Source organism: Siniperca chuatsi, linkage group LG5 (genome assembly GCF_020085105.1).
Source record: "Siniperca chuatsi isolate FFG_IHB_CAS linkage group LG5, ASM2008510v1, whole genome shotgun sequence".
Classification (NCBI taxonomy): domain Eukaryota; kingdom Metazoa; phylum Chordata; class Actinopteri; order Centrarchiformes; family Sinipercidae; genus Siniperca; species Siniperca chuatsi.
Window position 1 is genome coordinate 12,394,907 of NC_058046.1, and position 72,089 is coordinate 12,466,995.

At 39.6% G+C, this 72,089-nt stretch overlaps 1 protein-coding gene across 11 annotated transcripts; it reads right to left on the bottom strand.

Annotated features, from left to right (window-relative positions):
• Positions 1 to 323: 323 nt before the first annotated feature.
• On the bottom strand, positions 324 to 33,457 carry mvb12bb (multivesicular body subunit 12Bb). Of its 11 annotated transcripts, none has more exons than XM_044196416.1 (10): positions 33,313 to 33,457; positions 31,718 to 31,817; positions 26,465 to 26,560; positions 24,554 to 24,644; positions 23,376 to 23,505; positions 23,093 to 23,203; positions 17,302 to 17,360; positions 5,521 to 5,576; positions 5,026 to 5,085; positions 324 to 1,321 (listed from the first exon to the last, which is right to left on the bottom strand). In XM_044196416.1, exons 2-10 carry the CDS (start codon positions 31,808 to 31,810, stop codon positions 1,280 to 1,282), a joined length of 738 nt encoding a protein of 245 aa, XP_044052351.1. In that variant the 5' UTR covers positions 31,811 to 31,817; positions 33,313 to 33,457; the 3' UTR covers positions 324 to 1,279. The 11 variants fall into 11 exon arrangements, with proteins under 11 accessions (XP_044052351.1, XP_044052350.1, XP_044052353.1 ...); XM_044196415.1 differs by having other exon boundaries at positions 17,302 to 17,363; positions 33,313 to 33,456; XM_044196418.1 differs by lacking the exon at positions 5,521 to 5,576.
• Between the last annotated feature and the right edge of the window lie 38,632 nt (positions 33,458 to 72,089).

Sequence of the window (72,089 nt, forward strand, 5' to 3'; positions counted from 1 at the left end):
TCACTGACATGAGTGTCACCTTCATGAAGGAGCGTGAAAGCTGTTCCCTCTGCACAGGATTCTTCAGACCGTCGCTCTGATTTCAGCGGCAGAACAGAGGAGTTAACGCAAATGCTCGCAGAGGGTTGTCATCTGTTGTACGCTTCATTAAACACCTGTGAATACCAAGAGCCATTAGGAACTTTAGTCAGGAAAAAAATATCTGCACTGTTAGCAGAATCTACAAGTTCACAAACTTAGCAGGCAGAGAGTATAATTAACAACAGGGACATTAATCCATTAATGAGTTTCTAATACTAATTACACCTGCAAAAATGTGTAAATGTGGATTCAGACAATTTAATTAGTTGCAAATGACACATGTGAGCAGGAGTGAGAAGATAGTGATGTTTTGGTATCCAAGTGTAAATTGTGCTTCTGGATTTGGCAGCAAAGTGGCAGCAGTGTGTTTTTTAGTTTGTTAAAAAGAAAAAAATATTCACTTTCATGAATAAAGATTTGTTTTGGATATTCAGAAAATTAGGTTTTGTGAATTTTAAAATACCTTAAAAAAAAAACGTGAGGAAATTGTCACAATTTCTGCAAAAAATCATCCTCCCTACAGCTGTAGATAGGAATACTATATTTCAAAGCTGAAATTTAATGTGGTGTTCTATTCTTAAAGACCTGACTCAGTAGAGGAGTCACTGCTGACATGGGTGGGTGTCTGGGGTAAAAGGCTCCTGTGTCTCAAAGCTCTGCTCGTTCGTGATGCACGCTGCTCATGATGAACTTTGTGATGGAAAGATGCTTCTGCTGGAAAATGAACGTCAGAGGGGCCTGTTTGCGTGTGATGAGATTGCTTCTCTGTTCACTTTTGCCCTCCCTGAGTGCTATTCACTGTCAGCATGGCCCTGTTATTCTGTTGAGCAAAACGTGAGTCACAGCTACGGATATTAATTAGTTTTGATTTATTTTGAGCATGACCCGGGCAACACTTCTTGTAAGACTATCTGAGTAAAATAACACAAAAAACTAATTTAGAAAAGTCACTTTCAAGATAAATTGATAATTTTCTAAATGATTAAAAAAAACCTTCAAGAACTTAATCATTTAAATAGAATCCATCAAGGTAAAAATACTTTTTCTGTCTTAAATTACATAATATACAGCTGCGGTGTATCTCAAACCTTTTCTTAATTTCATTAGTTCATTATTCTATAAATGATCCCATTGGTCCATCTGTAGTGTTTCAGTCCATGTGGCTCTGTCTGTCAGGTTGTGAAAGCTGGGTGGAAAGTTACACAGCAATGCTTCGCTCTGTGCTGAAGTTGTAGTAAAACTGCATGAGAAGAAGGAGAAGAACAAGTACACACTGATGAATAAAAATAAAGTCAAAACAGATACCAAAGCAAATAAATACATACTTTATAAAACACTGCAATGAAAAGCAGCTTATCACAAACTGAGTACCAACACAATCATTTGAACAACTCTCTGAATGTTCTAGACTGATATTAAACTGAAGTATAGATTAAAAATGTATTGATATAATGTTATTCCCCCACTTTGAAACTACAGGCCTACAATTAGCCCTACAGCAGAGTGCTGAGATGGTCGTCCAGAATGAAGATTGAGAAAATACAAACAAACACTTCCCCCTTCTGGCACGTCATGGACATGACTCCTTAAAAAACCAAGAGGGGTTCAAACATTCTTTGCTCATGTAGCATTAAAAGGCAAGAAAGCATGTAATGTTTTTTCAGTTTCGCTGATTATATAAGTCATTCTTCTATTGAAAATATAAAGATTTCGTACCCTACTGAGCAGACTGAGTAGACTTTTGGTGGCAGAAGCCTATTTTGTCCAATTTTGGCACATAAAATTTGGTGCGTCCACTATCAGCTATCAGCTACATTCACTCAGTCAGTTTTTGGATCCACAGCAATCGCTGGCCTCAAGTTAACTTACACAAAAATGATTCCTCACCTCCACGCAGTGAGGTATACAGATGTTAAATTTGGGAAAAAGGGAGCGCTGGTCTTGACTGGTATTCGGTATCAGCAGATACCCTGAGTTGAGGTATTGGAATCGGTATCTAAAGAGAAAAAATTGGAGTCGGTGCATCCCCCAAAATATTAGCTGTTCCCAGAAGAACCCAGACCTATAACGTAATTTAATCAAATTTCCTAATTCTATTCAATAAAATAATTTAGAAATTATTAAGAAATTATCATAAGAAAGACAAAGCTACTTAGGAAAGTGATTAAGGCAATTAAATAATCTACATTAACAAAGACTATCATTTTTGATTAGTTTTAAACTGTTTTAAAAATAATAAACACATTAATGATTTTGTTGTGGGTGCAGTTCCACTGGATAAACAGTGAAGTTTTGTGACACAAAGTAGTGCACACTTCGCCTAGTTAGACAGTTGTATTACTGCAACACAGCACTAGGTGATGCTGTATGATCACTGAAATAAGTTTCCAAATCTGCAACAGAAGCCACAGAGCCACAATGGCTCAACCGGGTTCTCTCGATCAAAATACCACCTTCGCCGATTTTCATCTAGTTGAGGGGAAGCTGCAAGTTACCCAAAACCTGTCACATATCACAAGCCTGTTAGTTGTGAGGAAATTCAGCCCCCCACCACACAAAAATTCAGTCTCAACATCTGGCACAGTAAATAAATAATCCTATGTGTACGTGTGTGTGTGTGTGTGTGCGCGCGTGGATGATGGATGGGGGAATGGGGTGTTATCAGGGAGAGCATGTATCAATGTCTGCCAGTTTTACACACAGGCTGACAGGACAGTGACACACTAGAACATGGGCGGTAGTCACCTAGACGAGCCGAGCTTCATTTCCTGTCCCTGCTCCACTGCCAAAAATATGTGACATGTTGTCTTCATTAATTCCACCTCTATTTGGAGCTCTCCCTCTCACACCTCTCACACACCCCTGTACACTACTGTCCCTCCATATATTCACATGGCAACACACACACACATACACTGGCACAGAAACACACACAGATAACTTCCGGCAAATACTGAAAACCCATCATACATAGGTGCTAATGAAAAGCCTGTCATGTGTGCATACACACTTCTTTCCAGCATACTCCCTCTGAAAATCATTAGCCAGCCGCCAACAACATTTTTCAGCAGAGCAAACTACATAAAGATGTCACTTTAAATCGCTTACTAATTAACACTTAAAAAGACACAAATTAGATATGCGTGGCTAAAAGCAATTATAATATCCGCAAGTTTTGTGAGTCATTTGGGAAATGAAAAGAATGCCTAATTGCTGGAACCAACATCATCTGAGACACGGCTTAAGTGATGCCTGTTAGGAAATGGTCTTATCTACAACTGTGGCTGTGATTACAACAGTTTTCCTCAATTGCATGTGCATATGTATAATTCTAGAGAGTACATCTCTTTCATGAATCTATATATTTTTTAATAGGTTTAGAAACGAGGCCATTAGATTCTGTGCAGAAAGCGCCTCTATTTTCTGGAGAGGGAAAAAAAGCTCCACAGTCAAGCACAGACAGTGACCTCTTCTGGACAAAAGAAAATAATATTAAAAAAACTACTAAAAAACTACGGGTTTTTCTGAATGTCAATATTTTTTGTTTTATATTACCAAGAATGAGCTGCCACTTTTCCAGAAGCCTTGAGTGCAGAAAACATAGTGGACATTACATTTATAGTGGAATATTGATATATTAAGAAAAAAATACAATACTACAGACACACACCACTTCCTTAAAGAAACACTTCTGCTGTCCAAGATGTTTGCGAGAACATCACCAACTACATTTCCGTCCTTGTTCTGCAGATATCATTGTGGTATAATAATAAGAGGAGAGAAGTAAAAATAACACAATGGTGAGGGATGTTTCCACTTGGAAACTAATTATCAAGCTAAGCTGTGACTTCATCCTCATCAGCCTGGCCCCACCATTAATCTTGTGCTGTCGTCCACTTCACTAAATCCTGTGTGTTACACTATCTCACATTTACTTCATCAGCTCCAGCGCGGCTGTAATTAATGATTTCTCATGCCCCTTCCCTTCCCCAGCTCAGCTCACCATGTGTCCTCCTGCTAATCACACTCTCTGAGAAGAAAGAAGGAGGAGAGGAGAGGAAGAAGGAAAAAAAGACAAGAGCATATAGGATGAGCAGCCAGCCTGTCTCCACCCTGGAAAACACCCACATACACATACACGTACATGCCATTAATACCTTCACTGACAAAGAGCTTCATACAGATGACCATATGACAAGATGGCGACTCTGTGTGATTTGGATAGTATGTGACAGAAGACAGAGGCAGAGTGCAGAACAGACACCCGGTTTGATGAGGGAGTGTTTGCTCTGTAACACATCTCAAACCCAACAGCACCTGTTCTTTTACAGTGGTCTGTCACTTCCTGGCAGTTCTGATACCAAGATACCGTGCTAATGAGAGAGAAGGGGGGTTGTCACTCTCTTTAAGCACACACACACACACACACACACACACACACACACACACACACACAGACTCTCTTTCTCTTGCTCTCACAAACACATGGGCTCTAAAGAAGGAGCTGCACACAGATTATTTTCTTCCTACGAATGCCTGCAGGCTACAGTGTTTCATCAGAAATGGGGAGGACTTTGTAGCACTTTTATTTGCTCTACATGATCTCTAACTTTTTCACTACTGAAGATGAAGCTGATTGGAAACTAGTTAAACATGCAGAATCTAACCAGAAAAGCTCCTGAAGATCTACAGCACTGTGCGAGATGCTAGATTGAGCTGTTTGAGAGAAGAATTGGGGAATAAAAGTCAAGTGTTTTGGAACAGGAGACGAAGCTTTTAAGAGAGAATGGCTGCCTAGCCTGGCCATGCTTTTATTCAATTGGGGCTTAGTGGAGCCAACAGGGCCTCGCTGTCTCAGACACTTAATTACAACCCCAAGACCGTTTGCTTTGCATTCTGGGCCAGCGGCGTCAGCGTCAGCCGAGCGTTGCAGCCTCTACTCACTTCCTCCTCGATCTCTGCCAGGGATTTGATCGTAATGCCCATTAAATTGACTTGCTGCATCTGAAATCAAAAGTGGGGGGGTGGGGGTGGGGGGGAGAAAAAACACACAAGAAACATGGCGGTTAGGCTCATGGCTAAGTAAGCATGCTTAAAATCTTTAATCCTCTCCCTCTTGGTGTCAATACAAACGGGGCTATAGTGACAACCGCTGCCAGCCAGCCAAATGGACTGCATTGAACCAGCTCTGCCTGACTGCACGCATTCATCACTCAGTCTGGAGGAAAGGAAAGGAAAGGAAAGGAGAGGAAACAAAACTGAAGAATAGAAAAGGGAAGTTAAAGGAATGGAAGAAAGAAGGGACTAATGGCTGTATACTGTGAAAAAGAACCAAACCACAACAGGTTGCAGGACAGTAACTATCATGACCCCTCTCATATTATTTGTAATAAAGCAATCATTTTGCTTTGTGTCGCTAGTTCTGGCAATAATTTTTACCTCTTTGGGGTTTTCATAAAACTTCTCAGAGATCACAAAGGGCACATCATGCAGAGCTGCAAAAAAGTAAGAAAAAACAAAGTTTAAAGTTGACTTTCATACAAAAAAAAGAAAGAAATATTACTCCCTATTTTTGATCCTGAGTATTTCTACAAGACTAAACGTGGGTTTATAAAACAGCAAAGCTATCAACATCCGACACCCCGACACCTCCCCTCCTTCCGTCTATGGAGAGAAGATGAAAGGCCTTCCCATTCTCCGCTGTATTTGAGCACCTCCACTCTCTCCTCCAACCCAGCCCTTTCCCAACTCTCTTCCACTTTAATTACTCTTGATTATTCCCGATTCCGTCTTGTCTGAGAGATGTTCACCTCCGAAACAAAGACGCACTCACACTAGGCACAGAAAAGCGGAAAGAAGAGAGACAAAACATTCACCAGATATCAAATTTGCATGAAAATAAGCCACACTGTTCAGCCGGCAAAAAGTGGATTGAAATGAGGACTTGCCAAGAGCGTGGTGGTATAATTAGCATTTGACCAAACAAACGAGCTTCAACAGAGCTATAATTAAGCAGGCCTGTAATTAAGTGTATGCCCTTTATCATAATGATCGTGGTTAAAATGGTGTGATGGCTGCCAGTTGATTATTAATGGTGTAACCCCGTACTGCATGCATCCTGCACTGGAATCAAGGTGTCACGACTGTCAGGCTAGAGAGCAGCCCTTTGTTTATAAAATACATTAGGGCCCAAATTAACACAGGGTGACAAGGGACACAAAGCCTCTCGTTTCCAGACTGAAGGGAAAACTGCAGCTGCTCAGCTTCATTATAAAACTCCCAAATCTGGAGGCACAAAACTTGCTGCCGTTGGCTTCATCAGGAGCCCCAAATATCAAGAGGCCAAGCTTCCAACTGGTGTTCCTTTAACCACAGTCCATCAGGCCGCTGGCACAGGAAAAGGAACTCATAAATGTAAGCCTGAAGCTGTTCATGAGTCATCGTTTTGGAGCTGACACTCCTTTTGGTCTTTCCTGTTCACAGCAATATTTTAAAGTATGAAATTCTAAAATATCCCTCACTTTGACACTTATGTGACTTGCTTTCCTTTCTTGGTTATTACACAGATCCTCAGTTTGGTACTTTCCACACAAGTGTAGTACAATGTGATCTTTGTAATCAAAGCAAGACCCTCACACTCATGACCACAGGAAAGCTTATTTAGTTTTGTGGCCTCCAATCATCTCCCACAGTAAAAATGTAGTCGTAACAAGAGTCTACAGCCATACTATTGGCTCTGTGAGGCCGTACTTTGAACTAAATGCTATAACAATGCTAACAGGCTGATGTTAAAGGGAAAATTCTGAGCATTTTATGTGGATGTCCAATCGGTGTTGATGGTGAATGCAGCCGATTGAAGCAATACATTTCTCTGTGCGTGCTATATTGACCGAGAAGGCTGAGTTTTCCAAGTAGTTCTTCCAGCATCCAGCGCCGTCATTTGACATGACAGTGATGCAGGAAGAGGAAGAACTACAGGCTACTTCAGCTTGGATTTCTAGCTTGAGCCTCAAAAACAAAACTTACTTGTTCTCTTTGCTTGTATTGCAAACTAGCTATTTTTCTAACAGCAAAAACGGGATACATTTTACAATATTTTGGCTGACTCAGATATTCGGCCGTATTTATTCGAGAATACGCCAAAGAAATGCAGCGGAGAGAGGCTGAGGTTGCATTAGCCATGCAAAAGGACCCTCCAGAACCAGAGCCGCCGAGAGCAAACACAGACTGGTGGTGCCTTTGCTCAAATTGCCCTCTGATGCCAACAGAAACTGAATCATTCTGCTTCAATGAATTACAGCAGAGGTTTTGTTGGATGCTGTCACCGACACCAACCCTGAAAGAACTCGAGTGTGTGTTACTATGCATGAAAGTTTTACTCCTCACTTGGACAGAGGTATGCTGGAGACCTGCTTCAGGCTCCCGAAGTGAACTGGAACTGGAAAAGAACTGGAAAAGACCACCAAGACAAGCAGCACCGAGAGGGCAGTGAGTATTTTTGTCACCTAACGCCATGTTTTGGCCAACAAAGTAATAGCTAACATTATAGGCTAGGGTGGTTGGACTAATGCTGTAATAATGAGGGACAGTCAAGAGAAACGGTGTGAACTTTAAGTCTCATTTGAAGCCAACTAAATAACGAGTAGTAGTAGCTTGGAAGCCGGTAACTATTTTCATGTTACTGCTTGGTGGGTGGGCGTGGGTGTCAAAAGCTTGGCTCTGCGAGCAGAAGAACTCCTGCTCGGCCAATATACCATGCACTGAGGAATTTATTGCTTCAATTGACTACGTTTATCATCAACACTGACTGGACATCCAAGTAAAAGGTCCCTTTAAGTAGATTAAATGTTTACCATGTTCAACATCTTAGTTTAGCTTGTTAGTATTTGCTAGCACTAAAAAAATTACAGCTGAGGCTGATGACCTGACGATGGCACTAGATCAAAAATTAACGGACCACCAAAGTTATTATAATTATTCCTGAGGGGGATATGAGTGTGTACCTGGAATCCATCCAGTAGTTATATTTCACTCAAAACCATAAATGTCATCCTCATGGTGGTGCTAGAGGAAAAGTCACCAAAGTTAGTAGGCACCATGGACATCTGAACCAAATTTTATGTCAATCTATCCAATAGCTGCTGAGATATTTCAGTCAAAGTGGTGGACCAACCAACCGACTGACGGACGGACCTAAAGACTGACATTGCCATCCCTAGAGCCATGCTGCTAGCATGGCTAAAAAAGTGCAAGAAGTGAAAGGCTCAGCCTTTTCCACTCACCCAAGGGCTGTTCAATGCCCCAGCCTTGACACCCACCTCCCAGTAGCATCTTTGGATGAGTGGCTATCTGGAGCAGCAAACAAACCAAAGGGATTGGGTAGGTACAATGGCTTGTTTAAGCTCATAAAAACAAGTGAATAAACATGCACTTCTGTGTCGCTGGGAGCACCAACACCAGGCAGAGATAGGTAGGGAGAATACATTTGAATCAATAGCCAGCAATGGGAAGCAGAGATTGTAGCTGCTGATGGATCTGCGTGGCACGGACAGATGAATGCACAGAGCTGAAGGCCAGAGAGTTTCTTTATTGCTCACGGATTACATTTAAAACCAGATCTCACTTTGTATTCCTCCACCATCTATACTAGAGAGGCTATCTTACATCCAGACAAATGGAGAGGCACGGGAGATGACTTGGTGGTAAGAAATGGATACCAGAAATCTGAAGGTGCAAAGGGCAAAAATAATGTAAATCCAATCTTCTGACCAGGAATCCCAGTATGAAGCATGTTCTAGCCACTCAAATGGCCAGGCTACAGTCCATTAACTCATGAGTGTATTGCTGTGTAGGGAATTGGGTAGTTATTTGGCATTTGGAGTATGTGAGTGCAGTCAATATGAAAACATCTGGCAGGAATTTTGGTACAATGACTATGATGATGATGATGATGATGATGATGATGGCAGTGGAGGTGGGCGCAGAGGTGGAGTTAAGTAAGGAGGACCCTGTGGCTTGAGTGATTGTAGTGTAAAGAACGAAGTCAGCACAGGGCCCGTGTGGATCATTGCCTTATTAATGGCTCCGTCAGGTGCGATGAGCAATGGCTGCATTGTCATCTCCAGCCCCTGGGCACAGATGAATGGCTGTTTCAGGGCGGGAAGGGCTCCCTCGTACGCTGGGCTGAGCACTAATCCCTCACTCTTCCATTGTTGGATGCACTGTCACCCACGACTTCAGCAGCGCCATACATTGCATTTCCAGGGTTCTAACAGACATGGCCATGCACACAGGCATACATACACAAACACACACATAAACCACACCGAGTTGTGCTCCGACACTGACTGATGGAAAAATATGCGTGGGTGATCGAGCATACCCCATATTACCTGAACCACAACTCAAGAGTAACACTTTGGGAATGCTGATGAACTTTTATTTTACACTTCACTAATTCAGCAGAATTGCATTGATCTCTGTCTAGTATGATTACTTGGGTGAATCTGTTTCGCACCTGAATTAAGTGAGAAAGTCACAGTCAGGGCAATAATCTGTAAGTGCGAATGAGAATCTATTACGACTTTTTACCCATGATTGAGCCGATTTCCATTGTTTAATACCATAAAATAATAATAAATAATAAATAAAGCTGTTCAAAAACAGGTTAGAGCTTTATCTGGAACCTGCTGTATTTCATATTCCAAACAATTGGATGTTGCCTTTCCTCTTTGTGTAGCCAGGCTAGACATTGCAATACCTTTCCTGTCGGTGTGACTCTCAATTTGAGGCGGATTCTTTATGCAGACCATGGAAATGCTATTCTAGTTGCAGACCTCGCTCTCTGTCACCTCTGCAGATAATGGTGAGTCGATGAACAGAGAGCTGGAGGAGGACCCCCTATGCCCACTCACAGCCCTTAGCCCCACTCTGACATGAGAAATAGTGCCCAGGCCTGACAGCATCTCGGAGACATATTGTAGTTTATTTTGTCGCCCGGGCATGCCATCTGTGCCATTCCAATAGAGGGTGTGTGTTCAGGCTGCTGCAAGAGAGAGGGCGCGAGGCTCCGGGTCCCTCAGTAGCGCTGCAGCCACGGCAGGTCATTAGTCAAATTGCCTAATGAGAGAGAATACAAATGGCCCCCTACCCTGACAGGAGGAATTTTGGAGGTGTCAGAGCTCCTGACCCGTGCTATGAGAACAGATGATAGCGAGTTGCTATTTTCAGATTCTTTTAATGACTATGGCTCTATGAAACCCATTCTTTTTCTTTTATCTTTTTACCGCTTTTTCAAGCCCTCTAGACAGATCAGTGAAAAAAAAAACTTTTCAATGTTAAAATCTCACTTGCAAAAGTGGAAGTGTAACTTTTGAATTATTTAAATGTTTACTGGGGAGTCAATTAACATTCTAAAAAGTGTATAAAATTAATACTAAAATAGATCACGCACTGAAATGATGTTGAAGGTTTCTGATAATCTATTTTTATTTGTTTCTGCCGGCTCTGCGCAGCTTCCTTCCCCAGTCTCACTCTATGTAGTATGTGCAAGCTTCTGTTGCAATTCTCCTAACAGCAAGTCATTTAGTTTATACTAAAATATTAATTTCATCTCAACCAAATGTTCAAAAATGTAAACAAATGTTTCTTAGTGTGAAGAGTAGTATGCAAGACATCCAGTGGATGAATGTGCTTATAGTTGCATATTACAGGCTAGAGTTGCTAAATACTCAGGTTTATGGAGAGAAACTGTGGAGGGAAAGCAGAAGAGAAGCACCAAGGGAGTGGAGAGAAGCGGAATCATTTTACACAAGCTTGCAGTTGGTCCACTTTGATGAACAATTTTACAAAATATATTTTCTACTATTTTGGCAACAAAAGGTGGTGTATTCTTACAGTATATGATATATTAACTGTATATAAAATGTGATAAATGCACAAGCAATAGCATTAACTAGTAACACTAGTTGAACAGTGAAGTTTTATATGACAAATACCAAAACAAAAATGAGAACATACTCTCTCAAAAAATAAAAAACAAAACAAAAACAATAGTCTCCAATGCCATCGACAGTAACTGTTTTATTCCCCTACATTAAAATTCTACTTTTTTTGTTACCAGAGGGATGCAAAATGGCAAGCTTATGTAGAATGACCCACTTACTTTTCCATCTGTGACAAGCAGTCCTTGAAATCTGGTTGTGGGTAGGGAGCCAGGAGGCAATCCCAGTCGGGCGCTGGTCCATCAGTCTTCCAGAAAGTGGGCAGAGCCAGAAACACCTACAGTGAGTTGGCCACAAACACCGCTGCATCACACCGAATGTTCTGAGGAGGTGCGTACATGTATGATAACTTCTTCAATACAGGCCCTGTATATGTTATGCATATATGTTAGAGCCATTTCAAGTAAAGTAAGTACCAAAATTCTTGTATTAACTGCATTAAAAGCAGGCAGTACTGGAGAAGTACTGGTAGAGCCCTTTTTGCTGGCTAGCTATTGAGAGCTATCATGAAATTAAATGGACAATCAGACTTTAATCAGCAGCACAGTGTCTTTTAAGACACTGCCATGGCACTAGCATTGATCCCCAGCTGTGGCTGCTGGTAAATGTGCAGCAGAATGTGTGTATAAATGGGGTACGCCTCTCTGGACAAGTGTAAAAGCTGGCAGAGGGCTGACAGTAAATTGCATGTGCCGGATGGGACACAGCAGAAGGCACAATTACACAAATCCCCTCTTAATTAGCGGTTCTGTGGGCAAACTAACCCGTAATGATGAGAGGGATGTGGCGAGCCCCAGAAATCCTAACAAGAAACACTCACCACCACTGGAGACTGGGTCATATGGCCCCGGTTCCCCTCAAGTAGTGACTGACGCGTGATCTGTTTTGATCAGCGCAGCTGCAGGAGAAGACTCCCATGTTGCCCTGCTCCCCACAACCCCTAGCCCTCGCTGAGCTACTTGCCCTCAGGACTGTGGGTAAAGCAGCAGGCCCTGTGTGGTTATGGGTGGCATTATTAAGTTCTCCATGCTCACAGTACCGGGCAATGTAAAGTGGCATCTCACACGGTGAGTAATGAACTGTGCCAGAGTGGAAGCAGGAGGGATGACAGCCAAAGAGGCCTCCTTGGCAGCCACTAACCTGGGCATCCACCAATTTATCATCCCCTAGAACCAATCCACCAATGCTGCGCTGCCATTTGTCATTAATTATGCTAATAAGGACACCATTACTCTCCTGATGAAACAGGCGACTGTTATTAGTATAATGCATTTACAGTTTGATACATATGCATTTGCTTATTAGTTTTACTGTGTGTGGATTAGTGGACTTTAAAAGAGATATTTTCAATTACTTAAATAAAACACTACTTTAAAAATGTACCGTTACAGAGGAGCCCAGGACGTTTCTGTACACACTAATTGACTATTATGAAATGACAAGGCAACTGTTTCATAATCATACACCCTAACATAAAAATGGCCTCATCTATGTAAAGACGCTGATGTGTTTGAACTTTTTCACAGCAGACTTCATGGCTCTAAGCAAACCAGTCTGAGCAGAACTATTTAATATAGCTTCTAGGAGCCCCAGATGCCCTTTTCCAAAACGACTTCATTCCCAGAATCTCATTGTGCTTTCTAAATCACACCACAGTATGTATTAGAAGATCATTAATTACAAACTTAACAAGTCAGCAGAGCCATTAAAAGATCTTTAAGGCATATTTGACCATAAATCTCCTTAAACTATATTTAATGACTGGATTTTTGTGAAATATTTTTTATCAAGTTCTAATTAGATGTGTGATAACAAACCCTGCTGTACATGGGGCAAATGAGGGAGCCGTGACAGGCCCATCCATTGAGGCTGTCCACGTTTGGACACTGAAACTAATGGAGCACTGCTTCTATCTCAGGGATGGATAGAAAGCAATGAGGGATGAGACTCCAGAGTCCAGTCTGGCCTGCAAATGCAAAGCCATTTAAAGTCTCTTATTTGACTGTAATAAAGGTCCAAAAATGCCTGAGGGCCTCCAGTCAAAAATTCCATTAAGAATCATTCAGGATTGATCCCCCAAATACTGAATGGCACTATCACACTGGGATCGATCATGTTTTGAAAATAACCTGGATAGTCCAATAGGATTTTTGACATATCACTAGGATAAACGTCAACAGGATTTTATTGAAAGGGTGTTTTACCAGTTTAAATCCAACAGTGCGTTTTGACTGATACACAGTCTATACAAAATAAAAACCTTTTTCTAATGTTTGCCTTCAGAGATTCTACACAAGACCAGAGACCAAGTGGGTTGAGATATTTTTTTAAATGTTGTTTTCTTTATGACACGGACAATAACTCTCCTAACATCTCTCTTACCTTCTTGTTTTTGTCTTTTTAGCATAGATTTTTGTTCATAGCATGCTGGAGTGATTTTTGACTTTGTTTAATTCAGTTCTGTAGTATTCACCCCAAAACGTTGAAACTATGCTGCTATTTCAATATCGAAAATGCACAGCTCAAACTTAAATCAAATGTGAAATGTGCAAATCTGAACACTGTGTAATTTAAAAGCCATCAAATTATTAAGAAGAAATTCAACACTGCTTTATATCACTAGCTGCTGGGAGTAGTAAACAGTTTGAGGACGTGTGTGTGTGTGTGTGTGTGTGTGTGTGTGTGTGTGTGTGTGTGTGTGTGTGTGTGTGAGTGAGTGTACATTAGGTGTAAATAGTATTCTCCTGGTGAACCCCCCTCTCTCTCTGTTTCGCCTTTTGCTGACCATGGGAATTAAGAAGCAAAACGTGGGTTTTAAGAGCGTTCCTTCCATGTCTTGATGTAAGCTTTGGCATTACTTCAGACATCAAGATCGGTTTCATAGAAATCCCATTCCATCTAAAGTAAAAGCTCGGCAGTAAATCTGCCCTATACTCCCCCATAACACTTCCATAAATGATTCATTCAGCTCAGTTTAGCTGATGCAAAACAGAATGTTAGTGAGTTGTGGATGGAGCCTGAGCTGCAAGTGGAGGACCAACCCCGCTGCTTAGTAATTTCATCAATCTCTGGAGAGAAAGAGAGGAGAAAAGAGAAAGAAGAGAACGGCGTACACTAATAATAACTTTTGTGTCACTATCCAGAGGTCATGTTTTTTAATCCCTCAGCCTAAAGAATTGTGTTATTCTAAAATATAACCCCAGCGGTGCCGAAGCAGTTGAGATCCATCACGGTTTGAGATAAGAGCCGGCTGATCTCCTCCTTCTGCACAGCCTCGCCCAGAACTACACAGGGAGATAAGATGGAACTTTTGTTTGAAACCTGATGAGAACCCTCTTAATGAAAGTGCTGCGCCAAAAATAATCTTTTTTCTCCATGTTAGTCAATCAAGAAATGGTGTAGTTGGGGGAAAAAGAGGAGAAAGAAAGTAATTTTGCATAATCAGTGAGCACCATCTGGAACAATTAACCAAATTCCACAGAACTCAGAGGATCAGTCATATTGGCTTATTAAAGATCCAGAATTATACAAGTAATAAATCCTTGGAAAAACGAAGCGTACCCCTGCCTGTCACGACTATTTTAACTTCAAATACAGTGGAATACTTGATAAGGCTGAAAAGAGGAGATTAATATATGCAAATTATGTCGAGCATTTAAAAGCCCCCCAACAACTGTCTCGTTTTTTTTCTTTTCTGTCTCTTATTACAGGGCTTTATGTTTTATTCATACACCAACTCACCTGTCATTTCATAAGCTATAATATTATGAGGGTATTATTAAACAGCATAAAGTGGAGCTTTAATTGGAAAGCTCCATTGCATTTTCCAATTATTTGCAGCAAATTAAAAGCAGATGCACATAGTTTAATAAGAATTCTAATATTGTTTCCTGAAAATCAAAAATCACTGTCATCCTGCCAAGATATTTTGCAAACCCAAGTTAATTTTGAGCCTCCTATTTTTTCCTCCTCCTCCTCCTCCTCCTCCTCTGAAGGATGAACTGTCTCGTGTCTTTTAATTGAAGTTCCTCTAATGGATAGGGAAATAATTGCTCTCCATATTACGTTAGATCAGGGCCAATGTCAGGATTTATTTTTGATTAATTCAATAGATATGTAAATGTATTACTTTTTATTACGTGTACCTTTTTATCAGGTGGATGTCTGCTGAATACTATATGTTGTTCAGTAGGTAATGAAGAGAGACTGCAATGCAACAGACTGAACGTCACGTCACACAGTTTTAGACTTTTTTTCAACACCTTTACATTTATTTTTTATCAAACATATAGCTTTTAGACACATTTCATGAATGCAAGTTTAATTACTTTTAAAATACCCTGCTTTTCTGTCAATGTATGAATAACAGACCTAATTGGCAAAAGGACTTGGCATGGATCAAAGCAACGTAGTAAAGAAAAGCAAAAGGTTGGAGCTGCGATGAAAACTTGATAACTTTTCAAATGAGCTTGAACTGTCAAGTGAAAGAGGGCTGCAAAATAAATGTGAATTTTTAATATTCTGGTAATAAATGTCAAAGCGCCTGCACATCACATCTGTACATGATGTGACTGCAGATGACAGATTTCCCAGACATGTTACCTCTCCTCCCCACAACTCGCTTTTTTTTTGTGGGGTTTTTGTTTTGTTGGGAAGTGACGGAGGGTTTAATCAAGAAAGCAGGCAATTCATCAATCCTAAAGAAGGCGCCTGTACAACCCTGACAGAGCGCACATGGTTTTAGACCAACTCGAACCTGGCCAGCTGTCAGCCCACACACACTCGTGCACATGCAGGCACCCACGCACCCACACACACACACACAAACACACACCGGAGCTACCACCGCTAACAATTAACACAAATAGGCTGTCGGCTACGACCTCACACTTGGTCTGCAGGCTATCACATTGTTAATGAAGGGAAAGTTGCGTTCTCTTACATTCACAATGTGATGCTATAAGGCTGACGAGTACACAGTCTCTAGCAATAAACCCAAGAACCGTCTCAGGCTAACTCTTTAAACAGCTCATGAAGGGACACATAAAGGTAGAAGAAATAGGGAGTCTGTACAGCTGCGAAGGACAGTTTTCTGGAGATAAATGATGACTTCTGGCAGCGTACTGTACAGTATGTGCATGTTCTTCACTGTCACTCAAACCCTGTCCCAGTGGAGGAATCACACACCCAATGCCACAAACCACTCCGCTGTGTGTTAATGTCTGCTCCTTCAGGGCCACACTTTGCACAGTTGTCTTGACTAACTTATAATGTGACTGTCATACCAAAACAATGATGTATTAATCATTTTTTTTGTCAATTACGCGCTACTTTTTTTTTTTTGGTGACATACAAAAAAAAAAAGAAAAGAAAAAAAAACAGCTCTGAATTTAGAGACACTTTAAAATGAAAATAAATGTTTGTATTTAAACATATCCTTATGCAGTTCTATTATGTGCACTTCAGCAATTGTTTAATAGCTAGACTTGTATTAAAAAGGCAGGGTGTATCATGGCCATAGCCTGGGTGTGCCTCTGCTTGAGCAGCAGGAGGAATCCTCACCACATGGTGTCTCTCTCCAGCTGGATAAAAACCTGCCTGCCTCATTCTCCTAGTGTGGATCACATGCTCTTTAAGGCTAGAGCATCTCAGCTGGCTCTGACTCTGTGTTTCTGAGGTTATCATAGCTAAGCTCTGCTTCCTAACGAATTAGCCTTTCTTCTGTTTTAGTCCTGGAGCATTGTACTATAGTTGAGTTTCTCCCTGACAAAGAGAAGGGAATTCGTCCAGTGCATGCACGGTACATATGTAAGTATGGCATGCGATGGATCATCTTTGACAGCTGTTAAATGTTCTCGAGTGTAATGCGCAGCTCCTCTGGGAAGTCACGTTCGCTCAGATAAGCAAAGCTCTGTACAGTATCCATCAGTGAGGAGATCTAGACACAAAGCGTTAGTAGATCAAGTACCAGAGGAGCTGCCTTTATGTACAGGTGGAGATGAAGCAAGACATTCAGTGTACATAGAAAGCATAAGTACAAATATTGAAACGTTTCTCCAAAATCATAGAGCTTTTTCTTTCAGTACGTTGGCTAAATGTAAGAGATCTGCAGTTTTAATGCATCTTGGGCAAACTATTAAATTCCTCTAATTGTCTATAGTGACCGTCATAAACTACTGTACTGACTTACATACAGTTAAAGTGTGAGACCGTTTACCTGTCATGGTGTAGTTCCCACTGCTCTGGTGCTCGTAGTCCGGCCTGCGCGTGGTCCTCCTGCTGGCAGAAAGAAAGCAGGAATGTTCTCTCAACTGATCAATACTATTTTACTGACCAACATGTTAAAAACATACAAAATGCCCTTAAACTTTGTATTTGACAAGGACAATTATATATATTACAAAGCACATTGTTCGGATAGTAAAATGCAATGCAAGAGAATATATTTAGCATGGAAGCACGGAAACTCCCTCCTTACACAAAGGCTTCTGTCTAAAGGCAAAATAGAGCACTGAAATAACAGGATGAATCTGAAGAGGAGAAATATGGTAAAAGTTAAACCATGCCTCAGCTGCCCAGGGGCTTGAACAGACCTTTAAAGGGGTTTTGGAGCAGGATCTTGTTAATTCTGGAGGAAGTGAGAGATTCCATTATTCAAGGGAAGTCTGTTTTTTTCCCCGTTTCATGGCCTTGTATTACAGAAAACAGCACAGAATGCACTTTGTGGGCAGTTGAAGTTAACAAACCATATAAGATTGAAATCCTCATCAATCAAGCTATCATGAATCACACCCTGTGACTCACCCCTACGGATCGATAAATCCACAGCAAGCAGGAAAAAAATTCCCAGCTTCAAGAGAGCTGCATAACATGACATGCTCTGAAGGTAAAATGAGCTCTGGGATGGCATTATAAAACAAATGATCTTATAATGATAATGCAAAGTAGTTGGCAATATCATTAAAAAGGGAATTGCTCTGATTAGAGGACACACAGGCGTAACAGTTTGTTGTTAAAGACAAAGAACAACGAAGACAAGAAGAATAAGACAGTGCTGAATTATAAAAGACACGACAGATTTTGGGGGTGAGCAGGTGTGAAGTTGCAAATAATGAAGTGTGTTTTGTGTATCATGTTCTGTATTTGGTCTGTTTATGGATAACATAATCATTCTTCCTTTTGGGAGGTGGTTGTAAAATCTAGATTCTTAAAATTTAAGACTAAAGGCAGATCTGCATATTCCAAGGGTGCTGTGCATGAGTTGTGGCTTTCAAAGCCTTATCTCTTCGGATGAGATAAATAAATGTAATAATTTCCATCAAGAGCAATAAAACAAGACTTCTGACAGGCTGTGGTATTTATGAGCTGAAGCCTGCAACTCAGATTTATTTGCAATGAAAGGGTCGACTTTTCTCCTCCTCATTTACATCAGCATTTGGCCATGTTAAATCCAGGCCAATGGTGAATTTTTAAAAGGTTGGCATCAATCTTGTGGGAACAATTGCCATATTCAACGCAGACTTCTTTTACCTCTCAAAGGTTGATTCCACTGCTGAGGAAGAAAGGTACACATCTTTCAAAGCACAGAGACATCCCATGGACTGATAAAGTGAGGGGGGTCGAAATGGTTTAAATGTCTTTTTAGGGCGTCTGTGTTTGGGTTGTTGAGTTAGTACTCAGAAGAAACAAAGAGAACAGAGAAAGTATTAAGTTGGGCTATTTATTTATGTATCTGAAAAAGTGGTACTTAAAATCCCAAAGACTCGGCGTGAAACCAGGGAAATGTGTTCATGAAATGCTTTTCTACAGGCAACCTCCAGGGTTGCTTTTCCCATCTGTTTGAAACACAAAACTGTCTCAATCCAAATTGGTGATTTCTAAATACAATTTTAGGTGCATTGGAGAGGGTAACATATGGCAAATCAATTAGACAACTAATTCTTAAAACAAAAACATGGCAAGTGCATTTGCTAATCAACAGAAGCGTTGGGGCTCATATTATGTCGGCCACTGGAGTTTTGACAACAATTAATCCTCATTTCAGGCAAGGAGAGCCATATTGACACATATTCCTAATTTGAATATTCAATTACAGTGTAGTTCCTCATCAAATTATAGTAAAACTGGGAACATGGCCTGAAAGATTTACACAATTACAACGCAGATCAAGAGTCTTATGTTCCTATGAAATCTGACGGAGTTAAAATCATATTAGTGCGGCAAAGCAAACCATGATACTAAGGATTACTTGACAATAAGAATTACAGTTCAACAGATTTTTTTTGTATGGTGTTCTTTAAGTTGTTCCACATGGACTAAGGAAAAGAGTTGTCTGTGTTAGAAAAAAAAAAAAGAGAAGGAGAATTGAAAGTGGGAGAGACAGTGGGGACAGACAAGCGGTAGTCAGTGGAGAGGTAAGATGAGGATGAGAGTAATATCACTGAAGAGCCAGAGCTGCGATACAGAGAGCTGGAAGCTCTTGTTTTGACACACATCCAGCCTTTCCCGTGACAACATCTCCACACCTTCCTCTATGTGCCGACAGTGCTGCTTTGTGGGAGCTGCTTTCTCACCCATCATTATCCTCCTCTAAGCTCGGTGTCAGGTATTGAAAAGAGGATCTCTCTGAATATGGCGGCAAAATCACTGAACAGTCTGAGCCCATCAGATCTTGGCTGATCATTCGATCATTCCTGGCACCGCTCCGCATCCCTTCGCTTGATCTCCGCTACTTTTTGCAACTTTTCTGAACACAACAAAGTAATGAGTAAGATTGAGCTGGAAGTGATTGTTCTTCAGCACTTCAGATGGGAGATCTGTCAGGCGACACACTGACAGTCACGGTGTCTCTTTCTCTCAAGAGTCGTGTGCAGTGGGAAGTCTTGGTTAACCAGCAAGCAATGAAAGCTGATACAATACTCCTGCAGAGCTGCAGCAATGTGTGGAGTGTCACAGGTAGAAGACAGTGCAATACAAAACGTATTGATATGCATGCCAATTCTGACACTGATGACTCTCTAGGCTTCACCTGTTAAAGAAAAAGCCAACTACAGTATGCAATGAAAAAAAAGAAGAGATACTTGGCCTTGACATTTTTATCAGTGTACAGTTTGATTTAAAAAGTGTCCGTGTGTACAATAGCCTATTATTCTAAAGAGAAATGTCAAAAACCTTGATTCTGAGTGAAGCGAAAGAAATTGCAATATTAGGACAAGGCTAATTTATGCTAGCAGTCACTGTAGAGGTCAGATATCAGCCTCAGAAATGACAGTTTTATCAGGAGAACAAATGGCAGCGTTGGCCAGGAGAAGGAAGGAGGGGGATACTTTACTGGACACATTAAAAGGCTGACCGGATGGTGCAGGTTTTTCACATTATGAAGTCAGGGAGTGGCTGATACCGACTGTCTTGACAGAGAACAAGCCAAAGTGGTTGACATCAAGCTGCAGCTATGAATCAAAACACTCACGCTGGTTGAACCGCTTTAGACAAACTTGATAAAAGAGACATTAAACACACAAGGTTCAAATGAATTTGCAGGGCAGACTACTTAACAGGCCTATACCGAACAGTTTTAGTGGCTCAATATGGTGCGACAGCCTGAGCCAATAAGAAATAACCATTTTAGGTTTAGTGTTTATCCTTGATCCAGCCCGAATGGATGGATGGATGGATTAACCAATTAAAAATGATTCATTCTTTTTAGAGCTGCTGATCAATTAGTCGATCGAAAGAAAATTAGTCGTCAACTATTTTGATATTTGATTAATCACTTCAGTCATTTCTCAAGCACAAATGCCAAACATTTACTGGTTTTAGCTTATCAGATGCAAGGGTTTGCTGCTTTTCTTTTGTCATATATGATAGTTAATGAAATATATTTGGAGTTTCAACATTTGCCTATTAGACGATGAGCTTCCTAGCTACTGTAGCTAGCAGTAGTGACAGTACTTTAGCTATAGGTCTGATCATGCTGACTGAAACTAACTCACAAAAAGGATTGAACAGCCACTGTTGCAACAATCCCACTTTTAGTGGTTACATCTCCTGACAGCCAGCAATCAGATACAGAAACATTTTATTACTGACATTACTGCCTATGGCAGGCAAAAGAAAATATTTCAGACATTTGTAAATAAAATGTAAGACTCTTAATACCTGAGAAAACTGAATTCAAAACTTTTCAAGACCTGCGGATACCCTGTTTTTAGGCGACAAAACAATACAAAAACAATTCAAATGCAACACCTTAGCCTTGATGCAATCACTGTGTGCATCCCATAATGATGCAACACCCTGCAGTTACTGTGTACTGCAGCTCTGCGCTGCTGAAAAAAGCCTTATTTGCGGTTTACGTTTGTACACAACTCTAGCAAGCTCTCGCTGCCTGAGGCAACTTAACATTTGAGGCATCACAGCAGCTTTCAAAATTATAAGGGTCATTAAAAATTTACACATTATTGACTGTATTTAAAACATCTTTTCCACTGACTGTAAAGAGCACTTAAATTTAAGAGGTGCTATTCTCCAAAGGCCATAAAGTTGTTATAGATAGCCCAAAGGAGGCATGGAGGAGAACATTTTCTCTTGCTGAATATGAATAAAGTATAGTGGGGTGCTACTACACAGACAGTTACACTGTAGTACTGTACATACTTGAGCAATCAGTGAGTGTTGAAGAGCTGTTTATAAATCACAGTGTCAAACTATCTAATCGGTGACTTTAAAGAAACTACAGAAATATTTATAGCTGTACGTATGGTTGTCTAAAGTGCATGTAACTACACAGAGAGGATGCCAGATAAATAGTCAAAGAACTGCTGCCGTCTAAATTTCCCACAGTGCCGTCCTTATGTGTCAGTGCATTATGGATGGAAATACTCTCAAAAGAAGACTCTCTGACTGTGGAATGAATTTTAATGTTAATACAAAAACAGCAGCCTGTGATCTCAGCAGGCATCAGGAGGGGGTGTGAGTCGCTTCGAGGTGCAATTTATTCCAACCTCTGAGCCTCACCAACTTGAAAGTGGGTTTCAAAAGAACAGAGGATTACCCGTAAGAGTTGCAAAAGCGTACACGTGGGCCTGAGCGCTCGCCATCACTTCAACACATCAAAGATTATTGACCATTGACGTCCAAAATATGGGCAATTCACAAAACTCTACCCAGTTTGAACTTTGGGTTTTGAATTCACTGCTGTTAATTTTATTGTTGCCAGCCCACTGAGTGGCCATGTGAGCAGAAGCTCTGTTTTGAATACGCCTGCTGGCATCCACCGCTCTGGCCTGTTGTGGCTTTTAAGTGGCTTTTACTCAGCCCAGCACAGGATGGCAAAGCATAGCACTTCAAGCTGGCAAACTCATCAGCGCTCCGTGCCAAGCTTCTCTCTCCACAGCACCGCCACATCGAAGGAGTCTCAGTTGTTTATTTAGAATTTGCTGTGGAAATCCCCAGTTCTTCATTGGGATAAATAATTGAGCTGTTTGATCTGGACACAGTACAAAGGGTTGCTCCATTCACTCTGAGGCCTGAGGCGGAGGAAGCCTGAGCAGCATGAGCAGAGGCGGGGACACACACACTCCAGCATGGCGGAGATCTTGGAGCTCTCCTCCCTTCCTCTGCAGCTGTTGCTCGCTCTCCGGGCTACATCTCCTCCTCTTTGTCTGCACAGTACAACACTCCTGTCACCACAGTCAGAGCAGCGACCTGCCTCTGCCTCTGCCTCCTGGGACACACCACAAATAGCAGGAGTTTGGCCCTCATTGAACTCATGTTCTTGTTCAGGGGATCCTGTCTAGTTACCCTGTCTCTCCGGTTCACCCTCGCTACCTCGTTGTCCAGCCACAACCTTTATAGCAGATTGCCCGGGAGTGATCAATTGCTTGTGTCTTGATTGTTGTACATATGGTACAGAAGCATAACAACAGCTCCAGAGTACGCTGGGCGTGAAATAAAAAGGAAAGCAAGGTGGAAAGTTAAACTTGCTGAATTCTGTAGCATAAGGGTACCTTGCTGTGTTGGGTGGAGCGTCATTGCTAGCTCTACTGGACGTTTCCTGGGACGACTGATGCTGAGAAACATCAGCCATTCGATACCATATCCCCATATTGTTTATCTCACTGCGTAAAGATGAAGAAGAGACATACAGAATGTTTAAACAGCTAGGTTAGTAATCCTTCATGCAGATCAGAAAATGTTTCATTTTGTGTAAAAACAAACAAACAAGTATGGTGATTGATAGAAGACACAGAACATCAAGAATTCATCTATTTCCAGTGCCAAATCGCTCACCCTATACAGGTGTAGTTAATAAGATGGTACTTGGACTTTGCAATGATCTGGATGTCATATACAGCCGTCTTGGCAGCTGCACGAGGGCTGGTTTTCACACAGAGCCTCCTCTTCCTCATAGCAGTTTCCTCTGATGAGTCAGGTACACATGAGGGTGTTAGATAGGAATTGGAGGTTGTGCATCCAGTTCTGTCATCTCTGAGATTCAAGCTAAAAAAAAAAAAAGCTATAGACATTTTGAACCTCTAGGAGAACTATATATATATATATATATTCACAAATCCCACTTATACTTATACTATTTAGTCATTACCGGTCTCAGAATACGAGATGAGCTAATATCAGTTTCTGGGTGACTTGCTGTGCTTAAAGGGAAATGACTGGCCAGCAGAAACCCACAAAATCCACATGCGTTATTATCATTTTTATCATTTTAGTAGGTAAAATGACAGCAGCAAGTGAATCCTCCATCAGCTTTAGTGCACAACAGGGATTTAAACTGGATATTCCAGATAGAAACTCATACATAATGTCACATGTATACATTAAACATGGATTCACATAAAGTAATAAAACATTAAATTACACCATAGCCAAACAAAACATAATGTATTTTCTTCATTCTGGCAAAAAAAAAAAAAAAGCATTGCCATGCTTTCCTATATTGCATCTGTGCCTCGCTCATTTATTTCCCCTGCAACACTAGAAAGTGCAGTGTAAATGCAATGATAATAAAAATAATAAACAAGCTGTCCTCACTCCCCACACCAAAATATTATTACATTTCCAAGGCATGGATAGTGAGGGGGAAATACATAGCACTCAAAAAGCACTAAAGCATTGGGGAATGCATTTCATTAATATTAGATAACCCCCATCCACTCGTCCTCTCCCCAAATAAATACATAAATAAATAAGCCCCTCATAAAGAAAAGCACAGCTCCAGCTGAGATAAACAATGACTCATGATTCTCTTCTCTTGTACCTCCAGGGCAAAATGTTTATTTTATTCCCACAGTTTGCCATAAATTAAGCTAACCTGCACCCATAAAACATTCACTATCTCAAGCAAAGCTGCCCCTGAGGACCTCCACATAAGCTGGTCAGAGAGTGAAAAAACAAGAAGAGGAGGGGAGCGAGCCTGTGGTCGGTATTGACTTATGTCAATGTTTACTTACTTGTGTCCACTGTTTCTTCCACAGGTGTGAAGCCCTCTGGCAACACGTCCTTAATGTCAATCACCTTCATGTCCACAACAACGTCAGGCCCCTAAAAGATAGAGCACAAGCAGGAAATTTAAAGTCATGTATGCAAATTCAACTTTTAAAAGGACAGAGAGCAAGAAAAAGAAAAGGTTAGTCATTTTTGTCAGGAAAGAAAATGTAGAGATAATAAGAGTCAATGATTTACTAAAAGCTTGGGAAGTCTCTAAAGAGAAGGGTTGACAAAATAGCTGAAGTAATTACTCTCTAATAGCTTTTTTTTTACAAAGAGAGAATGCATCTGTGAACTTGTAATCACTCTCAACCTTTTGGCAAGAAGCTGTGGGATGATGGGAGACAGAGCAGGCAGTCTAATCAACAGAATGGGACTGGTTAAAAACAATCAGGGACTGTGTAGTTGACATTTTCAAGCATGACTCTTCCCTGCCTCCCATTACATTTTCATTTTTTGCCATAATAAATTGCAATAATACACAGCGGCAGTAGAGAGTGGGGCGAGCCAGGCGTGACTTGATGCGTCCGAAAAGGCTGGATTTCACTGCTACTGGTGCCCGACAGTCATTACCATTAGAGACATTTTTTATTCATAGTTTTTATACTGACTTAAGGAGGAATATGGATGAATGTTATTACTATGCATGGAACCTTTTTTGGTGTTTTCCCCTTTTGCTGGAGAGATTTCTTCCATCAAGGACTGACAAAAGGGGCTTTCTACCTCCAACCTAGAGTATGATAAATCACAAACTATTTACTTCCCCCCATGTAATTCAGGGGCTAATTTTACAGAATCTGTTTTTGTCATAGACAATTACAGTGGAAGCTCCATTGACTGGCAGACAAAATAGCCTTTGTTGATGGCTCTGTCATGTTTTATTTGTGTCAAAGTCCTTAAAACAATGTGGACACAGATTTTAAGATAATATACAGGAACTAGGGGAAGGCTATTTGTATGCTATATACTAAACTGAGGACCAGATTGAGCTCAAGCACGAGGCAGCTGCTGCCAAGTTGCCTGGCTTTTAGAGGACATACTGTTAAAAAAAAAAAAAAAAAGACTTGATTAAGTCCTAAAATTAAGCTGATGCAAAATAATAACAAAAATGCAGGTTTTGTTTACAACACTGTCTGCATTATCTACCTGCAGCCCATGGAAACAAATTAATAGACAGACAATAATATATAAGCTGTAGGTTAGACAGGTTGATAATCCTGGAGATGTAAGCAGGTGTATTTATGGCCACAGAGCAGCTAACAGCCATTCAACAACACATCATCTGTAGGCTGCAGCCAGGAGATGAGTCCAAAAATGACCCAACAGCATTATGAGAAACATTCAAAGATCATTTTAGCCACAGAAGAGTCAATGCTGCTCAAATTGGGTGCTCTATATATAGCACAACCATACTGAAAGTGCTTTTCATGGAGTAATTTCTTACCTAAAAAGGACTATTTTCATATTCACAATTATATGTGCATCAGCTTTCAAGAGTCACTGGTTGGTAACCATTTTCTCTACAGGGACGCTGTTGATTGAATAAATTGGAATAGTTAAAATACAGCTCATTGTTATTTCATGAATAAACATAAATAATATCCTCAGGAGGACGTATAACATGAAAAATATCTCACCAAGGTATTATTCATCTGGAATAGGCATGCAAATCCATTATATGTAAAAGTTCAAAACTGCACTGCCAATGCTGGCCTTTTTAAATGGGACTTTCACTGATCAAAGTGCAAAGTGCATAAAGATATTCTGGCAGCAGAAAACTGAGCTAATAACCACTGGCAAAAAAAAAAGGTGCAGCAGATGAGGTGTTAGTGCAGAATGCATACGGGAAGGGAGAAGTTTACATTCACACTTACAGTTTTTCTGTTGAAACAGAGGTAGCGAGTGACCTTGGATTTGAATAAGCCGTCCTTCCACAGGTCGGCGTCAAAGCCATCTGTTGTTTGTGCAACCTACGTGAAAAAAAAAGAGAAAAAAAAAAACAAGGAGAAAAAAAAAACATGCAGGAGGTGGGATAAAGTTAATGTATGTATGCCATGAGCGTGTGTTGCTTTTGCCTCTTCCCTTGCATACTAGCCTTAATTAACGCTTGACAACACTAGCGCTCCATCTCATTAGTGCTCTGCGTGGGTAAAGGAGTCTTAGCCTCCAAAAAGGTGGCTAAAAATATCATCCCTTGGGACCAGGCTGATTAAAGATGCCCTGACAAGGATCTGCTCTAATAAGGAAACCAAACTTCAATGTACTTCTGTGGGAAAGCAGGGATTATATTTGGGGTGAATGCAGAATGTATCTTTTTCAAAAACCTGCTGTAGTATCCCTTGAGCAAGACAGGTAAACTGAGAACACTGCACATGCACCTTAAATTGTTTTACTGCTCTACCCCCTGTGTGGATTCTTTTTATTATTTAATGAGACAAGTCTTCTGAGAATAAATTACTGAGGATTTAAAGCTATTTCATGCGTATGCCTAAATAAGACTAAATCCAAAGACCTAAGCAGCTTGTCCTTGTACAATAGGCTCATTCATAGTTGTAAATGATCAGTGGAGCCAATAAAAAAAAATAGATTGCATCACATTGACAGCATGTAGGCACCACAAGTCAATCTCAAGGTCCAACACTACATTGCTATGTAAATGTAGGTATGCAGGGCAGAATGATAAAGCAAAATATAACCTGAAGATCACAGACTCTTCCATCGTTCCAGCAAATATGCTTGGCTGAAGCGTCATGTTCCATTGCCTATCATGTGAGAATCACCTAAACAACTGCCAGAGTTATTTTCTAAAGGGATCCTTTACAAAGAAGAGTCAATCTAATGAGGTTCATTCAAATGAAGAAGTCATAGATCTCTGCACCCACCCACACACATTACCCCCTTGACAATAATGATGAATGACCTCAGTGACTGGGTGGAGGAAACATGGCATGGGGAGATGAAAAGCCACCACTGACTAGATGGGATGAGAGCAGAGACTAGACTGGGGAACAGAGATAGATAGTGGGATGAGAGAGAGAGAAAGAGCAGAAGATGAGCGGGGAGAGGGATTGCGGGGCGTCTCCAACAGCAGTTCCATGAAAGGTCCCAGAAGGAGCCTATACATCACCAGCCTCCCTCTTCCTTACAAGACAACCCGTCTTGGCCACTTTTTCCAGGTCAGTAGCCAGCGCATCCTGTCAGCGTAAACAAAGGGCTCGCTTTGTGAAACCCAAAGTCAAGTTGAGGAGTAACGAGGGCACGGTCCTCCTAGGAGGCACCTCAGGCATCATCCTGCCACAGCCGCCGGCAGCAAGGATGCAACGCAGCTTGAATGTGAAATGCCAACTGCTGAGCCACGGCAGAAAAGGCATGTGTAAAGTTGCGATGGCTCTTCTCTAATACTCTCAAGTCTGCCACTGCATGGCTCCATCATTACACAGACTTCAATGAGAAGAATGGCACGTCTGATAAGAGACGTCATGGCTCTGATATTGAAATATGGTTGTATCATTTGATTTAAAATGCAATGACAGATTCAACTGCCACTTCCTAAAATCTAAAGCTTACGGTGATCTAAAAGCCCACCTATGAAACAAGTCTTTAGGGGGTGCTGAATACTCCAATGAAGGATCTCTGGAGACAGACACCACCAGCAAGTTACTATGAAGCACTGAGAGGCACAGCTATGAATAAAAAGATATAAAAGGCATACAATCAAAAATCTCTGGGGAGTGAAACCAGGTGCAGAAGACATATGAGAGGCACAGGGAACAATCCAGTCCCTTCAAAGAAGAACAGAAAAACTGAAAAGAGAAAAATGTTTTGGATCCTTTCTCTCAAATGAAAATAGATAAATTGACTACTGACTATATATATTAAAGAACTACAGCAGCAGTTACTTTGAAAACGTTCTTTGACTTTCAGTAATAGTTTGACGTTTTGGGAAATGCGCTTATTGGCTTACTTGCTGAGATTTAGATGAGAAGACTGATATAACTCAAATCTGTGCATTAAGTATGGACGCCAAAGCTCACTTAATAACATATTGTATCTTGTTTGTTTAATCCCTACAAAAACAAAAATGTAAAAACAACATTTTGTGGTTTTAGACGGACTCAAGTGCTGTAACTGTTTCTTGATGAATAACCGTTTGTCCGTTTGCAAAGCATTTCTGTGCAGAGTCTCTGCTGATTGTCTGGTAACCTCACGGTGACGACAAATTGCCTTTCTTACATTTTTGTTTGTGCATGTATTAAACAAACAAGATACAACATGTGAGTTAGTGAGCTTTAGAGATGCTGGTAAGTGTATATTTGAGTTTTAGACAGGCTAGCTGTTTCCTCCCTGCTTCCACTCTTCATGCTAAGCTAAGCGCCTTCTGGTCCTAGCTCCAGACATGAGAGTGGTATCTATCTTCTCTTCTAACTCTTGGCAAGAAAGCTAATAAGCTGATTTCCCAAAATGTCAAACTATACCTTTAAAGTACAGATGCTCCCTCAAAAAACGGACAGGCAGTTATTGGGTCTGTAAACTCAGGCATCCTAGCTAATCATAAGATAGTACTAGGCTTCTTCAAATAAACTTACATTTCAGTAATGAGTTTACGAACATAACATGTCGAATGCTCAGGTGAATCTGAAATACATGCATATCCCCTTTGCAACTCTTGCACAGAGTGCGAGTGCGTGAGTCTACTCGTGGCGTTTGATGTTGGGTGGCTGCTGGTGCTTCAGCAAAGCTCCTGATCCCAGTGGAACAGTGTTTGATCTGGGCCTGTGCTCTCTTGTGTTGGAACAACCTGCTCAAGTTCAGAGATGTGAGCACATCGTATCAGAGAGCAAAAGAGTTAATCAGCCCTTTGATCTGCTGTATAAAATGTGTGCTAAGTATGGTAAGCAGTCAGTATTAAGGAGGAATTCTAAAAGAAGTCTAGTATGAAAGGGAAAAAAATCAATACAGCGTAATATCTTGAGACTTCCCCTTCTCGATGCAGAGTGTTGATATTTTTGTTTGTATTTCAAGTCTGCAGATGAAAGACCACAGAGTGATGCTCAAAAGATGTTCTTGAAGATGGGACAAATGCATTTGAAATAGTGCTTCAGAGTCTGAAAGACCTTTAATTGTATCTCGGATGCTAACTTTTACTTGACTTTTTACTCTGAGGTATGATTTTGATATTTTATTACCTTGAAGGATATGTTTTTTATTTTAAAAAAGGAAAACATATAATATATCGCTAAAAATTATAGTGTTAAAGAGAGGCTTTAAGCTATCTGGAGTGTAACCCTGTTTTCCTATAAACATGTGTCCTATCAGGGACAAACATGTCACACAGGAAGCAATGCCACATTCACATCATACAAGAACAAGACTATGAGTCTACGGCCATGCTAGCAGCTCTGTGAGGCTGTCCTTAGGCATGGCAGTGTTGTGTGCTAATTGCTAATGTCAGCATGCTAACATGCTCACAATGACAATGTTGAATTGTTGATGTTTAGCGGGTATAATGTTTACCATGTTCACTATCTTAGTTCAGTGTGTTACCAAGCTAACATTTGCTAATTAGCACTAACACAAAGTACAGCTGAGGCTGATGGGAACGTCATTAGTTTTTGCAGGTATTAGGATTCATCCTCTGGGCACAATGCATATCGGTACCAAAATTAAGGGTTTTCAGACATTTCACTATAAAACAAAAATGTCAACCTCACAGCAACACTAGAGGAAGAAGTTGTCGAGATATTCACATTTCAGTCTGGCTGGCATCCCCGTAATATGCTATCGGGTTGAAATACTGCTCATTGCATTTGAAAATTGTTTTAGTTATTTTAGCCAACAACCGTATGGGTATTTTTTGCAGTGCTTCAGTGATTATCAGATTTACAAACACTTGTTTACACTATGCCCTTGTGGCAGTTTGAATTCATAATGAAAATCATGATCCAAAAAATGTTTATACGTCAACAAAAGTACTGTAGTGACACACAGTAACACAAAAAAGACATTTAATTCTTTACATTTGATTGCAGTAACAGTTTCTTGGTGTTCATTAATATGTCTACCCTTTCATTATCTTAAGTCCAAACTATTTCCAGATTTCAAACTGCTGGTGTACTGCCTTTGGGTTAACAAAAAAAGTATTTACAATTTACTGAACATCTATTACAAAGATAAACCAGTGTCATTAACAGTCAGTGACTAGCTTTTAGCCCTACAGAACATGCACAGTATTTGCACATCAATTGGTGCACTGGAGCAGCAGAGGAGGAAGTCTGATGGGGCTTCTCTCTGTTTGTCACTACTGTGTGGTGTGTTAGCAGTTTCCCTGCCAGTGGCTCCGTTCTGATGCCAACCCACCATCGTCTGCCAGAGATTAGAACAAGATGGGTGTGTAGGGTGGAGCAGGAAGAGATAAAAACTAGGGGAAGAGGGAAGGTTTGGGGGCGTAGGGTGAAAGCAAGAAGAAGACGTCTGAATAGGAAGAGAGAGAGAGGAAGAGAGATCTGCCCTTGAGCTTGTTTTGTGCTTTGTTTAACTCACACACTCTATTCTCTTTTCAACCCTCTCCAACTCTTTCACAACCAAGAAACGTTCACATAAACCAGCCGATCCTGCACTACATCCTTACACAAATTACACATCCTTGTTGAAGGTGTTGTGGTACTTGAATATAAGGGAAACATAGGGGTAAACTTGACTCTGGTGGGCATCAACCAAACATCATTAAACCTTTGCCTCTGGTGTGTCTGTAATACTGGTGGCAACATATAACAATGTCAGGAAGGGAATCTTCATAATCATCAAAGTAAACTTTATGAATAAGTTATCTAACAGCTCTAACAAAAAAAAAAAAAACACCTCAGAAGGCTGCCAACATCCTGGCTGTAAGTTATGCTATACAATCAGTTACAACAATTACATGCAGAGGATTAGATTTCAGATTAGACTACCAATGACATTTAGGCCCTATTATAATGCTGGCAAAAAACATGTTACAGTCTTTCAAGAGTAAATAAATGATTTATCCTATTTTTTTATTTCACCTGTGGCTTTTACAGTAAAGGAGTGAATCCAAGCTTATTAAACTAAACAATGTGTTGTGACAAACAGTCTAAATGAATACTCACAACACAGAAGCCATCAGGGGCCTTGCTGACTGAAGTTACTACTCCAACTGCAGAGATGGGCTCTGTGGGCAGCTGGTTACTCACTTCAGACATGTCGAAGCTGCGTTAGAAAAACAGAAGAGCCTCATCACACTTTTGGCATTTCACCAGAGAAAACATATTACAATGATCCACAGTTTTTTCCTTCTGAAAATGAACTTTAGATAGGCCTACATCATGCAATTCAATGCAAGATTTGCTTATACAGTGCATGTAAAAACATACCTGTACTTTGGGACAAACAGTGCAGTTAGGAAAGGGATTATTTGAAATCTGAAAACTACACAAAATGCTGATAGTGAAACAAAATGGGCATTGCACCTTACAGGGTAATTACATGGAGAATGGACAAGGTTTTTCTTGGCTAAAATGACCACATTATTGACTTCTTGATGAGGCTTATTAGGATCTAGAAGAAAAAGTGGCCACCTAATCAAGGATCAAATGACAAGTGAGACCAATGACAAAACAGCATTTGGAGACCACCCAGTGACTTCACCAAATCACAAATTAGGGGGAGTGATCACATATTTTCAAGGAAGTCCCAATCAAATGCTATCTATTCCTGTCTAAGGGAATTTTTCCCTAATGGGTATGCAAGCCTTTTACAGGGTAAGTGGTTTTGCAATGGTTCCCTTACGCAATTTTATTAGATTAGGTTTAAAGCATTCTTGTACTAACTGACAAAGTTGCTGCATTCAATCTTGATGTTTACGAAATCTATTGCAATTAAGCTGATCAAATTAGGGGATTTACTCCAGAAACAGCTGTCTCTTTAACAAATGTTAGATAGCTGTACTTATTCAAACTAAACAGGATAGCAAATTAGCTAATAGAATGAAGGATCTCTTTGTAACATTAATTTGTTCAAAATGAGCTTTGTTTTCCAACACAACATCCAGCCTTAGAGACTCATCCAGGCAGACCAAAAAAAAAGAAATCCATCCAAACTTATTTTCAGCTACCAAGGAAAATATCACTGTGTATTCCTTCATGGTATACAAACTTGAATAGTGTGTATGTGATATTCAATACTGGGTTCATGGTGACTACAGTAAACAGACATTTTTATCTCCATAGCTATACATGATAACTTAAACATGATTTAACTGTGGGGTTTGTTTAGTCTCACTAATTATAAGTTAATTAACTATTACAAAATGTGTCCCTGGCAAGATTTAGCATAATGCTGAGTTGGTCTACTTTCATATTGTGAGCAACAGCGATCAACTCAGTGTTGTAAAGCTGGAGTAAATGCAAGTTGGTGAAAGCGAGGGAGTTAACATGTAATTTGTGAGTATTGTATTGTAAGTTACATGTAGTGACGTGACATTATGACTGTTCTAGGCCTACATGTTTCACAGAGGTCCACGTGAGGACAGCTACAACTGTGCATTTCCCTAATAAAAAAGTATGTTTGTGTAACCTGCCGGCCGGCAACTATCGTTATTTAAATTAATAGTAATTACTGTAAGCCCATTAGGAATTGTCTGAGCCCTTAGGAAGTGAAACTAGCTAACTAAAATCCACAATAGTTGTCGTTTGTCCTTGTTTACCTGGTTAAAACGTCGTGGTCTCCCGAGGGCTGTCACCGTTTGTCAACTTCGGACTTCGAACCTGCAGGAAGTAAATGCTTCCGGGTACCCCTGCATGATTAACCAAAACCCAATACTTGCATGGCCATGCTGGCAATCTCCCTTCTAAGTAGAATCTCCGTCTGTCATTTTTTTCCCCCCTGGAAAATAAATACACAAATAAAAAAAAACCAAACAAAACAACCAAAGCCATTTTAAATTCTATTTACTTATTTAAGTAGATAACTTTTAACAGTCTTTTAGTGATTCCCCCCTCCTTTCTTCCCCCTATTGTGTTAGTATGTTAGTTGTCAGTATGTTTGTAAGCTGCCATGCACAATCCCTTTTGGTAAGCAATTTGAATGTGTCGTAACTGAGCCTGCAGTGAAACCTACTCAATGTGTTGCTTTAAAAAAATAATTGTACAGCTATCATGAGTTGCTGATCAAAATCGCCACATGCTGCTGCTGAGTCAATGAGTGCAGCGCAGACGCACTGGATTCTAAACATGCACATGTAATTCAATAGATGAGAACATCTTATGAAAGCACCATCAAAAAAGATATATGAATGGCAAATGTGCCGATTTACTTTGTCAGTGTGAATTGTGTATACACAGAGAATAAAGGCCTGGGCCAACAATGCCACATTGACTCGTGGGTGTATTTCTTTGCAATAACTTTTGAGATCCAATTTGGCTATGGTAACTAAATTAAGGTTGTGCTTCACTAAACGACTATCATTACATGGATGTATCTATGGGTCACGCCTTCTGACAGTTGGTTGTCCCTCTAATCATCACATGTCATTACTGTAATCAGATAAAAGTAAGATAAAGAGCAATGTATTAGCTTAGCTGTAACATTAGGATGTACATCTCCCAGCGAACAAAACTTGAAAGCCTCTTTGTAGACTGTCCAAAACACCAAGGGGCGACAGATGCTTTCCCATCACTAAGTTTATTATTTCTACCCCCATCATACCAATCAAATAAATTATTTCATTGTGCAACTATTATCCTAATTTATTCAAATCAAAGACTTGTTGCTCTGTTTTGTGACATGGTGCCATATGCCACTATGGTGTCTTCATTGGGGCCACACACTGTGAAATGTATTTATGGGCTTACATGGCTGCACATGATGTGATCAGTTTTCCCTTTTTTTTTACATTTTTATAACGCTTCTATAATTAGAGCCGAGACCTTTAGAGAAAAACTGCCACCTCATATGACCAGCAACTTTCACCACCTCCACACTTACTGTTGATGTTAATTAAAGTGGAAAAATCCTGCCCGTGTTTGCCGACAAGTGTTTGGGTTAGTTTCTAATTTAACTTTTCCAGCCCTTGTATCTATTCTGATTATATCTTAATCTAGCTGTTGCTAGATTATATCTTTTGCAAAACCCCCTGTCACTTTCTTCCTCTCCTTAGTAAAACGTATAGTTGGACATATTGGTGAGAAGATCAATCTCCCCAGATTTTGGGGGAGTTTTTCCTTATTTGAATCAAGGCTCTAAGGATAGAGAGTGTCATGTGCTGTAGAGATTGTAAAGCCCATTGATGCAAATTTGTGATTTCTGATATTGGGCTATATAAATAAAATTGACTTGTACCTAAATATAAAGCTACCGTTGCTTATCTTAGCTTAGCATAAAGACTTGAAACAGGGAAACAGGTAGCCTGGCCCTGTCCGAAGGTAATAAAAGCCTCATACCAGCATGTCTCAAGCTTACTGATCAGCATGTTATAGCTCGTATGTTTAATCTGTACAAAAACAGAAGTGTGAGAATGACAAGTTATGGTTTTACAGGGGGTTAAGTGCCCGACTATTTCTTGGCCAGGCGCAGTAACTTCCTGCTCTGCCACTGGTTACCTGGCAACTTCACAGTGGCATCAGTTTTTGTCCGAATTAAACAATAAAACAATTTTGTTACCTTTGGACAGAGCCAGGCTAGCTGTTTTCCCCCTCTTTCCAGTCTTTATACTAAGTTCTGCTAACTGTAGCCTCATGTTTACCGTACAGACATGAGAGTGGTATCAATCCTCTCATCTAACTCTCAGCAACAAAGTGCAGTAACTTATTTCAGTAAGGTATTCATTTAAGGAGTTGTCTTGTAGTCCAAATTATATATGTCAGTCTTACTGTGTACCTACTAAACTTTTCAGTATTTGACTTACTAAAGCTAAGTGAGAACATTTTTAAACTTTGGGCTCTCTTATTTTTGTTATTATTTGCAACAACTGCAGTAGCTCCTGGATTTCTGTAGCTTCCTGTGTGTCGATATCAGTGACAAATAATTGTAGCAGAGAAATTTACCTGGTGGAAGAGGATTTCTTTTTACAATGGTCTTACATCATCAGCTACTGTAACACCCCCCATCACCACCACCACCACCAACCACCACACACACACACACACACACACACACACACACACACAATCCTACAAATACATGCTTCCACATCAAGGTGTTGACAACCTACTAAAACAGGCATTCTCATTTTATGTTGAATTTGTAGCAGTGCTGATGTTGATAAGATAAAATCTCAGGTGTCAATGGAAAAAAAAGAAGGCGAAGAAAAAAAAACGCACATGCTCCGGCTGAGAAGAGGTACACCTGCTAAAGTAATGGTCTAATTATGGAATAGGTGATGAAACACTCGTCGGGAGTCTGGAGATATCAGTAACACATGCTAACTGTGAAAGCCATCAGCTATTACAGTGTTTTAATGTGCGGCACATCACACGCTGAGGATTGTGGGGTAAGATGAATGATAGCTGTGGCAGATTTCTGTGGGGGAGCAGCCAGTGTAGGATGCATAGCATTACAGCTGGCATTTTGAAAAGGTTCATTAAAACTGTGATTTCTTTGTTCACGCTTTGTTTCATGTATAGTTTATGGCACATCTCAGTTAAAGTTGACCCCATAAACACTGGATCATCCTATCATGTACAAAATATCATACACATATTCTGGTAAGTATGTTGTAGTAGTGAGTGGTAATCAGTGGATGACAGATGAGCCCCTGGACCAAAATTATACCTCAGTGAACGACTTTGCACCCAAATGATAAAAAACAGCAAAGGTTTTCTTTTCATGTGTAAAGGTCATTCACTGGGTTTTGTAATTTGCTGACACTAGTCTGGGGACTGAAGATGGAGATTTCTGGGTTGCCACCCTGAGAGTAATAATATCCCTATCTCAACTTGGGAAATCTACTGGGCCCCAATGTCCCCGTCACCCGTATGAACCCATTATGGGCTGTGTAGAAATCTGCAGGTCTCGTTTCATATATGACCCTCACCCCCCTCCTCCTCTCTTTTCTGTCTACACATAAAAAAAATCCCTGTGTCTCCTGAATAGCTTATAATAACAAGCTTTAAGAAACCTACCCTTAGTGCCCCCATAGGATACAGCCTTGCAAGGTTCTATAATATCATGCTTTTTTTCTAATTAAAGGTCAGTTTGGTCCAGTCTCATTGTTGCCTTGGCTAAAAAATATCCTGAAACATGATGGCTTTGCCAAATGTGATTTGATTTTCCATTTGTGCCATCTGTTTTCTTGGCCAAAGCATTGAATTGCACAAGTTGAAAATGTAGGAACTGTCAGATTCATTTTGCAATTCTTCACATTTGTAGTTAAAAATCACATCCATCTTAAAATCTCTATAGATAATATAAGATAGATAAAGGGGGTCTTTATTTGACCTATATGGTGCATTTTAGAGAGTGTATACCCATGTCATGCATCTAGAGATGGTCAGTCTAGCCTAAGTAATTTCTTTGGTAGTATTTTACATACACTCATCTCTTACCAGCTCACACTTTATCGCTCAAGTTATCATCAAACACACACCCATACACTCACATACATCTGTGCATGCACACCACACACACTCGCATGCATACACACATATACTTTCCTCCGTCTGGTGGGGAGTCTGGACTGCTCCGACTGACTGCGCCTCACTGCCCTTGTGCAGTGGTGTGCCAGTTGTGCCTTCCCCCATCGCTGTGAATGCCACCATCTGGTGTGCCACGTGGACATCATAATCTCCCCTTAATTACATTAGCAGTGCAATCAGTTACTGCATTACAAGGCCGGGCGAAGAGCTTTTAAATCTTGGAGGAAATCATAAATAATTGCACTAAGTACCCAGCGCCAGATGTGCGTGCCAACTTGGCTGGCATGAGATAAATAGTAACCTCAACAACGGTGTTCAATATCGACTCTGCAAACATTTTTTGGGCAGTATGATCCCCTTGTCTTTTGCTCTCATCCCTGTCGTCGTCCTTTCCCTTTGGATTCTCTCACCTTGTGTGTTAAAGCACACAGAGAGGTTGGGGTCCACTGACTGTATAGTACCTGTTGCTGCAGTGTTTCCCTGCTGCAGTGTGACTGATGGCATCCAGGAAACAGTTTGTAACAAGGTGTTTCACAGCGTCACCATTCAGTCCATTACTGCACCCTTCAATCATTCTTCAGTCGTGTAATTAGATGTTTCTCAGGTATCTTGTGCTGGAAATTGAAATTCTTTATGGATTCTGAATAGTTAGGCGTATGAGTGTGAGTGTAGGGTAACAAGACATTACACATTATGAGCCACCATCACGCCTTTCTCCTCGGAGGGGATGTTGCGTTGTGTTGCATGGTACTTTTCACTCATCTTCCTGTCATGTTCTCAGTTCCCAGGGCTGCTCATACTGACACACATGTCACTCAGTTCACTGCCAGCTTAGAGCACTTCCTCTTACCCACTGGCTAGATGGGGCCACTATCCAGTGTCAATACACCAGTGGTCACCAAAGTTTTGAACAGTTACTAGGAGGCATTAATAAACATTTTTCATGTAAGACATTTTAACTCATCATAGCAGGAGAAGCACAGGCGTAACTAATAACACTGCTGAGCGGGGCAGCATGCACAACACCACAGGCCTGGAACTGGCTAAACTAAATTGTATGCAGGCATTGTTAATGTTATTAAATACACATGTTCTTTTCCTGCTATGACATGTCAAAGTATCTGCAGTGAAAAAAGACTGTTGTAGTTTACACTGCAGAATTATATGAAAGAAAAAATTTGCAACTGAGCTGAGAATTGGCGTTTGGGGAATGTAGGATAAATTGAAGGATTTTTCTCCTTTAATACACTTGTCTTTAGGGTGATTTTTATGGCACACAAAATGCTATTTAAGAATACTAAAACAAAGCTTGAAGCCCTTTTTAAAAGGACAGAAGTCCAAGGCTGGACTACTGCAATACACTTGCTTTTGGGATCCCTGCCAAGAGTCTTTAGAAACTTCACTATATTCAGAACAGTGATGCTAGGATCCTTCTGAGAGTGTGGACACATCACCATATTACCCCTATCCTTTACAACCATCACTGGCTACAGCTCCCCTTTCAGTCTGGAGTTTAAAATAATTCCCATCTGTCAACTAGTGCTCAGGATTTAACTTCACTTTATATACCTCAGCAGTGTAATTCCTATTGTGTTTACATATTTGTCAAAGTGTTCCTGAAAAATAGAGCATTGCTCTCACTGAAACTGTTCTGGTATATATAAAGGTAAAAAAAAGATCATGAAAAACTTACCTAGAATCTTGAGCTGATTTAAACTTCTGAGTGAATTAACAGGATTGTGCAAAGTATAATCTCTATCTTCATGCTGCCATTAGTGGCACTGGCAGCAGTATTTTAAGCTTGATAATGGGATGTTTCTCACTGCAATGATCCTTGGGAGATGTCTTGGAGATGTAGTTAATTGTTTGCTTAAATTGCGGCTGTACACACTCTTGTACCTTTTTTCCCAAAGAACCAGATTTAAAAAAAATCTAAGTTCTCATCATTTGTTCAGATGATTAAACTCCAAAAGATATAAATGCATCTTTTACTTCTGGAGCCCTGGATACCTGAAATAACTCCTCCCAATAAAGTACTCAGTTGTGAAAATGTAGGTACAAATCATTTATTTAACTTTCTTCAAAATGTGTCTAACATCATCATGTATTACATGTCACAGATGGACTAACAAATGCAGACATAGAATCTGACCCATAACCCTTTTCTCATGATCTGTTATTTAATGACATTAACCCAAAGTCAGTACTGAAACTTATGCTTTGGATTTGTTTTTTCCCACAACATGCAAACACATCCTTTAGTACGCTGATATTGTTTCTCTGTGTTGAATTGGTCAATGTATGTGCGATATAGTTTTTCTTTTAATTGAATTAAATGGTATATATTGTCTCATTCTCAAACTGTGCTGGTGGTCCATATTGGTGTTTTCTGGAAAGCTGGGTTAAAGGAACACCAAAGGTATGTACGTGGCACCCCGATATACTTACTCACTGAGTAAATAAGATATAAATTTGCAAAAAGGCACCTTGACAATTTATCTCTTGGGTGGAGGTATTGATATTAACATGTACAGTGCCCATTTCAATTTGATAGCAATCTGGCCTTCAAAGTGTTATTTAAATGAACGGGTGTCTTTTCAACAAAACAACATGAGGATAAAAAACACAGCAGAGTGAAGAAAGAGAATTTCAGATATTGACTAAATACGTCTTATCATTTATCATAATTTCTCCATCCACTTTGTCACGGCTTCAGCATTTAAGGAAGATAGATGATACAAGATGTTGTTCTCCCTTTCATACTTCCCGTGCTCTGGGAAGTGTGTCCAATATGGACTTACTTTACCTCTTTGCAATTCAGTTGGCATGCGTTTGTCTCTATCTAGACATACTGTGTATTTCTCGCATGTTTTTCTACTTGCTGTGTTATGGGACATCTGGCACTTGGACCTTTAACCTGTATGATAAAGGATGCATTTCATGAGCAGCAATATATCTTACTAATAACAAATATTTAGAGGGCAGCGTGTCAAATTACTACACGGGTGTTTTAGTTGACTAAGCGGTTGATATATGTTATTCAGGGAGTTTTTGAAGGCACCACAATGTCAGTGTAGTGTCATTAAGAAGCAAGGCTTTGAAAGGTGTGGCATTTGCTATTCTGCCTCCCAGTGGGCTTTATGCTGAGGTGGTCGTCTCGGCAAGGGCGACCATTAATATCTGAGAGGGAATATTCCCATGGTGAGGTGACTGGTTGGAGAAGGTCCTGCTCCAGCGCAGAGACCTACAACATGAAAGTTCAAAAAAGTGCTGAGCGTGAGCTTGGCTAGTAGCAGCCATCTGCTCCCCTGCTAACTAATGCAAAATATCCACTGTGAACAAATCTCTAGGAGGGATGTGATCTACTGTCCAATTCTTACATTTTCTTACAAGAAGGAGCTTCCTCCATCTAAAATTAATCAAATCACACATACAGTAACAACACGTCAAAAAACAAACAAACAGAGTTATTAGTTTAATAAGATGTAGTGATAGGCTTTAGCTATCACAACAGTTTCTTTATTTCTTGTTTTTTATACAGGGATCTTCACATCTATTATACACGTAGGACTTTGTCACTCAACTCTCTTATGTATTTGAATGTGTTGTTTGCCCTGGTGTGGTGATTTAGAGGGAACATTTTATCAGAGCTAGCCAAGCAAGCCTGGTCCACCAGGGAGCCAGGCATTTTATAAGGGTATAAATAATCAATGACACTGCATCTGTAATGGCCTGTAATGCAGTTTGTTAACTCCTCCACTTCACCCCGCCCCCACCCAGAACGGCGCGTTTATTGCTCAAACAATAGAAACGGATTGCCACGGTTAATTGACAAGGCAGGGGAATCTCTCTTTAGCTGTCTTTCTGTCTCTCTGCTTTACTCTCACTGCCCCCTCTTATATCATGCAGCAAGATACCTTTTTGGTTTGTTTTCCATCAGCTTAAGCTTTGAACCATATGTGAATGCTTGCTGTATGTGCCATATACCAATATTTTCTCTATTGAGGTGCACATGGAGTGGACAAATGGAAAATAAAGGTAATTAAGTCCATATTAAATGATAATATATGCATGTATTACAGTCAGATTGAGTTAATCTAATTCCTCTTGTGTCATTTCAGCTGTTGCTTATTATGAGCATCGATCTTAAATGAACTTTTATTGATCAGTTATGTACCAAATCCACAAAACTTCTGCCAGAAAGTTCAATTTTGTGACCTGAAACACAGTAAAACTAGTACACATGTAAACCTTTTTTAATGATTGTGGTTAGTGAATGCTGTCTATTTGAATGTCTAATAAGTTAAAAAAGGAGCACTGTCATAGTTGCCAATACTGCTCATGTAAATGATTTTCAAAGACATACACACTAAACCATCACTGACACTGTTGCATCCATGTCTCATAATTCACATATTTCCAGAGAAGAAAAAAATACCAAAATATACTCACCCTCCACCCCCTCCCGCTCGCATACACCCACAGCCGAACATGATACATATTTTGAGTTTCACCCCTCCCCCCGATCTCACCCATGAGCCTCTGATTTCCATTATTATTAATATCTGCCTGTTTAATTTTCAGCTCTGTCATAATGTGTCGGCCTAAACTACAAGAGACAATCCCTTATTGATTACTTTCCCAGCAGCCCCGGCGCATGCCCCAGCTGATCACGCCTCTCATGCACAGACATCTCATGCATTTCAGATAATAAGCTGCTGCTCTGGAGTTGAAACAAATTGGATGTGCAGTCAGTCACTGTCCAAGTGAATCATGTTGCAGTCTGTCAGTGGACTAGGCTTGGATTATCATCTTACCCATGCGAGGCAAAAAATGGAGAAAAAATGCCATGAGCACCTGCCATGATGGCAAGGTGGTATATGTGAGCACGACTCCCACTTTGTTGCAGCACTGTATAGCGGGACTATTGATCACCCTGCATGCTGTTATATCTCATATGCATTCATATTCACAAAGTTATGCACAAACATGAAGGCACAGTTTAACACTTTCTCTTACTTAAAATGTTAACTGAACTATGACAAAGGAAGACACAATATGGCTAAGATATCATATTTGACATGCATATCATTTGTGTAAATGTCACTGAGACAGACTGTCTTATAAAAATCTATTTTTGAGTGATTAAATTCAAATGGAATTGCTCTTTTTCTTTATTTTGACAAAGCTTGAAGCTTCAAACAAACGCAATTTCCTTCATCTTTCATATCTTCAGATATATGCTTTAGGGTATTGTAAGAGCAAAGTGCTGGCTTTTAGCATCAGAGCTGGTGGCATTTAGAAAAGTTCCCATAAGAAAAATTTGACAAGATATGAATGAAACAAGTCATTAGTCCTCTGAATCGATGAGGGATAAAGGCCTTATTAGAAGCGAACTTTTGTTTACGTGACAATTTAATACAATACTAGAAAATCTTGACACAACCAGCCATGAAAATTCTTGTTTAAGCACCATATTTTCTGACCTGTCAACAGCTATCTCCATAGCATGACAGCACTTGTGAACTTACAATAGTAGATGCTAGAAACACCATGCTCCATGCACATGTTACAGTGTACATGGACAAGGCGCACACTGTGCCAAAAACTATTTCCAACAGCAAACAATGCCACCATTGTATTTACTTGCTTTGGATTCTGTAACAGGAAGAAAATCCATCCTCTCACCCTGGACCTGGCTCTGTTTCAAATTTAGTGCACTTTCACATTAAAAAATCAAAAAGAGAAGTTTTTTGGAGTTGCACGGGAAGACATGATTAATAATACATCAGGATTATAGAGCACAGACTGTGCTGTACTGACTTTAATAAGTCCATGGAGGGAAAACAAACACAGACTATGAAAACAACCACACTCGCTGCCTGAAAAACATTTGCATTTAAACACCAATAAATCTGCATTTTCCCCCTCAGCATTAAGTATTAGTTAGTGGTTCGTGGTGGGAAAACACGCCTAAATGTAAATGATAGCTATCATATTTGATTACTTGTCTCAGACTTTTGACAAACTATATGAAATAATGGTTTTATTTGGGAAGTACACCTGAGCTACTGTGGTTTGCTGCAAAAACCCTGAGAAGTAGAATAATTGGCACCCTAGTGTAAGGCTCCCTCTGTTTGGTACCAGCTGTTTAAAATATGGATGATATTGTTTTCATTGCTGGGATTTTATTGAGTTCTACTTGGTCCGTGCAGTATAATCTTCTGACTCTGACCTTTTCTGGCATGTGGGAAAAGTAAATAAACAAGGCACTGATGTATTCCCTCCGTTACCAGAGAAGCTGAGCAGCAGCTTTTCAGTTGATCATATTCAGGTGCCTGGATTCAGAAAGCTGTCTGTGGGTGCCTGGTGGCGAGATGCCTTTTTCTGCAGCAGAGAATAATGATGGTAGAAGAGAAAAATTTATTGACAACTGTGATCGGTGTACAGCATCTGCTCTCTATTGGCATATTTCCCCTGCCAGCAAAACTAGCGGCTGTTGACCATGAGATGTTTTAGTTTGAGCATTCTTTTAAATTGTAACTCCTCGTGGAGGTCACAATAAAATACTGACAAACCAGAGGTGAAGACAAGTTCAAGTGTAATTTAAAAACAGATCTTTGATACACTGAAGTGAATTATACACATACATTTGTGAAGTACAAAAAGTGAACAAAACAAGATGTCCCAGCAAAGAGCCTGGTTCTGGCACAAGTTGTCTGAAGCAGTAAATTTTCCTCTAGTCTCAGATGTAACATGTCCTGCACAGCAGCTGTACAGTACGTGGATATCACACTAATCCCAGTCTCATTGCATTATTCCACTCATGGCCATCCGTTGTTAACTCTTGCATAAATACATAGATAAGAAAATGATTAAATTTAAGTCAAGTCTTTCTCGTTCTACACTGTCACCTTAAATCATGCATAAATGTGATAATTACCCACACTAGGCCAAAAGGGCCCATCACTGCCACTTTAAATCCAATAAACGCCACGACCTGATCACTATAATTGACCATCTATCAGGGTCACTGAGGAGTCCAATGTTGTTAACCACCGCTTATAATTCCTCTTGATCATTGCTAATTACAGAAAGTGGGAGAAACCAATATTCCAGATACCCAGAGAACAGCTGCCCACCATTTCAGAGAAGTAGGACGGGATGTTTCAATATCAGTCAGTTTAAAAAATGACATGATTTGTGAATTTTAGATACATAAATAAACAACTTTAAAGGCCATGAATATTTATTTTTACAATAAGCTTCTTAATTGTTGGGGTCTGACACAATTTTCAGCCAAAGATAGAATAGTTTTGGGTATTTCACATGAGAGATTTCTGTTTTTGTGTTTGTGGTGTTTGTGTTGGCGTTCTTCTCGCTGGTTTGAAGTGGGTGGGGCTCAGATAGAAAAAGGTGATGCTTAATCATAATTGGTGCACAGAAGTACGTGACATCATGTACTTCTGTGCACTTAGCACCAGTCAGCTTGAAAAATATTTGATTAAATTTGCTTTAGTTTAATTTTCTGTGGTAAATGAGAGAATTTATGCTACAAATGTATTATATTGTACCATAGTTAACTTGGTGTTATACTTAAAGGCATGTTAAATAAGAAAGGCTTTTGATTTACTCAAGGGAGAATGGCCGTCTGGTCATGAATTTCATTTAGCCCTGCAATGTTCTGTGAATATGAGGCACACTTAGCAATCAGTTTTTATACAGATGTCACGTATGTAGACAATCTGTAATTACATTTTAAATAAGCCTAAATATGCACATACTATAAAAGCATACTGCTACCTTTTTAACAGCGCACATTTCTAACTGACATTACCTCTGCCAGCATTTGCACCCCATTTCTTTCAGTCTAATATTCTTACTGTACTGCTCACTGGGGCAACAAGTCATTGAGAAAATGCACAATTTATTGAAATTTTATGGAAAGACCCTTACCCCCTTTCACCACCGCACAATTACATAAAAGCCATCTAGCCCTCGAGTAACCCTTTTTAAAGTAATTCATTTATGACTCTGGTCACAGAGGGGATGCCTCTACTGCCACAAACACCCTAAAACATGTGTGGATGGCATGAGGATGAAATCCACAATGCACTGAAGGGCACAGCTTTCATCAAGACGTTCTTTTTTTCTTCATAAGCACGTCATAAAATATTTCATTCCGCTTTTACAATCGACTTGTTTCATTACAAAGTTGTACATTTTATTTCCATGAATAGGAATGACATAACCAAGGCTCATTTGGGTATTTCAAAATGCTTCCCCTTGATAGAAAACATGCCATTCAGATGGCTCTTTTTAGCGAGGGAGAGCATTAGAAGATGGACAAACTAAAAGATGCAAGAAAACGATACTACAGACAAGAGAAATAAAAGGGAAATGAGACAAAGAGATTGAGTGAGTGGTCGAGAGCCTGCTATAGTCTCTCCTGAGATGAGTATGATGATTGCACCCACATTCCACTGCAGAGCTAAAACCCTTGGAGGCTTTTGGAATGTGAAAACCTACTTCCTCTATCTTTATAGTACAACACTTAGGCAGCGTACCACTTTTTTTTCCTACCCTGAACATTGCTCACATCGCTGTTCCCTGAAGCTTGAAAGCACAACATTTCTCAGCCAGCAACTCCCACTGGGACTAAAGCCCAGAGATGGAAATGCAAAGGATATGTTTTATTGGACAGTTGCAGACAAATAAATCTAAATATGTATTTTGGTCATGTTTGTGTGCCGACTGCATCCTGAGGGAGTTGAAATGATTATATGACATAAATAACAATGCCGTAGCATGATATTAGGTCACATGTTTACATACATGGACCTAAGGTCAGGGAAGAGAATAATTCAAACACTATTTCTCTTCTTTTGAAGTGAACATTGTTTTGGTAGCATACATACATGGTGCTAGGAACCATGCTTTCCAGTGTGCATTGACTATTAATGAGAGATGGAACCATACAGTCAGGTAAAATATACATACTTAAGTGGTTAAAAGTCATAGCTCTGTTGAAGCCTGCCAGCAAGGCACAAATCAACCTGTCCAGTGTGTGCGTGTGTGTGTGCAGGGGGGTGGGGGGGTCACCCTGAATGAAATGGTTTAGGCTCACTGATCTGCTTGAAGGAATATCAATGGGAGGTGTCACTGAGAGGGCAGGCGGGGACTCATGAAATCACATGTCCTGTGATTGACATGGTCTGACCTAGGGGGCTGGGTGAAATGTCAACATAGTGCAGCCCCCTGATATGGCCTCACCTGACGTCGCGTCATAGGAGCACAGTGAATTATAGATGAAGACTGTAGGTTACGTGACCCAACCTGCATCTCTTTAGTTTTACCGTGCAAACATAGGTTTTCATTTAAATTGTGTGGGTTTGTGTTTATATGTTGTTTTACTTAATATTGTGAAATTGTAGAAATATCTAAAGTATGGTAAAAAAAAAAAAGTATTCAAATGCCTTTATTGGGAGTCACGGTGGAAGAATATATGGTGACGTTTTTCGTGGCCTGCTTTTAGTTCACTAATCTCTCTGCAGATTAGTATCACTTAATATCACTGCTTATTAGTATTGGCTTATCCATTCTGATTGATGATGTACTTCCTCCCACTTTTTGGTGAAGTTGATGGAAAATGTCATCTCAATTGCAATCCTATTTTGTAATATTGCCATAATTATGGTTAACATGATTATTATTATTTTAAAACATCCTTGGAGTTTTTATGGCCTTAAAATTCCCTACATCTATCATAAGGAACATATTTAGGCTGTTACTGTACATATATTCGACACTGAAAGCTATCTGCTAAACAATATTTACCCAGGTTTTAATTTAACTTCAGTTTTTAATGTATCTATTTATCAAATAAAATACTAATATTTGATAAATATTTCCCTTTTCTGCTTCCCAAGACTCCACTACAATAACAAAGAAGAAAAACCCATGTGCTCCAACTTCTCAAACCTGTGCAGTGTCTTTGAAGGTAGAGCAAACTTGGGAAATAAAAGTGGCGGCCTATGGCAAACTGCACTTCAGAGAATTCAGCTCTCTTTTTCTTTCTGCCACATGTGACAAGTGAGCCATGCAGCTTTGCAGAATTATATATCGTGTGTCTAATTATTTCTTTTCAAGTCCATACAATAAAAGACTGCATGCTTTTCTCTTGCCGGGGCTAGGACAGCAGGGGGAGTGCCCTCCAAAATATTCCCTCTCATGCCTCCGACATGCACATCTGTCTGCACGTCAGCGTAGCAACTTTCTAGACATCTTTGGTTTTAATGAAAGAGATCTGGGCACTACAAATGCAGTAGGTGCTGTGATGACACATTTCAATTCAATTGTGCAAATAGAATCTCTCAGACTTTCTTTTAATCTTTATTATTCACTGCTTCATAGTTCAAACTACAGTGAAAACGTCAGACAATTGCCCTTCAAAACAAGGCATAACACACAGACTGTATTGTAATAAAGGTGTGTTACATAGAAATACTTGTGCAGAATAATGGGCATTATTGTAACAGTTTTTTGCATTATATACATCCTTATTGATATTTCAGACCATTTAAAATGTATGTTTATTGTTTTTTGTGCTATTGAAATGGACCATCTCCCCAGTATTTCTTGCAGGGAAAGATAGCTGTGAAGAAATGCTTCTGCCGGAGTGCGGTCACAAGGGGGTAGCATTGACACAGTTGTTTACGCCCTTCAGCAGGCAGCCCAGCAGCAGGACAAACTGCCTTTGATGTAATTGAGGTCTTAGACCTCTTAGAAAAGCATATATTGGTTTGTATGTGGAAATGTTCAAGGAACAATGGATTTCCATAAGTGGATGTAAAATCGTATTTGGAGCATCCCTGGCATGCTAACCACTCTCTAAACAATAAGAAAAAGGACTCCTTCTGGATGGGACGTGTAATTCCAAGGCACTTACAGGCTGGAAATGGAATGGAATGTAGCATTAGGATTAAATGTGTGACTAAAAGATACAGACTTGACTAGTTTTCGGCCCTTTCCTGGGCGATTCATTCAAATAAATTTGTAGATATTCTCAGCTCAGTACAGCAGTACTATACATCCTAATAGAAGTCAGCAAGCAGCATAAAAGCATGTCTTTTTGTCTCTCTTTCAGTGGAGAGATTAAAAGTAGATTTTTTTTGCCATTGTTTAGAATTACAAATATGATCATTTATTTTTTCAGCCTTAAAAAAAAAAAAAACTCAGAAGAAAGCAGGAGAATTATGACCTCCAACCCGTATAGATTAAGCTGTTAATTATCAATCATTCCACAGCCACACAAGTATTCCCCTAACTAACATTTTTGTCTATCCATCTTATCATCCAAAGTAATACTTAAGAGTACGAGTCTGGCAGGGACTCATAAATAAAGGTTACCTATTTACATATTCAGTTTATCATGAATATTGCATACTCTGTACATAAAAATTCAAATGCAGTGTTTATGAAATATGATCATGCAGCAAATGTGAGAAGACACAGAGCACAGCCCATTCATACACAGAGGGGATTTAGAGCATCCCTCTGTGATTAATAAAGAATGAAATAGACATTAGACATACAGAAATTAACTCCTGCTCAAAGTCTTTTTGTTTTTCTTTCATCTTATTCAGAAAACTATACTCAGTGTAAGCTTCCTTATTTTTAAATATTTTTTAAAAGCCGAGACCAAATTTGATATTTTAGTCTTAACATCAGGGTTATGGATGGATTAATGTCCCATTAAGTCAGTGACATATTCAAACCCTTACCTATCCGAAAACTCACCCACCCAATAATTCAGTAGAAAATAACACAGCTAACTATGATTTATTGACTTGTCCCTCAGTGGTCATCTTCTCTATTGTGTGTGATTAAACAAAACAGACCTCATGCATCTCTCAAGTCAAAGTTTTTTTCATATCCAGGACAATGTTTGATATGATATGATATGATATGTTTGAATGTTTCATATACATGTGAGAAAGGCTGTTTGGTTTGTACTTAAAACGGTTGAGAGGAAAAATGGCATGAAGAGGCAAACACTGTGCAGCAAGTGTCCCATCTCCTCTCATGAACTAGTTAACCTGAAAGAATACGATCTACAAATGTGTTTCAGCAAAAGCAAATTACCTGGGTTTTGTGGAGGGGAACTAATCTCTCCAAGCATGACACTGGACAGGAAAGGCCTCTTACTGTTATTATGATGTGTCGGCTTGTGTTAGATGGAGGGCCTTGATGGCCGCATCAGGAAGGAGTATTGAAGCCCCTCTGCCATGACAGCGCTCTGATGGATGTACAGGTGGTGGAGGGGCAGGGAAGATGGAGGTTAGAAAGCTGGAGATGAGGAGAAGGAGGAGGGTGATATGAGGTGCAGTGGGGGTTATATACAATAGTAAATATCTACAAATGCAGCACATTAGCAGTAGGTGCAGAACCCGAGATAACATTAGCATGCACGATAAAGCTTTCAATTGGACAGGCCATCTCCGAAACAAAATAAAGGTCCTGTGTGGTGATTTTTCAAATCCCATCTTGTGACTTTTTTTCTCTATATGAAACAGACTGATAACAACCCATTTGAAAATAATTTAGGAAATCAAAATATGTGTACATCAAAGTTTGACACATTATGCAATGCCATACACTGTAGTCTCTTGTCATAGGGACCAAAAAACAATTATGTACAACTGTTTGCTGAGATGATTTTGAGAAGGAAGTGGTTTGGAAAATTATATCAGCAGTGGCACCATCTTTGTTTTCCTGTGGAAGTCATTTGTTTAATGGCGGTTTGTCAGTCAGTTTTTCCAACAACAAAGCAGCAGAACTGCAGGCGTTTTAGTTGTTAACATGTGGTTCATCACCCATAGTTAATAGCTACTTAGTAGCCAGTGTCTCACTGTCCTGTAAAACCATGAAACTTCAAAATGTCAACTTTTCACAAGCTAAGAAAAACAACCTTGTTTTCAGCTAATCCATTTGGGGTTTTAATGGATTATCTAGCTTCAGAAGTAGGGACACTTTCTCAATCCATGAAGGAACACCTAATCCTTCAGTTTTTCTGAAAAATTCAATGCCACCAAATTTGGAGATACATGGGTTTCTTTGGTAAGTATTACAACAGTCATGGCTTTTCATCCCACAGCAGCTTCACTAGATGTAACCTGGTTACTACTGAAGTGTGCATCATTACTCTGCTTGTTTTTTTGCTATACAACATTAGTAGTTTTGTTAGATTATGCCGGTGTGGTAGAAGCACTGTAGACAGGCACTTGTTGGTGTATTACAATGTTTTGTTTTCCCTTCATCTGAGCATGCTCACAGCTGGGAGTGTCTTGCACACTGTATCCATACTAAAATATTAATAACCCGTTTTCCTCCACGTCAGCAAGTTGTAATTTGATTTCTGGTTAAGAAATGCAGTTTTGGGCGGCAAATCTCCCAGTGAATGTTGGTCCCTAGGTTCCTCATCAGCTTGCTCCTTTGGAGTCCCAGGAGACAATGGGTTGAGGAACGTGTTATGGAGAGAGATGGTGCTCCTCCTTGGCCTGGTAAAGATTGGGGGTGCCGTTGCACAGCGGGACAGGTGTTCTGAGCTGCACACAGGGGAATCTCACCAGGCTGCAGTGCCTGGCCTACATCCATCTCTGTACCTGGGGAGATAAACGGAAAAATGTGACCCAAACAGTCCAACATCATAGCCATAGCAGGAATGTGTTGTAACAATGGGAGTGGGGAGGGTTCCCCATATCATTACTAAAAATGAGGCACACTCTGCAATTAATTCCAACCCTAAATGAATGTCTACTGCTTGCAGCATACCTCTCGGTGGCAAGAGAAATAGATTAATAGTGCAGAATAGAGAAAATAATCTTATTCGGTAACATGCTGCACTGCTAAAATGGGCTTCAATGCTTTGCTCATTTCTTGATCAACATTTTTTGTCATCTTGCAAACCCTACTTTTTTCAGGCTTTATTGTATAAAATGGTGTGATCTTTCGACTGCCCTTTGTCTTGGAAGAAAAATTAATTCTCATTTGCATTACCACGTCTAAATGTCAGCCACCGATATTTTGTTAGACATTAGTAAAGCTGGCAGCGAGAGGCACTGGATAATTGCACTCAGCCTAGCTGAGGGATTTACATAATTTCAGATAGCAATTAAAGAATCCTTGGGAATTTTCTTCCTGGCCTCTCTCTCCAGCTCACTTCTACAGCAGTACAAAAGAAGCATTCGTTTACATTAAGCTCCATGCTCCTTGCTGTTCATTTGCATGAAATTAAAGGTTTTCATGATCTTGAACAGCGGGGTAACATTTAAAATGCTGTTTTAAAGCCCTCACCTTGGAATAATGAAATGTTTAAATTTTTTTTAGAAGGCAGTGGGAGTTCATTGACTGCCTGTCCACAACAAAACTTTTTTATTTTCCATTCACTCATGCAATATAGGGCAATGATGCTTTCAGTTAAATAAAAAAAAACATTTATTTTCCTCTTTCCAAGGACCCTTTCTGCTTTATCTGACCATGCCTACCATCATTCCACCTCACCTCTCACCAAGCCCTTTAAATATGACATAATGCTTTAAAATAACACAAATGCATCTTTTTGCCTGGATAAATGGATGTGGGGACTTTTGCCAGTGATGCGAAGATAAACCTCTCTTGTACAGTATCTTTAATTAGGTCCCTGTCGGTCCTGGTGTTATCTGCCATGCTGATTAGAATGAATATTAACTTGCTTTAGCCCTGAGTCTGATAATATGCATCGGTGTGTGGTGACAAGAGTGCAAAATCCAACTGGACATCTTTTTGCAGACAACATATTCCACTGTTTTTGAGCATATCATATTTCTTTGAGTTATTAGAAACATTATTTTCATGCTAGCAGACGGCAAAGCCACATTTCTTTAAATGCTTCTTGCCTTCTTGGTGTGGCCTGGATGACACATTTGATATGGGTATGGATCATCAGTAGTTAAACCAAAGCTTTCTCTTGGGAGGTCTGTGGCTCAGTAGTCCAATGTGCATAATATTCCTGTACTTAACAACATTGTGAGTTTGCCAGCTCTCACTTTTGTGTTTAATCAGTATACTATCCAATAAAACAGAAATGCAGTCACTATAAGGTAAAAAAAAGTCCTGATGAATAGTAGGGCTTTGTTAAAGACAATAAAGCTTTGTCACAGAGCTCAGAAATAAATACAAAGCCTCATCTGAACAATACCCTTCACACTTCTTCCTTGATTCCCCTTCCATCCTTAAAGGCATCACAGAACATTTTCACACTAGTCGTCCCACCGCTGTGAAATAAATTGTGACAGTAACTCAATATGAAGTGAAATAGCTGAGAAAGCCTTGAGTTCACTTGCGCTGACAGTGCTGTTTAATTCCATCTTGTGCCAGCCTGACATTTCTGCTGCCACTAAATATTAAACATGTGTACCCGTTTCATTTGCATCTGGTAATGAGGTGGGAGACAGCACCCAACTGGTCAAGCCTCTCTCTTGTGGTAGTGCGTCTGTGCTGCCTCCAACACAGTCACATGGACAAGGGTAAACCAACAGAAATATTTAGAGTGGAAGGGGGCAGAATGGAATAGGAAAAAAAAAAAGGGGGTAGAGCACCCTTGTGTATGTGTGTGTGTGCTCTCCAGAATTCAGAAACCAGTCTGAAATGACCCCAGCGCTCAGGCAGTGTCTGCTTTGGCTGACATTTCTCCCTGAATCTTTTAAGATGCATCTCTTGCTGCAAAATGCATTAGTGGAGAGAGGAGAAACAGAGGCACAAGAGGAGAGGGTTAAATGTGATTGCTCTAAATGTCATCACATCTTCATAATGCAATATATATTCATGATCTGGCAGTCCAGGAGGGCAGACATCACAGTTGTGTTCTGTAATTCAAATGTTTTACCCCAATTTTGATTCACTATACAATTCTGGGCAGACATTTCGAACCAGGGTATGCATCCGTTTTTTCAGGCTTTATATATTTGGATGGACCAGTGGCGTCTAAGGATGAATGCTGTGTGATGTGGGTGTTATTGAAACAGGCACTGGAATGCTCACACATTAGGCAAGCTGGGTCTACCATTAGCCATATAGCATCTGTTTTAGAAACTAACAGTGGTGAAGCAAGTATTCCAGTTATTTACTTAAAGAGGCTATAATCAATACTTTTGTATTAACAAAATGGATGGATCAAATTACTTCTTAAATGAGACAGGTCGCTCATAGAGCATTATCACTGAACTTAGTTCTCCTTAGCATTACAGCATGTTTCAGCTCATTGTTTTGGTTTTCTGGCCCGCAGCTTTGCTGTTTTGGTTCACTCTCAGTGCTCTCATAGTGTTGTTTTCGGCAGCAGTTGTGTTTACAGAATGCTAATGCTACTCTGTAACTGTTGGAAGAAACATTTTGCCATATCAGCTTAATAGGTGATAGTATGTCAATGCTTTGGTCGCAGCTTGTTTCCACTGCCCACGAGTGGTCAAAAAATCAGTTATTGCAGGTTTAACTATAGCAATACCAGTATTAAAATACTCCATTACAAGTAAAAGTTCTATTTTTAAAAGTGCACTTAGAAAGTACAAGACAAATTTACTTAAAGTATCAAATGTAAAAGTACTCAGTATGCAGCACAATGGCTAGTGTCATTGTTATATTAAATTGTATATTATACTATTTTGATTATTATCAGCAATATTAGCAATTTAATGTTGTAGCTGGTTGAGGTGGCGCTAATTTGAACCTTTTTTTAGATACTGTGTGGTAGTTCAATCAATAAAAATTTATATTTTATAAGCTCACAGCTTTGTGTGTAAAATCCTTACATGCAAAGTAATTTGCTGTCAAATACAATATTTCCCTCTTAAATGTAGTGGAGTAAAAGTAAAAAGTATAGCATAAAATGGAAACATAACTAAAGTAGGCTACAAGTACCTCAAAATTATGCTAAAGTAGTGTACAGTACATGAATAAATGTAGTTACTTTCTACCACAGGAGGCATATTAAAGAATATATATTTACTTGTACATTGATGACACAGTATTTTGCCTTTTGTTGATATTACATTAATATGGACTACTTAATAAAGGCTTATTTTTATAGCTTGCAGGTGATAGTGATTCTGCATTGTACTCCTCAGTGTTTAGAATAGGAAAGCCAGGTCTTCTGATGTTCTTGAAATTAAAGCACAATATTCCCTTTCCTCTGTCAGACTCTCATGACAGTGTACAGCCATCTCTCTTTGAAAATGCACATGAATCAACACCAGTGTGAGGAAACTTTACACATTCATTTTACTTGTATGACTTCTTTGGCACGGATTTAGTTTCTTTTTTTTGCAGCGAGTGTGGAGAGGAGATGTACTTCTGTCATTGCCCTGTTCGGCATACCACTCTGCTACAGTTAAAGTTTAGACACACCCTGACTCTCTATGAGGTCTTGTATTGCTTTTAATAATATGTATCAGACATGTCACAGGAAATCATACCTTGATCAAAACCAAAGCTGACTGTCTTGGAGAAACAGGGAAACATCAAAGCTTACAGTAGAAAGGCAGGGGTGGTTGGAGTTGGGTGTGTGTGTGTGGTGGTGATGGTGATGGGGGGGGCTTCCCACTTCTTGTTAATTCTCTTCATAAGGGCTGTTAAGCACAGTCATCGAGAATTGTGTCCACTCCCGGGCCTCCGGTGGGACTGCGTGTCCTGAGGTTTACTGTTGCTAGCTTGTCATGTCCACGTCAACAGCACTTATCGCCTTCTGTCTGAGTGCTGAGACATTTCCCAGGCATTTAGCTGCCTGTTTGTCTTCTCTTGATTTCCCCTCCAAATCTGTCACATATAGTCTTCACCTGACACCTCACAGAGTGTTCCTCTCTCAAACACTGTCAAAACAGGGAGATCCAACAGGAAGAGATAGCAGCAGGGAACCATAGATTGCCAAATATTATACACTGATCAGGCACTGCAAATAATGATCTGTGTAGGCAAAATGGTCTGGGGTCATTTACTTCATCAGCATGCTGACTGCTATCCAAATAAGAAAAAACAGTTTGTGTTCACAGTTTTGGTTTTGCAGTTCATTTGGACTCTGAATAATCAAGTGCTGCTTTATGCTGCTCACTCATTGTACTGTGCGTCAATAACACAGAGTTTTCACATCACTAAGACTTTTTGTGTCCTTTTCTCTCTTGCAGTAAAAGCACTGGCATGAAAACAATGCACTTCACAGTGAAGGCCTGGCGTAGAATCAAACACTTCTCTTTTGTGTATTTTTCTTTCCTTGCCTTTCTTCCCTGGCGAAAACTCTCCTATTATTTCAATAAGCTCTTGGTTTTAATACATTATTGATCTTAAGGTTGAACTACGGGCCACTGCATTACCAGGATTCTAAAGCCCATCATGGCATGACACTCATGTACTTGTGAAAAATTATACCAATTATGAAATCAACCAACATCTACCTCAAAAAGCAATCAATTGTCACATTGGAAAGCATTTTGTCCCACAATGCTATTGGCTTTGTGGTTACACAGAAGGAGTGGGCGTTGGATGTTTAATGACTTCCAAATACTGATTTCACTCTTTTTTTTTCAAACACTTATTACTATTCACTCTAAAGCAAGCCTTTGATGATGCTTGATGCTCTGTGTTGAGCGACTGTGTGCCAATAAGACAATAGCATTTTCCATTGATTACCTTAATGAGCACCGAAGACTCAACACCACCATGTGCACTTAAAAGCCTACATTAAGGCTATGAATTATGATTAGTATTCTATATACCAGTGCATTAGGAAAGGATATATTCATTCTAATTCTGCAAATGCCACAAAGCTAGCTGAGAAGAGAAAGCCATTTCTAGAGTCGCTAAAGTGCATGGGTGGGGGCCAGGGGCTGAGTGCTTGCGGGGTCAAGTGCAAGCCGTGTCTTTGACAGTGGCTGCCTGCCTGTGTTTCCATATCACAATGTTCAATCATGCAGTGCCCTCATGCAGAAACCTTTAACTCAATGCTCATAAATGCAGGGAAGCAAAGCTTACTGTCTGCTCCAGCACAAGCAGCCGCTGTGGTACTATTTGTTGTGGTCAGTGGGTATTTTTCTTTGTTTGTTTTTGTGCTTAATGCAAGAAGATAGCTATGCTATCTAGCAACCAATGCTATCCACAGAGAACTAGATGGGGTATGAAAAACTACAATTAAGGTCACCTTTATTGTTTCCAATCTAAATCGTTGGTGTGACATCTAAATGACATTTTAATGAAAATTTTAGACAGGTTATTTTGAATAGTTTTCTAAAAGATGCAGAAGGTTGAGCAGTGGTGAATTGCAAGTGTCTTTGGGGGGACGGGTGGCTTGACGGGCGTACGAAATCTGAGCCAAATAAATGAAGTGGAGATGGTAATACAGTGTGTTATAGCGGAGAGTGACAAGCCCGTTCCTCCCATGAAGCAGCTGAGCTGGCATTAAACAGACAAGACATCCCATTCAGTCAGTTATCAGCCCAGGAATAATGAAGGAACAGGCCGGCAGACCAGGACGAGTCACCCTAGTCAGCCAAGTGGAGAATTTAATTTCGTGCAGGTTTCTCTGCAGCCAAGCATTTCCCCATCGGAGGTCCACTGGTGCTTGGGTGAGCATGGACAACTCAGTGCACCCGAATCCGAGTCTCTTCGGCACTGACAGAGATGTGTGGTGATGGATTTTAGAGTGGCTGGGGGAAGACGGTGGACTTCAGTTTGGGTAGAGCGGTTAAAGAGGAGAGAGAGCGATGACAAGCTAACTTCAGAGAAAAGTAAAAAAGCGATCACTCGTGTTCCTCATTTTCCAGTGTATGGGTGCATTATTAAATCAAAGACAGTGAAATGAGAAAAGGGTCTTGTCTGACCCCAAGATATGTAGGAAGGATATAATATTGTCTGTGCTTAATATTACCCTTGCTCCACCAACCGCCACTCTACCTAACACGGCCACTTGGCCACTAGATTTAACTACCATAAATGATTTCTACTTGTACTTCTGAAAATCTAAACATTATCGTATTTTAGGGATTTATCTCTACATTTTTAATTTTCAATATAATAAAGAAAAAAAGTAATTTTTTCCCCCCGGTGACTTTACTGAAATTTAGGTAAATGCATTGAATGGATAATGTGTTGCCTCTGTTTCTTTTTCTCACTCAACATCACCGAATTCCCGCCAAAGTCTTAATCTTGCACAGGCTTTTGTGGTCACATGATCTCGTGTAGATAGCAGCTGAATGTTGAAAAAGCTGACAGCTGATGCCCCTAACCTCTGCCCCACCACCTTCAGCTTTCCATGGCCTGCAGCACTAGCACTGTGTGTCCCATATATATGTATTCTTGCAGATGTGTAAGGTCTGCACATCACAATGACCTGGCAGGCATGTTGAATACACTGGCGGTCTCCAAACACAGGTGTCATTTTTGCTTTCCTGTGCATTAAAAATCAGAATTTCTGATTCTTTTACATCAGTTGCTGAATTGCACAGAATACTGGTTATGACAAATGTAAGCCAACTGGTGTAGCAGAATATTAACATTTTATTTGTGTGCTACACATAAATTGTAAATACTTTTTACTATGCAGCAAGCATGAAGTCAGTTGTGAAAGTATTGGTGGAATTGCTGTGGGTAGAGAACACTGGTTTTTGCTAGGCAGATCATTGGAATGCGAAGCCAATTCATTTCCCTTCATGGACGTGTGTTTCTAATCAACCTTTACTTGAGCCTGGCAACACTTGGTGGTTGTCTGGTGTGACCACTTTGATGTAATGTTGAAAAAAAATCAAATATGACTTCTTTGGCCAACAACAGTTTGGTAATTTACTGTCGATTGTTCAGGCTGTCTCCTAGCAATACCTGCATTAAATGCACAGTAATCCATGAGGCAGCCATTGTGTGTATATGAAAAACTATTCAGCAAATGTCTTTTAACAGAGCTGTGGGCCAAATAAACAGCCAAGCTGTGACCCACAGTTGGGAGTGACTGAATTCTGGTCCAAGTCTGTAAAACCAAAGCCAGTGGCATAGCACAAAAATCCAGGCCCCGAACACATGCAGCTTCAGTGAGCCCCCTTCCCCTTTTAATACATTCATTATCACTCCTATACAAATAACTGAATCAACAACACATTCATCTGTAGTGGGTATTAGGGTAATCAGTATGGTTTTCTGGGTCTTCATTATACCCAGAGCATAAGACAAAGGTGGAAAGTGGTCTTACTCTGGCCTCTACACTGAGGATCAATCATGTTTTATTTGCAGAATTAAGGTGAGGTAGTTTCCAACAAGCACTAACCCATTCTGTTGCAACACAGGACTAGCATAATACAACTTTAGAAACTTAAAAGCACAAACCAAATATATACAAAAAAGACATGCCCAGTATTAAAACCAAAAATACAGGATTAGAACCTGCTATCGCTCTCAAACTGATGACTGGTCTTAAAACAGGGAGTAATGCTAAGTAATGACTCAGTCTAAGTCATGACATTTTTCTGATGCTGCTTAAGGTTTGTTTGCACCAGTAATATCTGGATATACAGATGACTGATCAACTGATCAAAACACTAAAGTAAACCGATCATATTTCAAAGGTTATTGGGAAACACTGCAGTATAAGCATCTTAAAATTATTTAATATTGTACAATACCTTTACAATATAACAGACTACTTGGTGTTAGTGTTGCAAATCTCCTTTCAGTGTAAACTGCTGCAAATGACTGCTTGAAGTGACTGAGTAGCCGCTTTTTGAGCTACTCACTCTCTGTGGCTGTTTGTGAAACTGAAGCAAGTGCTGCTAACTATTATAATATTAGCTAGCTAGTCACATTACAAATCAATATTGAACCATTCTGAAACAAGGCTAGCAGGTTGTGTTCACAGAATTGCGTGAACACCTGTCAACTTTCCCTGTTTCTTTTCACCTTTTACTTACTTTACTTATGTTACACTTAATATGACATGAATACTTCAAAGTTCACCTGAAGTCCTCAGCATCGGCTGAGAGGCTCTAATATTGTTTTAGATACAAGAAACAGAAACTATGTATTCAATAATAATTTACTTGTAATGTTAACAATGTAAAATTTCAAAATTGCAGATAAATAAAACACTTTTTATTCCAGGCTTTTTGAGGGCCTTCCCCATGTTGGGGCCCTACAGTAAATACTTGGTACGGTGATCCCTTTCACTACTATGCCCCTGACCAAAGGTAACAAAAATATACTGCAACCAAAACTGAGCCTATTTGGAATAACTGATATGGCCCTGTTGAAGTCATGATGGATGTTTTATATATCTATATATATATATATATGGCTGACGTAACCCCAAAATTTAACCAAAAGCTAGCCTGGCTCTGTCTAAAGGTATCAAAATACACCCACTGGTACCTCTTAAGGCTAATAATTAACATGTTAACTCTCATTTGAGTACAGTGTATTGTGGGCTATGTTTTAGTCTATTTAGATAAAAGACTATTTCTTTACTGTAGCTATATATTTTTACGCTTGTATTCATAAGTGAAACAAGCCTAAAAACTATGGGGATGTTGAAGTGAGTCACAGCAGCATGTTGTTGTGCCTCTTTTCTTTTCCTCCCAGTCACCAGCCAGGTGCAGATACTCTCCTCACTGCGTCTTTAATAAATCAAAATTTGAGACAATTATTAGCAGCAACACTACTGTAAATTACCCTTACACTGATAAAGACAAGCTCAATTTCGCAGGTGTTAAATTGTTCTTATGACAGCCTCTTTTCAAGCCAAGCCCTGGACACAAATCTTGCCATTCACCCCTCTCCAATTTATTGTTCACAGTGGCTGTTAGGGTGTTGTTATTATTATTTTTTATAACAATGTGTGACTCAAGTGGCTTCAGTACAGAACTGTGTTTTTTCCCCCCAGTTAGTTAGATCATGGGCTGGGCATTGGCAGCTGTAAATTTCCAAGAACCTAGCCTAGCCATTTCCACAGAAGATGATATTAGCTTGTAGCTTAATCTCAAATGAAGGCATTCTATCCCCATGCATGACTTTTAATAGTGTACATAATATACATCAATTAAGAAGAAAACTGTTCCCAAGTGTCACTTCCAGATGAGACATTCCCTCTAATTGTGAACTGTAAAGCTTTGGCCCAAATATGTTGAGCCATGCCATAGTGCCAGCCAGCTGTGCCAGATAACTGCCATATGTAGCCTTTATCTCCCTCACCTTACTGTACATCATTTCTGTACTTTCACCAGCCACCTTTTGATCGGGAACTTGTGGAAAAATTTGTTTTGCTCATGTTGCTGAATTTAAACATTTGGATGTGTCTATAAGTTTCTGGATATGTGTCTCAGTTTGTTTATATGTATGTGTGTAGCTGTCAAAATGAAGAAATTCAGCACTGAAGCTTCCTTTAGTGCCTTTGCAATAGGGTTGAAGGCTTTCTTTCTAAAGTTTGATCATGTGGGCTTTCCATTTCCTTTCTGATGCCAGGGAAAATATCATCTCAGACAACAGCAGAATCTTTCATAAATGATCCCATAATCTGGGATCGTGCTTGGCTTTAGAAAAGACTACCGCTAACATTATCACCTCTTTCATACATTCAACATTTCATCACACTGTGTGGATAAGAGGACTGTTCTGGCAAATATTGATCCTATCAGAGAAAAATATCACAGGATTAAGGAAGTTACTCAGATTTGTTCTATTAGTAGTTATTAGACTTCTTTTTTTATACTTGTAAAAAGGATAAGACAGACACAATACTTGAAAGGGCCGTCTGTGCTGTGAATCTGTTCAGCAGTGTTGCTGCCAGGCTCAAGTCACAGCCAAGCTTTTGTGGGCAAACTGTGCTTATAAATTGTTTTGTACAGTATGCGTATATATACATCTTTACATAAATGTATCTGCTTATTAGTCTGGTCTTACTGTATGTTCTGTTGCAGATGAAAGGCTGACTTCACACCAACAGTGACCACTCATTTGGAAGTGAACCAAACGCCTGTGGCTGTAAAGACCTGCCCAGGGTTCAGGTTCTTAAAGCGGAAATAATTGCAGAGGTGCACGCTCCATTAAAAGTAACTATTTAATACAATAATCATTCAATTAAAAATCCCTTGTAGCAGCTGCCATAGTTGATTTGGATCAAAGGAACATGTAATTTGTGGTTTGAGGCAAATTGTTTAACCAAGGGCCACAATCTGGTCTTTCTGCAGAGAGTTATGTATAATTGTACCTGCAGACTGCATCGTTTGAAAACATGCTCATAACGATTATTTACTTTGATTCTTAGTTATAATGAATGTTTTTTGCCACATGAACTATGGCACACCAATCCTCTCACAGCTAATTTTAAGTGAGTTTCATCACTGCAGGAGAAAGACGCTGTAGAATGGAGTATAGGATGTAAAATATCTGGAAGGCAGAGCTGTTCTAGAGGCAGAAAGTCTCAACATTTTTGAGATAACATTTTTTTTACTTTGTGTTTTTATTAACATACCTGTCCACTGTATATATTAGGTTTTTGACTGTCACTCAGTCTACGTTAACATGTGAGAATGCCAACAAGCTGCTGCTGGATGTGGCTAGTGGCTGGCATCTTGAGTTCAATATTTGTCTGATGTAAAAAACATTACACACTTTGAATATCATTTCAACATAGTTGTTTGCTAGCTTACAGTTTATGCTGACAAAGGATCCTTAAAATAGATGTAAAGTGCCATTGTAAAATCTGAGCCTAAATACAGAGGAGGCATAAAGCTGAGGCTGACAAAGTACAGCTGATTTGTTTAAGTAATAACAGGACTTTCCTTTTGGTACCACCCTCAGGCTAAACTTTGTATTTTTGTGCCCTGTTCGTGGAACAATTGCTAATGCACTGCATTTGGTGGATTAACAACCACTAAAATTAAGTGTTGTCTTTTCCCTAATTAAAATAGGGAAAATGTTTTAGCCCATTCTTTCTTCTGGCTACAAACCATCCGTGCAGCTTTGAAAATGAACAGACAATAAAAGCACAAGATTCACAAACTTAAACTTTACATTTTGGCCACAGGCAGTGTTCCTTGCCAAACTGCACCTATGTCTGACCTGTGCAACACTGCATTGTTGTGAATACATTTCATTCTGGAATTAGTAAAGGAGCGACATGCTACCCATTCTTAATCTACTATAAATTGGAACCAAATGTCACTTTGTTTGGCCATCTTTTGTCAAGACTCTTTACTCATTTCAAAGGAAGACAAAATCCAGAATGAATTGCCTGAATGTAGGCATATAAAAAAGCTGTCTTTCCCTTTTTTTGTCAATTCAGCAACATTTGGTGTGTGAGCACTACAGCTACACAGGGTTGTTAATGTGGCTATAGAATTTCATTCTTGTGTCCATTTACTAGCAGACCACTAAAAAATTATACAGGATACTAAATTGATATTTTACCTCCTCTCTTACCTATCATTCACTAAGGTTTCAAAGTCATGAACATTTGTATTTTCAAATCTACTTTCAGCCAATACTTCATTTTACCGTCATCAATAAGTTCAAAGTTGATTTTGTAGTTGGTTTTTAGCTTCTGTATTCAGAGCACTCTACCTCCAATAATTGTTTACATAGTTAAAACTCCATTCTGCACAAAGCATGCATGGAAAAGTCAAGTGTATCAGGAGCAGTGGTTTTTAGATTCTGGTGAATGCTGCTGCAAGTTCTCAGTGGACAAACATTTTGCCAGTAACAACTAACACCTCACCCTGCTTCTGATCTCCAGATTAATAGTTAGATGTGTCCAGTTGCCTCTAGATAGCTGGTTTTCTACAAGACAATGTGTCCATATAAATTACCGAGAGATGGACAAACAAATAGCAAAACAATACAGTTGTACTAGAAGTGAAACATATTTGTTTTAAAATATCTATATGATGTATGCTTGAGTATTATCTGTATGTGATGCAGTATTTTATCTGGGTTTACAGGGTAAATTGTGGCAAAAGATATGAATTATTTTGAAAGGGGAAATAATTGCAAACTAGAAGTTTCAGAAACAAAAGAATGTTGCACCCGTTTTACAGTTACTAACCAAATGGCCTTTCAAATTGGAAACGTCAGACATTATGCTGCTGGTTTGCATGCAAGCCCATTCTTCATTACAGAGAGACGGCTTTGTGTTTTTATCTTGTTGGGTGCCTTTTGAGCAAAGGAGCACATTACGTTGAGTCTTTGTTTTATTGTGTTCAGCAAATTAATAAATGGGAGGCACAGTGGGAAAAATAGATATGAAAATGTGTACTTTGCATTATTGAAAAGCCCATCCACTAAAGGTTACCAGCAGCTATTGTAGTACAATCTGTGAAATGTAATTAGAGTGTGTGTGAGAGAGCAGCACAGATAAAGCTGCCTCTGCCATTATGGACTCCCTCATAACATTTTGCTTCCCCCTGAAACTTATTCTCTCTGAACTAATTTTGCATGACATATTGCATTTCTGCTTCAGCTATCATGAGGCTACCTGTGAATTAAACTGGGTTTGCAATACAGCTAATTTCCAGATTACATTTTGGACATGCAGATATCTCATATTTTCTATGATTTATTAATTCAAGCCAGACAAAACTCACAACATTACATACAACTGTTATTGGGGGTGCCCTGTACACATTGATATGTAAGATATGAGATGGATAGAGAAGTGGAAGAAGTGTTGGGATGATGGATACATAGATTTCTTCATAAGGGAATTTGGAAACAATGGAAAAAACATGAATTTCTCAAAAACAAAAAATATTTTAACTTAATTTGCAATAATATAAGTGCAAACTCTAGACAGTCACCGGCATTTCTTAAAATCCTGTTTGATCAGGTAAACATTCATGCAACATAACAAGTATACAGTTTGTTGTAAAGCTAACCTAGAGCAAAATCAATCCCCTTGTTAACCTGTTCTATCCTCCCAAAAGCTCCCATTGGGCCATACCCCCTGTCAAAAATTAACAAATCGCCGAGTTACTGCCTACAGCATCATCGCTGCTGGTGTTTGTGTTTCATATGCACCAAACTTTGTTTGGATTGAAGCTTCAGTTTGTGTTGGAATGACAGGTCTATGGAATTGAATTGCTTGCGTTGGTATCAATGTGGAGGGACATCTGATGGATGTTTTCACTTATTGTAACAGCTGAGTAGTTCAACTGAAATGCATTAATCACTAAAAGTATTTTGAAATCCAGAGAATTGGAATACAGAAGGTAGGCAAAATAATTCTACACTTGATGAAAAAGAACTGCAAACACTGAACACATGGGTCATATTAGGTTACGTGCCAGTTAGCAGTAGATACAGTAATATAGGGAGTATGTTAATGGGTTTTAACTTAGTACAAATGTATTTTGACAGTTATGCTTTGTCTGGAAACGTGATTGCTGCCTGGATTTTGTTCCCTGGCAATGTTTTTCCGAGTGTAGGAAGTACTACAGTTATATCAAGTTGTACAGAGGAGGTGGGCGTACAGTACAAAGCACAGGACTCTGACACTGGAGTCCGGGGTTCTCATCCTGAGTCCTGCATGTGGTGAGGTTTAGGCAACAAAAACACTTTGGTTAAGGTTTGGGAAAGATCTTGATTTCAGTTAGACATTAATAAAGTAAACACATCATGTCCTGTGCTTCAAGTCAATTTTTACTTTTTCAATATTTAACTAAAACCACAATCTATCCTTAACCTTAACCAAATGCTTCATGCCTAAGCACAAGCATAATTATGTTATAGCATGCTTTAATTGCTATGAGTGGATATTGTATCACAAGAGCAGATATTGTAGAAAAATGAATTAAATGTGAAACGGTAAACATTTTGCAGCGTTGAGTATGAACATTTTGCACCTTGGCCTATATGTTAATAGCATTTCATTATGTTGATAGAACAGAACATAATCTGGGTGGTATTATGTTATTTTCAAAATGTATTTGTTGTTGCAGGGGACAGGGTTGTCAATGCTGTTTTCTTTAAAATATGAAATATTTTTGTAGCTTTTGACCAATGCACCTGCAGTTAAGAAACATTTTCTTTGGAGCTTTGTTAGTTTCCTCATCTTGGTTTAAAAGCTCAAATATTAGTACTGGCTGCCACACATTGTGTTTAGCTAACAAATGCTGCAAACTGGGAACCAAATATAACTCGTGTTTATACTTGTACTTATAGTTGTAATAGTTTTTTAAAATTTGTAATATTATGTTATCTGTCTAAAGTGTGTGGATATTTTGTTGTGAGACCATATTTGTGGACACAAAGACACATTTTTATGAGTCATTCACATATGTCTATTAAACAGTTGAAAATAAGAAAACAGTATGTGATCACATTAACACGTATGTTATGGGAGATCATGTGAAATTTCTATCACATAATGACCCAATGAATTACTTTTCTATGCTTCCTGTTCTTAGATAAGCCAGCTCTTCTTTTAATGGTGCCTCTCCATGAAAAGAGTGATAATAGAAGAACAACCAGGCCAAAAGTTGAGCAAAAAGGAGAAATGATTAAGGAACCTTATTAAAAGCAACCTTGTAGATTCAGACTCGTGATGGAGAGCATATTATGAGGCCTGATCCTTTTCAAATGACACCACGGTTTCCCGAACACGCCGAAAAACCTGATTAGGGTGACAAGCACTGAGTGATACTGCAAACCTGTTAATAACATGAAAATTAGAAGGGGCTCATGCAAAAAAAGGAGATTAATTTAGCTGGAGTCCATCTTGCGCAAATTGCGAAGTTGTGAATATGTTTTCAGATAATGAGCCTTCCTGCTTGTCAGCTCACTTGTCATTTTCTGTAATTAATGTTAAGGAAGACTCCTTCCTGATGGTTCATATTACTCATGTACCAGGAAAATTTCTCCCCAGAAATAATTTACATTTATTATCATCAGTCTGTTTGTGTGGTTTATTTCACAGTGGAGTAATTTATTGCAGCACCATTTCGCTCGCCTTGATTAGTCACTCGTCAAACTGAGATGTAATTTTTTTTCTTCATATGTCTGGTCCATGGAAATTGAAAGTGTTTTTGGCTCAGCATGGTACCTTCTCAGCTCTACCTTTTACTCCCTTTTCTTTTATTTTTGTGTGTGTTTACCTCCTCAGCCTTCAGAAAGCCTGCTCTTGTTGTTTTTGCGTACACATATATAAAAAAATATAAATTTTCTGCTCTCTATTATACTGTAAATGCACAAAATATAAATACACCAGATGTAAACATTTATTAAACACTAACAACTGCAGAGACTCGCTGAATGGATTCTGAATGACATTCTTCATTTAAGTCTATTCTTGGCAGAGAATACAGTCAAGATATAGATGATGATGCCTCACCAGAACTTAGTAAAATACTATGAATTTCTACAGAATTACAGAAGTTACAACTATGATTACATTTGCAAATAATATTTTAATATATCATACAGCACTGAATGTATATACAGCTTTGGGAAAAATTCAATTACACATTTGCTTTCTTTACACAGTGAAGTTTATTCCCCTGAGTCCCCACAGATACCAACCAAACAGATTTACCCCACTGTGGTGTGACCATAACTCTAAGAAATATTCATTTAAGACAGATACTTAAATCAGCCTTTCTTAGTTACTAAGCTTTGCTTTTCTTTGTGCCAGTGAATTTATAAGCCCACTTCTTAAATGTATTATTCATCCAAGCATGTAAATAATGCATGCCCGCTTCCACAGTAAATTAACCCTTTACCTTACTAGGGATACAGGAGTCATTGTTTTGAAAGGCAATTATGTCATTTAATTAATGTTGTAATTAATACTGTAATTAGCTTAAACACCCTGCAACCGGGTGCCACTACTAAGCTGTCTTAATTAAATAGATTGAACGGTTTCATATCTTTTTGCACTGTCACGTTGCAGGGCACAGAGAAATATGCCATCTTATTTGCACATTTCAGTGCAACTTTTTAAGACAAACAAGGTGAGAGAGCTCATTCACAGATATTGTGTGTAATAAAAGGGAGGGAGCTTTCTGTCTTTAAAGCTTCTCTTCACAAAGAAAATTCCTACTTTTGGCCAATAATTTCTAAACTACTATTGTAAATCCTATATGTGTCTATGTAACCTGCTTGGTCACAATTTGATACTCTATCACAGTGGGAGTCATTGTCTGCTAAGATTATGAAACAAAATAAATCCAATTCCCAATTCAGCTTTCAAACTAAAGGTAAGGGAGCTGTGCAAGAAGCCTGTGTTTTATTGCTGCAGTACAGCGGCGAGAGCAGGCAGACAGCTAATCCGCTAGTAGAGAGTTTTTATCCTTGCCCAACCTGACAGTGATAGAAAGTGTTTTCCCCAAACTGGAAAAATAGTTGAGAGAGGATGAAATAGCAAAGAGGTCAGTGAATACTGAAGGATTTCCACTCCACTCGACTCTGGCTGCAGGTCCGGCTTTGTATTCATGGGCTGTGAGCATCCGTACAGCTCATCTATTGTGCATGTGTATGTCAGGATCATTTTTGAAGCGAGACGCCTCGGCACTACCAGGTAGCAATAAGGAGGAACTCCCTGCTTGTAAAATTAATTCCCCTTAGTAAGCCAGAGAAGGGGGTGGGGGTGGGGGGTATGCTGCTTTAATGCACAGGATTTCTGTTTCTGTAGGGGTTGTGTTTGGATTATATTTTCTCCCCAGATGTAAATATTGTACAGATACAAATTTGGAAAGCATGAATAATTGTACACATTTTAAGTGAATTTGTCCTCCGTATCATACGTGCATCAGTGGATTACACTGGCTTTCTGTTGGTTGCAAGTGATTTTATCAATGTCATTAGACCATTCATTGAACTAAGTGAGGAATCCATCAAAAGCTGACAGGAAGCTGTAGACTAATGGCTGTTAGGCTGTAATATTCTTTAATAAGATTTTTATTTGCCTTAATTTTATCTTCTTTTACACAGGTCCCAAATCGGTAGAGAGCTGCTGAGCACCTGAGCATATTTCTACAGCTTACAAAGATGGGTTTTACAAAAGTTTTAGTCTCTGTGTGGATTAATTCTGGCAAAAATCTACAGCTCTCAGTAAACTGGAGTGAGAAGCACATTGTGTGACAATTGCGTTTCACTGCGGGGACACATGAAACAAATTAGGAAGAGTATATATTGTGTCTATGGTGGCAAGCGGGACAGCAATTTGTGCACAAGTGGAGCCTCTGCACCCTGTTTTTATCTCTTCATACTCCTCTGAATTTGGAGCCACCTTCATCATACACTCCAACACTCTAAATTAAAAATAGCTCAGCGGGTTTCAATTTTGTGCTGACACAAACCTAATTTTACACCTCCTTTCAGTAGTTTCCGCTGTTCTTACACTTCATATCCTCTGAAACAATCAACTGCAGCCTGAAATTGCCTGAAACATAACAAAACAAATGAAATGGAAATTAATTTTTTGCAACAGGATTATCTACCCGTGTGACTATTATCTTTCCCTGCTGTTTATCTGGAGCAAAAGGAGGAGATAATTTTACAATTAATGGCAGAGGATTCAGAACCCTACCGTAATCATTAGATGACACATCTTGAAGAAATAGCCCTTCATATTGCCTTACCCTGGGCTTCAATAATCTTGACCCTGGGTATTAATGGATGAGTTAATGGCCTGCAGAAATCCTTTAATTTATGCCGGGGTGAATTAAAATTAAGTAATGGATTCTGCTTTTCAAAATGTCCAGACAAGGCATTTCCGTTCAGCCTATCTGAGAAATCAAATTATCATATTATCTCTTTGAATGGGTCTTCTGAACCCATATTTCACAATATCTGATGGAAATAGTTTTGACATTCATTACATGATTCTTGCTTTATTGTGGCTTGCCAGTACATGCTATGACAAAAGGGGATAATGATTTTCGTGCCAGTGATGAAGAGAATGGACGTGAAAAAAATGACATGAAGAAATGACAAATCAACTTTCAGTGTCCTAATGTAAATACAAATGTAATTATGGAAGTGTAAATTGGTTTGACTCTCTGGAAAGAGACCACTGCCCTTTAACCCTTTCCTCACAATAAATTCACAAACATATGAGGTTCAAAAAAATAAATCTTAATAAGTATTCTCATGAAGTGTTTTGCTACTTAATGTTAAAAATGCACAGGTAGTTAAACACTATGGATGACATTCTTTGACCACTGTCTCATCAATACATTTTGGCCTGTACATTATGATTCTAGCTACAGCCTTTGTAATTGTTAGTATTTTCCTTCAGCACTTGTTTGTGGGTTTTGACTGCATGTGCGTATTAACTACAGTAGTTAATTTGCATGTTTAGTTAATGTACTTTAAAAGAGGATGTACATTTAAATAAATGTTTTCCCTTAAAGTAAATACTAAAATTGGCTACCAAATCGCTCACCATTTCATAAACCCTCTAATGTTCCTACATGCCATGTTTCTGCATGCCTCTGTCACAGTTGACACGCCCTTGAACAAAACTACCAAAGTTCTGGCCAACAAATCCCTGGTATGTCTTCATTTCAGTATGTTAAGAAGTCTAATCATTTTGGTGTTGAAGACTATATTCATTATTTTATGCCAATGCTATTTTATCAAACTACCATTAAGATGTAAGGTATGCAAGAAAATGGTCCAACATCCAGCTGAATCCAATACTGGAAGTGCATTTTCAGGTAAAGGTGCAGCAATATGAAGTTCTCTGCAGGGAAATAGATCTGAAATAAACGTCCCATGTTCTGCCAAAATGTTTATTGTTTTGTTTGTTGTTGTTGAGTTTTCTTTCTGAATTATAAGCTTGATTTTAAAATAATATAAATATTTCATTTTAATGCCATCAAGGGACAAACGTTGGAAATTAGCATTAGCTAAATATGCACACCCACACATTTGAGCAGTATTTATGGTACATACAGTAGCATATACTAATGCATGCACACATGCATACTGTTTATAAACATTACTATTGTAACTGTTAATGTAAATGCCCCTTGCAAATAAACAAATTACTATACTACTCGTTACTGTAAATATACTTTAACCAATGTTTTCAAAGCACAAAACACCTTTGCTGTACATTGTGAATGCAAAACAATTACATTTTGCTTCCACAGTTGTTCCAAATATCCTCTAAACAATGGTGAAGAGTTCAATACAAACATTATATTAAAGGACTAAAGCTATTCAATACTAATACTAATGTCCACCCCCATTATGTCAACGGAGGTGGACAAAACATTAGACCTGTCAGTGCAAAGCAGTCAGATACAAGAAACCATGAATGCATATAGAAAAAAAGTTGTATCATGTCACTGACTGAGTATCAACAAATAAACAACACAAGCTTTATAAAGGTACAGTCGGATTTATTGCAAGGCTGTTATCATGGATTGCATTAGGTTGTACAGGTGGTCCTAATAAACTGAGAGCTCAGTGTACATTAATATGCTTTAACTTTTACAGACACAGAAGCACAGCTCTGCACATCTCCTCCATTACACCCCTGCCTGCCGTGCCCTGTGGATTGAAAACACTCTTGGGGGCTTCACATGCAGACTTGGGTTATGGCCAGGCTTGCATTTTTATTGGATGATGTCATGCATGTGTCACAGTGAAGGAGAAGTTTGATGTGAGCTGTAACACTGTCAGGGAGTTGTCCTGGCATGATGAAGTCATCCATACACTTGGGTGAGACACTTATTTTTCTTTAACATATCACTTGGCTCCTCAGGTTGTACAACATCCTGTAAGGGAACCTGAGCCTCCTCGACCCCCGAACCCTCCACACACAGACACACACCTACCAAACTCACACATACTCTCCTGTCAAGCAGCCACACAACACTGGCAGTTATTTGGGGTTTGTTTGTAATCTTTTTGGGCGCTTTGTCAGGCAGGCGCAGTGATATTAGTGTGAGTGCACAAAAGCCCCCGAGTGGTGTCACGCACAATTAATGTCCCCAGGTAGCAACTCCATTAGTCTTATGAACTCAAGTCGCAGTGGGGAATGCTAATGGTGGAGGTGCCGTAGGGCATTAGGAAGGAGTGCAGCCAAAGCTACCACTTTACCCTTCGATTTGACCAGTGTGCACCTCCATCTCACTTTAGAGCCCTACAACCAACACCCCCCAACCTCGACACTTTAGCGGGACACACTGTCAAGTAGCAAGCAGCCTCTGAAGAGTCCATTGGCAATGTGTGCCACTCACTCACACAGCTGTGCGCCATTCCTTTTTAATGATCATTTATATGTCCCAGGCACCTTATCCAAATGTCTCCAGTTACATAACAGCACCATGTAATGTGTCACTCTAATGCACCCTTTGAAAGTCCATATTTTCAGTTCTATTTGACAACACCCCTACGTGGTTAATCATTGTCAGCTTTCATAAATGTTGACTTCCATCTCAGCAGCCTCAAATCCCACACGGTCACATGACCTCTTCCACTAGAGATCCCCAGTCTGACCTTGCTGGTGTAGAAGCATGGAGCGGTTCATTTGATCTAACAGGCCTACAGCTGAGCTAAACCCAGCGGTGAGGCCTGCCTGCTTGCTCCCCTGCTGCATGCCCGCTCTAGCATGGATGTATTTAGGAAGCCTGGTAGCTACCTTTACATCACAGCTCAATAGCATCATGTTGCCTCCGAACTTACATGTCAATTCCATGTCACATAGTCCACGGAGCAAAAAAAGAGGTAGAGGTAGTCTGTGATAAAGAGTGAGCTGACAGAAAGCAGAGCGATAGAGAGAGAAACGCTGGTAATTTTGGTAGAATGAACCCACATCGCCAAGCAACCTCCACCCAGGCATGAA

Bases quoted from the DNA above. Each gene is read 5' to 3' on its own strand.
- mvb12bb (XM_044196413.1), bottom strand. From the start codon at position 31,810: ATGTCTGAAGTGAGTAACCAGCTGCCCACAGAGCCCATCTCTGCAGTT. The intron at 5,577-17,301 runs GTAAACGGTCTC...ACTTTTTTGCAG, and splicing joins TGGGAACTACACCATGACAG to CTCTGCATGATGTGCCCTTT. The intron at 5,086-5,520 runs GTAAAAATTATT...TTTTGATTTCAG, and splicing joins TTTATGAAAACCCCAAAGAG to ATGCAGCAAGTCAATTTAAT.